We start from the raw sequence: 72,089 nt of genomic DNA on the forward strand, positions 1-72,089 counted from the left end.
GTTTATGTGTTTAGGTTATTAATTTGTTGAAGAACAGGTTCATGAAGATTTCTTTTATTTCTTCTTCATTTTTTTTACTTGAAATTATCTAAAGTACTGAACTTTATGACTAATTTCACTTTGAATATGCTTGTTTATGTGTTTCAGATATGGCAGAAGAAGAACAGCCAAAGTATTTCTTTGAAAAGAAACATAATATGTGTGCACTTCTGCAAGTCACACCTAACAATGAGCCTGTGGCACCAATGATCAGATGGATGGCTCGATCAAATGTCAACTTTGCTCTTACTGAAAATCCTGTCATCTACAGAAATCACTCACTTGATTTCTGGAGATCAGCAGAGCTTGTAGAAGACATCAATGGGAAAAGAATTGAAGCATCCGTTGCTGGTTAGGAAATACATGTGACAGAAGGGATTATTAGAAGATGTTTGAGGTTAAATGATGATGATCATAACCATATAGACTTCAAAACTGCACACCTGATGAGAATATTTGAAGAAACAATGGGTTATCAGGGAACTGTGCATGATGGACAGTTTCAAAAGGGGATGTTTCCATTGATGTACAGATTCCTCATTCATCATGTGATACAGGGGTTTGCTCCTAGAAAATGATCATGGACTTTGATGAGTCATGATCTAGCAAATGCCACTGTAGGGATTATGTATGATCTGCAATTTAATTTTTCAAAAATGATCTTTAATGGTCTGGTATAAAACTTGAACAAGGCTGAGAAGGATAGATTTTTGCAGTATCCAAGGTTCTTACAGATAATATTCAACAGAGAATTGCAAGATCTACCAACCATTGGTATCACCCACCTACTCCAAAACCCTGACACTTACAAAAGAATTAAGAATCCGGGGGTGGCCAGCCGATTCAATACTGATGTACCATTTGAGATTCTGCCATGGCTTCTAGACCATGACTTGGCTGTAATGCATGTGCCTAAGTTAAGCTCAGAGGAGGAAGGAGGAGATGATGATGAGAGTAATGATGATGGAAGTTCTGATGATGAAAATGATGGAGATGATGGAGATGAAGGAGGAGCTGGGATAGCTATGATTGAACAACATATTCCTACATCACCACAGTCACCACCACAAACTCCACCACATCAAATTACTCACACACCACCTCAAACCTTAACCTATAGCCAACCTGAAACATCAACCCACACATCACCAACACCACAAACACCACCAACAAATAGCCCAATTCAAATTGAACCAATTATTTCTAGCCCACCTCATATACAATCACCACAACCATCTACCTTCCAAACTCACACCACATAACAACCTGATTATGAACAATTCTTCACAACACCACCTACATCACCACACACTGAAACTGACCTTCTGACCCTAATGAAAGAAAATGCTGAGTTGAGAAGAAGGAATGAGGAAGTAACACAGGAGAATGTGATCCTGTTAGAGAAGTTGGTGCAGGCAAACTTGAAAATTCAAGCCCTGGAGCAGGAGGTTGAGAAGACCTCAGCTGCCCCAAAACAGGGGGAGAATGAATCTATACCAACTGTCTCAGGTGTAGAAGGTGAGAATGTGAATGCATTGAATATGATTATGAATGTGTATGGAGATGGAGAGGAGAGCAGTGAGGAGAGGAGAACTGAGGAAGATACTAATTCCTTAGCTACTAATATACTGACTAATGTCACTGATCCACAAACTGAAGAATTCATTGATGAAAATGCTGCTACTGAGGAACTTATATACACTGAACCAGAAACTGACCAAGAAGAAAGTTCCAAGAGGGTAGAGCATGATTCAGAACTGGAAGCCCTTGAAAAGGAAATTGATGACTTTCCTCCTGATAGTGAAGAAGACTTAAAGAAGAGAATGGAAAAGGGAAAGGCCAAAGTTACAGAAGAAGAGCCTCTTAAGGCATATCCTGAAAAGGATGTTTTATTCAGAGATGATGCTGCTGCTGCCTTAAAAGAACAAGAAAGAATTATCAAAGAGTCAATGGAAAGGGAGAAAATAGCCCAATCCTTAACTCATGAATAAATGGCAGAGCAGGAGATCTTGAACAATGAAGCCAACATAGCAAAAGAAATACTTGATGATGTGGCTGATCAAAAGATGATGGAGCAGTTGATTGAGATGAACAGAGTTGAGGAAGTTGATAATTCCTTAGCTATGGTGGTTAGCATGTTTCAACCCCAAAGTCAAACATATGAAACTGCTGAACCAGCCAACTTGAATACTGATGTCATGATTGAGGAAGAGATTGGTGAGTCCATTGCTTCAATGGTTGCCAAGAAATGGGCAGAGCAAGTAAAGGAAGATCTGAAGAAGAATCCCACTGACAACTGGTCAGAAAGGGTAAATATGCCTGAGCCTCATGAAACACTTAACTAGAAGAAAGAAAGACTTTCAAAACTCCATGAAGAATTTACTGAAAAAGTCAACAGGTTTGCCAAAACCTATATGAGGAGAAAAAGGACTTATGAGCAGACTGAAAGTGAAAAAGATGCTAAGAAAGGGAAGTGGGATGATAAGAATAACTATTTTGTTGAAACACCTGATGATGAAGCAAGTCCTATAAGGGCAATTCCTTTGCAGACTTTAAGGCCAGATGAACATGTGCAAGGAGTGCCAAATGTACCAATTACTGAGAACCCACCTTCTGATGAACCACAGATTGATGCAATAAATGATCTATCTAAAGGTGAGGATGACTCTGAAAATTATGATGATGATAATAATGATGATCCTGAGAATGATGAAAGGAAAGTTGGTGCAGCTACCAATGTTGTGTCCCCACAGGTGGAAATGACTGATGTGCATAGGGAAAACATTGAGCTGAGTATGTTGGAAGCCAAAAGGCTTATGGAACAAAAGAGTAGAGATGCCAAGAAATACAGAGATTATCTAAGACGGCACAACTACTCTGAAAAAGATTTGTCTCATTTCACTTTTGATCAACTCCAAGATCTCTATAATAGTGAAAGAGAAGAAGTGATTAAGAAAGCTGTAAGAGAGAATGAAGAACTTGAAAAGATGGAGAAATTGAAAGAAAAATTTGGAGGCATGTGTGGTTATTTATTGGAAAGGGGTATGAAGCCTGAAATTGAAGAGAATTTATCCAGAGAATCAGTGGTGGACCAATATAACAGGCTGAAAAGAAAAGAAAAATCAAAAAGGGTCCAAGCTGAGAGCTCTAAGCAAGCTGAAACAACTGATGAACCCCCAGCTAAGAAAAGGAGAATTCAGACTATAAGGGAGAAAGAAAAAGAACAAGTCAAATCTGTTGAAATCCCTATTCCTCAAGAAGATGTGAAACCTGAGCCTGCAAATGAACCATTTTTGCCTTGGGAAAATGAAGAAATGATAAGCATCCTGAGAAACATAATGATAAATAAGAGAGGAATGACTGAAGCAGACTTCAATGTCTTGGAGAAAGAGGATTTAAAGACTCTTTTCTACCTTCAAAAGGCTGAGTGGGAAAAAGCATTAAGAGAAGGAGAGAACCTAAGATACTACGCTGATGGTAGGTTTGTACCTGCTGGATTGGCAAGAACTCCTGGAATGGTAAAGATGTTAAGAGAAATTGAAGCAGCAGGACATGATATTGTTGAATTAGCTAACCTTCCTACTGAGATGGTTGAAGCTGTTTATGTAAAAGTCTTCAACTTGGGACCTTAAAAGTTTAAGAAGTCCATTCCTTTTAGACCTCCAATTCACAGAAGATTTCCAAGAGATGGAAGAGGTCAAGGAGGAAGAGGTGAATCAAGCAGTTCAGCACAACAAAGAACAAGACCACAATCAAATGTGGATCTACCAAGAGAACTGTACTATGATTCTGTCACTGATACCCTCAAGGTGATTATGGAGAGCAGATTATTAAGAGAGATTGTGGTTAGAAGTGACTTCCGTGAGTTTAATGAAGAACAGTTGAGAAGGATGGCCACACTCCATTTGAATGACTACAGAAACAGGAACAGATCTGCATGTAGACAAATGAATGATCTATCGAAGTACCTGCATGAAGAAGCTGATAAAGGATTCCAATTCTTAAAGAAAAGAGGAGCTGGAGATTGATTCAGTCTCACAAATCAAGAAGGATTTCGAAGTTGAAAAGAATGGACATAGCCGAGAGAGACTATCAAATGAATGTCCGAGATCAGAATCCATTATCCAACATGAATGCTTGCATAAGTATGAGAAGAAGGATGAGACGCCCCAACTACACAGTACAGAAGAATGGCATAATTGCTGATATTGAATACAAAGAGAATGCCGATCACTTCTTACTGAGAAACTCAGATGAAAGATATTGGGGATCATCAAGGAAGATGAAGATTTGACATATCTGCACAGTGAAGATCTCATGGATATAAGGGACTTGGTCTTACCAGAAAGTCACATTCATTACCAAGCCCTTAATATCTTCAAGATGAAAGCTGCTTCAGAGCTAATCAACAGAAGACAAGCCGTTCATGATGCAAGAAGAAGATAAGATTAATAGAATAGGCTTTGTTTTGTAATGTCTTCGGACAACTTTCTTATTACGTAATCTGTTTATGTTATTTGATTATGTAATTTGACTTTTGAAATTTGATGTGTATTTTTGTTGAGTGTAAGTAACCATAGAAATGTTTTGGGTCAGCTGAGGTGTTCCAATCTAGGGGGAGATTGTTGGGTCAAGAAATTGACCTAAGGGGGAGATTGTTGAGTCAAAGATTTGACCTAAATGAAGTACATGGAAGATTGGAATCTTCTCAACCTCCTCTGAATTCGCTACGTAATAGATCCGAGCACACCTTAGACATCCGAGCAAACTTTTACTTAGCCGGGTACGATATTTTGCCTACCGGGCAAGGTTTACTTCAAGTAGTCTTCTTAAGTGGGTATCCGAGCAGGGTTTGCAAATTAGTGCATTTCCGAGTAAGGTACACTAGTTTATGTAAATCCGGGCAAGGTTCATTTTATCAAGCAAGTCTGTTCTTCAGAGCCAAGTATATTACTCTTCCGAGTAAGGTTTGGTTATCCAAGTCCAAGAAGCCAAGAAATTGGAAGACCGGGCAAGGTATTCATTAATAAGTATGGTCTAAGTATGCTTGATGATCTAAAGGAATATCTCTAAGTAATATCGGGCAAGGTTCAGCTCAAGCAAGGAACAGTACTCCCGAGTACACTTTGCTAATAAGTTATTTTATAGCAAAGAGCTGAAATGGATCATTGAAGAACAAGGTTGCTCGTAAGAAGTTGTCGGGCAAAGTCTGGAAAAGTCAAGAAGACTGAAGTCTACTCGGTGAGTATTTTACTTGGTGAAATACTCTTTAAGTAAAGTCTACCCGGAAAGTGATCCCGAGCACACTTCTATGTTACCAAGTTATGAAGGATGGCCGAGCATACTCGGAAAGACAAAATTGGTGCAAAGCCTACCCGGAAGACTTGTTTTACACTTAGTTTATTTTGAATATGTAATTTGAGTATGTATGATTGTATTTAGGGTTTCTAGAAGGAATACCAGCTGTCCTAGGTTGGCAGGCCTATAAATAGAATGTTTAGGGCACGCCGCCAAGGGACGGACAAGGCAGGAAGAGAGAGAGATAAGCCTTTGCACTTTTCGGATAAGAAAGAATATTTCTTGAAAGTGACGGCTGTCCTAGGATTCATAGAAAACTCTAAATCGATTATCCACTTTGTATGATGAATGTTATATAAATGGAAATCTTTTGAGTGAATCCTGAGTGTGCTTCCTACCTTTGATTATTCATTGCAACCGTATGTTTGTTATTGATTCCGCCTTTAACAAACGGATATCTTTCTAAATATAGCAACCCGTCATTAACTCTCTTGTCAACGCATTAATCTGTGTGAGTTATGACATGATTAATTAAGATCCAACTGAAATCGAGGGGACCGACACGGATCGAATGTCATCACAATGTCGTGTGTGTTAAAAACCTCAATGACTCGGTTATCGTTATCAACACAGCTTATAAAATCGACCATCATTTAAGTCGTAATTTGATCCATTACATATGAGCATCCTAAGCATCACCAAAATTGATTTCTGGGTATAGATTAACTTTACCTATTATGAACTGTGATTCTAGATAAATTGAAAAATAGTTGTCATGTTACTAAAATGTTTCCCATATATGGTTAGGTTGCAAGTTTTGATAATATTAACTTTTTTTATTTATTATAATGAGTTATGCTATGAAAATATTTATTTGCATAATAAAATACTCAAGTCATTGACCCTTTAATAGTTTCATTTGAAATACAAATATCAAGTACTGTATTGTGATCTTATCTAATACCAAGTACTATATTGTTAGTTTATATCTAAGAGATATAAACCCCTTTTTTACGTGTTATAACACCACACCAAGCCATTAGCCTATCAATTACCAATACCTCGAGTTTAAACTCTAAGATAAAATTACAACCGTCTATAATTAATTTGACGTTCTAGATATTTGAACCCAGAAGGAAACACGTAAGGAAAATTGGAAAAACACCTAACCACCAGACCATATGCTAACACTGCATTCTTGAATTTTTTTATGAAAAGATAAGAAAATTTTTCTTTTTAAAATTTTGAGTTCTTTTCTTGAAAGAAAAGAAAGAGAATGAAAAGAAAAGTTCATGTTTTTTTCTCAAAAACTTTCCAGCCAAATATGGCCTGATTGTGAATGAAAAGTTTATAGCCCATTACAATATTACTAATTTACCCTATCTCAATTCTCTTTTTCATGTTGCTTTGAGGGCATAATTGTAAAATTACCTCTCTTTTTTTCCTATTGTTTCTTTCGATCTAACTCAATAATGTAATTAACACTTTTCTTTTCTTTCCTTTTATTTTAACTCGAGAATGTCTTTTAAGTATATGATTTTTTTTCCTTTCTTCCCTTTTCTAATCTTGTAATTTTTTTCTTGTATTTTTAACATTTTTAACCCAAGAATACAGTCTTAGACCTGATGGCGATATTAACGCTTTTCCTTTTGTTTGATCTTATAAGTGTATTTACTCCTTGGCATTTAGTTGTATATTCCAATTCCCCAATTAATAAGTAACATGGAGCTTGACCATCCATAAATGTAATGTCACTTGAATACATCCACCAACCAGGCCATTGATCAATACACTTTGATAACAACTTCTCAGTCATAAGTAAAGTACACCTTTTATTGCATACTGTACAACAGATGATCATTCTTTATATGGTAATGTCATTCTCGACCTAATAACTTCTCAAACCATTATTGCTCTGGACTATTATACACAAAATCTAAATGCGCCTATACTAGAATAGATATATTACATATATAGAATCAAATTTATGCATATAAACAAATAAAGACATGTTTTCTTGTTGTATTAAGATTTAATATTAAGGTTTTTATGATCGTATAATGAATCGGTTCACCTTTTAAAGTCTTCTGAAAAGAGCAGATTAAGTTATGTCATATAACCTAACAAACTCAGATGATGAGAATGTCAGGTAACATTTGTAAAACTGAAAAATTAATATCTGAAGAATAAAAAAGTCATCTTGTCTCTTACATGATGTACCAGTAGCAATATGATAAATTTGCCGCTAAAAAGAAAGAAAAAAAAAAGATCCTATTTGTAAAAGTGTATTTGGGTTCACTTCATCACTTACTAATGTGTTGCATACTTGCATGTGACATAAATGTGTACACTTTTTGCTACCACACTTATCAAAAGTTGGGACACTCTCATGATTAGACCAAGACAAGGTGATGTTGTGTGAGTGAATGGATTTTTACATGGAGAGAAAGGGGTCGTAAAGTGTGATCGTAGACCATGCCCCTAGAGCACACAGTATGTGTTATCGTAAAGTGTTCAAGGTATAGTCGATATGTCACAGTAAAGTCAAGTATGAAGGATGTTGTTGAAGAAGTGTTACAATGCGCAGTCACATTCATGATTTTCGTGTTGAAGAATGTCATGACCATATTATTTAGGGTTCGTGTTTACAAAGAAATGTATTTAACGCATGGGTTTCTTCTCACATCTATTTATCTTTTGGAGTGTTGTGTTTAGTACATCTAAGAGGTATTTACACTTCTTGGCACCACACTAAACCTAGAGTAATTAGGCTGAATCAATGAATCTAAGGCATGACAAAGAACAATACGCAACAATTACACGTAACAACTTAAGCATATAAAAATGTACATCGAAATAGAGGGCAAATGAGAGCCAATGTCGCTTAGTTTAAATAAAAAATAATTTTATATAATTTACAAACTGAAATTAAGTACGCCAACAATCATTACACAAAATTACAATCTTACCCATCAATCCGTCATTAAACCACATTCCTAAAGAAAAATAAGACACTCCAAGGACACAAACGGGTTATCAAGTGACTCGTCCTTACTTACAAACCGACCCGATCTAACTTCGGGTTTCCGAACCCTCTCATTCAAATCCGACCCTACCCGACCCGGAGACTTCCCCGTCCTCCTACCCGACAAGCTTCGTCCCACCTCATCCGCATTAAAACCAATCCTGGGTCCCACCGCCGTACAGCTCGCAGGAGATCTCGAACGAGCCGCCGACACATTCCCCGAACCCGGCCTCTGCCGACCCGCAGACCCAAACCCGGTTTCCCGCCCATTTCTGACCCGACCCGGTGACCCAAACCCGGGTTCCCGCCCATTTCTTTCTGGACCCAACTTGACCCGACCCGGTGACCCAAATCCGGTTTCCCGCCCATTTATTTCCTGTACCAACTTGACCCGACCCGGAGATTTATTATTATTATTATTATGAATTCTTGACTTTGACGGGGACTTATTAATAATAAGTTTGCGGCGGTTGTACACGTCATCATTCTCGTCATCGTCGAATGTGGTCGTGGAAACATTTTCGCTCATTGTACTACCAGTTTCCAAGACATGTGTGTCTTCAAGAACATGATGATGATGGTCTTCTTGTCGGATATTGTAAGAGTTGTGTCGGGACAAATGTTTTGTTATATTATTATTATTATTGTTATCATCATCTTGGGTTTTAATAATAATATTTGGAGTTTCTGAGAGGACTTCTTTAACGGTTTCAACGTCTACTGGTGGTGGTGTTCTGCTTGATGTTGATGAGTGGTGGTGGAGTTTAGAAGATGGTGGGTATTTGTTTTTGTTGGTGCTTATACAACAACCCATAATAATAATATTATTATGTAGGAAGAATGGTTGTGAATATGGTGGTGGTGAATATGAGGAGGAGATAGTAAGGTAGGTGTGGAGAGTGGTGTATTTATTGGCAGGAGGTAGTACAAATCTAATGCATACACACACTTGCAAAAAAGTAGATGGCCTTTTTAGCCAAATGATTGATGTGAGGACGAAATAACGTGTTTTCGGTGTTTTATACCGCGTGTTTTACTTGTTTATATGTATCGAGCATAAGTGTTTTGATGAATTTTATGATTGTAGGTGATCGGAGCTTAAAGGAACTAATTTGAAGCATTTATAGTGGAGAGGAAATGGAAGTAATAATATATGATATGATAGAGAGTTGAAATACGAAGACGTGGCCGTAAACGACGAGAAAAACGGAGTTGGAATGAAGATTCTATGAAGAAAACAGTGTTTTGGTACATATTCCAACTCCGTTTGTTGATGGCCTTTTTGCCTAATGATGATGACTGGGTTCCAAATAAGTCGAGTTGTACTTGAGATACTTGAGATTGGGTCAATTGAAAGTTTGAAATGCTCTAAGCCTTATCGTGTCAAACAAAAGCCTGAGCCCAAGCATAAGATAAAACTCATTTAGTCATGAGTCCGGACTCGAGCCTTATTTGGGAAGAGTGTTGGATCGCTAAGTCTTAACAAACTTTGTGTATTTTTAGAAATCTAACTTTTTTGGACTTCTATTTGATAATTTCATACACACGGCCAAGTTAGAGTTGAGCTAGGGTTTGTTTACGGTACTACACTCAAGCTTGAGCCAACCTTAGGCCTATTTGAGGTTTTTATGAAAACTTATAAAAATACTCAAACATACATACATATTAATTAATTAATAAATAATATAAAACTAAGTTTGAACGTCAAATAAAGCTCATTTATATGGAAAGATCGTTCGATTCGTCGAGTCTTGATAATCCTCATGTATTGTTATATTATAACTGTTTTGGACACATATGTGATCATTTAATACGCAGAGTCTAGTTCAAGTTGAGCTTATGCTTGTTTAAGAATTAAGATAACGTACGTCAAGCCAAACTTAAGCTCGTTTAAGATTTTTCTCAAACTATATTATATAATAATAATTAAACATGTATACATATAAATTAATAAATAATAAACGAGACGAGTTGAGCTTGAGTTTTTGAAAGAGAGCGCAAAACGTAACAAATTCCGCTCAAGTTCTCTAAAGTCAAACGAGTTGAGATCAAGCTCAGCTCGGCTTGTCTACAGTCTACACCCCTAACAAAGTAGTATGAGTCCAAGTATTGCAAAGTAACTTTTATGGGATGTTTGTGTCGGGAGAGAAAAAAAAGACTGTTTATATACTTTAGGTGCATATATATATATGATATACCTCTCTCTCTCTCTCTCTCTCTCTATATATATATATTAACATAGAATTATAACATTTCTTGTTACTCCCTTGTCAAGTTTGTATGTAACGTTATGTACATATGGATCATCATCATATGACTTGATAGGACGTGATTGGTAAAGAGTCACAATGGATGATGATACAATACTTGCTACATTGGATTATTCATACACTTTAACATCACCGTTGATCGAGAGTCAAGACCAACACCTTATTATTATAGAGATTTAGAAGATAAGTTTAATAACTTTTGTGAAAACTTAAATCACCATGCATGGCTTAATTGTCTGAATCGGAAACATACACATAACCATACACGTTAAAACTTTTACGTAAAACTTACATTTCACTAAACATGCACGTCATACGTTACAATTTACATAGTTAAATATATACAAACTTTGATTCAATAGTCTTGTCCTGGTTGTTAACACTAATACATAGTATATGATGCGTATTGTTAACCCAATGGACCGATACATAGTGGCGAAGCTTGGACTGGGGCACCGAGGGGGGGGGGGGGTCGAGCTCAAAATGTATACAAAATTTCACAAATGAGAGGGGTCGGGCTCAAATTTTCGGCCGAAAAAGGCTAAACTAATTAAACTACGTGTAAAAATTTCGGCCGAATACGGATAAATTTACACTACTGTGCAAAAATACAGGGTGGCCGCGGCCCCAATTAAACTTTTCGCCATTGCTGATACATATTCTTGTAATCTTGTCTAAACTATAATACGTAAACAGTAAGCCTTTTCATAGAGGAGTCTTGGCTATATGTCATAAGGACATGAATTATAAAATGAAGGATTACAATAAAACCTATTCTGGTTTTTAACACCTTCACATGACTAATTACATAGCGGATCTGACACATATTAAAGACGTGTATAACGAAATGTTTCGGGCATGAATCAAACATATTGTTCAAAACCCATGTTGCCAGATGCGGACCTATGTGCTTGGTAGGGGGGTTCACCTTAAAAAAAAATTTAGTGTTATTTTTATGTGAAAATCCCGATCCCCCTCTTAAAATTAGTGTTAAATTCCGATGTCGTTTCCCAAGAAAATAATTCTTGAGTCCGCCATGTTGCTTAACAAATGAATTGATTTACCATTTGATTATTGTTTTTAGGAAAAAAGAAAACAAGTCAACACAAAACATACAATACACATGATAGTGTTGTTTTCTACATGACAAGTTTGTATTGTAGTGATATACAATACTGATGAGTTGAAATTTTGTTGTTATAAAAGAGCAAAACACGTTTTCTTTAACCATGATACTTCATGTCACATGTGAGGTTGCCTATTGTCTCATGATGCATATAAATTATAATTAATTAACTAGTAGTTTGTGCATTACATATACAACTTGGATATTTGTCACAAATAATGAGTCTCATATTATTAATACCAGACCACAAATGTTTAACCCAAGGAATGAACAAGAATAAAGAAACATAAACAATAGAAAGCTAAAACTTTGATCTCTAACACAATGAATTCATATAACTAGACAAGAATCATCTGCTTGATGAAGCCCTAAATCAAGATGGAAACAAGAACCGACATGACTCCGAGAGACGAAATGAGAGACACCGAGATCAAACATAATTTTCTTTTAATACACCGGAACATAATATGAGATTAGATTGCCAAGTCTATGACCACAAGCGCGCACCAACTTCCAAGCCTATCACTGGCTCAAAACTCCTCTCAGTTTTAACCCAACTTATTTTTACTCCAAATTAATCTCAGCTCAATCCAACATACAAAATAGACACACCAAAATCACATTAGAACAATAAAATCTCATTAATATTCTTTCATTATTTTTGTTATAAAACTGAAATAATCATATACTTCAACAATGCCAAATGTAAAAAAGTTATATAATAAACCTAGTTTGATTCTTAATATACTCAACGAAGTGTGAAGTACACTAAGCATAGCACTTATAGTTTGTAAAAATTAGGGACATGAATGGAGTTAGATGTCATTATTTTGATATTGGAAAATAAAGTTATGCATTGTGACTTGTTTTATGTAAAAATTTCAAGGACAAGGTTTAGTGGCAATAATAGCTTGAAGAAATGAAGCTTTAGCAACATATTCCGAAAATTACATTCCCCCCCCCCCCTCCTTTCTTCGTTTTCACTATCACATAAAATAGTTAACAAGTCAAGCCGAATCAAACAGTCAAAACTCTGGTTTCACTCGACTATTAGAAAAGAGCATGGGCTCAAATTTGGCATGCTTCAAATTCTATATCTAAAGCTAAGTTTTGTTCGATAATTATTATTTTAATAATCTTCATCTCTTCTCAATCCCGACCTTTTTATCATTTATGAAATATTTAATTATTTAGTTATCTTAATCATAAATTTATATAAATAATATTTATATACAATCATATATTTTATTATATAAAATAAAAATTACTATATTCATATAAATAACAAACTTATTTAGACTCATGAGTTTAGTCAAGTTCGATATGTAAAGCTTGAGCTTATGTAAACTCGACTTGATTGAGCCTTTTAACGAGCGAATCTTAGTTAGCTACCTAACGAGTTTACTAGTCACTAGGAGAAAGGAATCTCAATTATTGTATCTTCTATGTGACATTTAGTCCATACTTTTTTTCTTAATCAGTCAATGTGATTCATGTTTTCAAGCAACATAAAAAAAACTTTATGAAAGTGGCTTTTTCTATATATGACTGTTTTACTAGTTTAATTAGTTAACTAGTATTGGCCAGATAGTTTTTTAAAAGTTTATCGTGAATCATGATTTCGTCCAAAAAGGTCTTGAACAGTTGAACTATTAATAATCGAACTAAAGCTAAAATATGAGGGCTCGGTTTTTTTGTTTTATGTTCGACTAAAATCTTCTGTTTGAACAATTTTCCTCCTAAACTGGTTTTGACCCAACTGTTGATTAGACCGGTTCGGTTTATAACCCGAACTGGTTTTGTACACTTCTATTTGAAAACTACTTTCTAAGCCCATAAACATTACGTGATGAATAGTGTTGGGCCTCAATTTAAAGGCCTAAATGAGACCATGAAAAACTAAGCTCGCTTTATGCTAGGCTTATCTAATTTATGAGAGTTGAGTTCGAGCTTGGCTTATCTCGAATTCTATTTCTAAATCATGAACTTGGTTTGGGTTCAACATGTTTATAGTTCTTTATGAACTTACATGCATTTATAGCTTTTCTTTATATATAACACAATATATTATATATAGTATGTGTTTGGATCAATACTAATAACTTTTATGACGTGAAACATAAGAAATGAAAAAAAGTACGCGGTGACAATTTAGTAGTTACCCTGAATAGAATAGTTAGGCTGCAACAAATACAAGTACCATAATAATAATTACGATACATGTAAAGTGTAACATCATTATTATTAAGATGCTTGTATTGTTGTTTTAGTGTAATCACTATTTTAAGAGTAATTACGAATTTGTCTCCGCACTTTTTATTTTTAACTTTGTACAATGTGTGCGTTAATATGATTTGTAAGTGATCCAACCTCTATATGTTATTCAGTTTTTTGTTATTATTATACATATATATATAATATATGATGCAAAAATATATTTAATATTTTAATAAAAATTACATAATTAATAGGTATGTTTAGGCTCGTGAACCAACCCAAGCTTAAGAAGTAAAACTCATTATTAATCAATTTTGTATTACTTAGAGCTACACATTTACACCACCAACCTCAACCCAAAATGCTAAACAATAACTAAAGCTGACCAAACCACGAGTTAAAACCGACTTAAATCAAAATCAAAACTAAATGATCTGATTTTCTTTATATCAAGGTAACTGAACTAAAAGATACGGAAAAGTTTAAAACATTTGTGGGCTAATTATTATACCTTTTTTCTAGAAACAAGAATGTCTATTTATCATTATATTTTAACAAATATGTTAATTAATTATATATAATAAAGCTTATTGTTGTAGGTTATGGTGTGGAGAATGATTGTTTATGAAATTTGGCAAGACTTAATGATGAAGCGTTTGCTTTAAGAGATAAGTAAGAGTTGGGTGATCTCATCATCAATCCCTGCATTTTACTCTCTACCTTCCTTTTGCCTTTTTTGTTGGTTTATGACATTCCAATCCAATGCATCAAGCATCTTATGTTTAAAACCTTTATCATTTTTCTCAAGTTATCAGAATTCATTTATTTATAAATTGAGACTTTTCATGCATGTGACCTGAATTCATGAGTACGAGTCTCATCAAACCCAAATAACCCTAGAACGTGTTATAACATCTCGTTTAATTAAAAATTAATCTTACCAAATATTTTATATTAAAATCCTATAAAATAGAGATATAATAAAAATTAACATCCGATTTAAAAAAAAATATTTATAATTAATAAACAATTTTATAGTGAAAAAAATAAGAGGGTCATGAGTCTCATCAAACCCAATAGATTTTAAACCAGATTATAACATTTTATTTATTTTTAAAACTATTTCATCATCAAAACCAAGGTATATTACTAGCTTACTTATAATAAATAAAATTAAAATCAAAAAAGTTATATAAACAAAGGCTAGAGACGCTTAAGGGGCTCTGGGGCTCTGTTTAGCTAAGTTAGACCAGTTAACGGTGACCATTTATCATTGGATCAACCGTACATCAAAATAATAATAAAGAAAAACATTTGGGAAAAGTAATCAATCCACTCCACCACTTGAGCTAGCAAGCAAGCAAGCAAGCTCCCACCCAACGGTCTAATATTAGTAAAAAGTATTCAAATCCCAATAATATTATTAATATTAATAACCCACCACACCGTCTTCTATCTTAGTTCCAACAAGCCTCTGTTCTTAGTTCTCACATAATCCAAATTATTATTAACTTAACTACTGTAGCTTCTTATTATCAGTCAATTCGTCATACTTTTTGACTCAATTTTGGGGTAACGTGCTTCAATTAACTTTTTTTTAGTGGGTTTTTATTATTTTTTTAATTATTTGCTTTTTGTTCGTCTTTTTACAGCTTTTACTTTCGAATTCACTCTTTTCTGTCTCCAATTTCATAATAATTATTATTGCAGGTTATTCATTCAGCTTCTTAGTGGGTTTTGTAGCTGGTTAATTATTTAACGCATAATCGATTAATCGGTGATTATGGGTGGTTCAAGATTGAAGCTTTTGAATTTGAAATTTGTGGGTTTGTTGTTGATGATGATGATGATGACGTTATCTGCTCGGATTTGCTTTGGTGATACTGATCCAAGGGATAGTAAGTCTTGGTTTTTATAATTCGGTTCGGGTCGGTTTTGAGCAAAAACCGAAATGGAAAGTTTTTAAATTTTCATAATTTATTGCACGGTTCGGGTCGGGTTGATTTTGAGCTAAATCCAAACCAAAAACCGAAACTTCAATTTTTGAATTTTCATAATTTGTTGCACGGATCGGTTCGGGTCGGTTTTGGGGCAAAAACCGAAATTGAAAGTTTTCAAATTTTCGTTATTTATTGCACGGTTCGGTTTGGGTCGGTTTTGGGGGAAAACTGAAACTTCGGTTTTTGAATTTTCATAATCTGTTGCACGGATTGGTTCGAGTCGGTTTTGGGGCAAAAAACGAAAATTCGGTTTATGAATTTTCATCATTTATTACACGGTTCGGGCCGGGTTTGGGCAAAACCGATCAAAAAACCGAAACTTTGGTTTTTACATTTTTAAAATTTATTGCATGGTTAAGTTTGGGTCGGTTTTGGGCAAAACCGAAACTTTGATTTTTGAATTTTCATAATTTGTTGACGGTTCGGTTTGGGCAAAAACCAAAACTTTGGTTTTTAAAATTTCATACTTTATTGCACGGTTAAGTTCGGGTCGGTTTTGGGCAAAAACCGAAACTTTAGTTTTTGAATTTTTGAAAACCATTAGGTTTTGGGTTTTTCAGTTATGCTTTTCGGTTTTGCCATTTGAGCTTGAAATTTTTTGGGATGAACAAGAAATTTGGCCCAAAATAATGAATTTGGACCAAAATCATTTTGTTAATTAAAAACTAATTGATTATTATACATTTGAGCTGAACAGTTTGAGTTACATGTTTATTAAATTCTTTAAATAATTACCTAGAATAAAAAATAAAAATCTACAATCCTGTTAAGTTCGGTTTTCACAAAAACATAAAACCAAATTATCGGTTTTTTCAGTTTCGGAGCGGTTTTTTCGGTTTCATGCACGATTTAAATCTGTTTGATTTATTTTACTTGAGTTAATTAGGACTTTATATTAATTTAGTAGCAACTTCTGAAACTCCATAATTTTTTGTTTTAAATATTTAACACAAATATACATAGTTTACAAATATTTTATTGAGTGAAAGTTATTAATGTTTCATATTGAAACTTTTTAACACCTTCAATAATTGCCAAAAAGTTGTTATGGTAATTGCTTACTTTCTTAATGTTTTTTGGACAACTGTAATACTAAATTACTAATTATGTAAGAGGTTGCTTGGATTGTGTAAGTTTGTTACAAACAGTGGTGTAAGCGAGCCGAGTTGACTAGTTTTGATGTTCGAGAGCTTGAACTTGCGGCTCGTTTCTAGCTCTCAAGCTTGGCTCATGAGTCGTTTTTTTAAGCTCGGGCTCGGCTCGTATATTATTTATTAATTATCTTATATAAAGTTTTAATTATTTTTATGTATTTTGATAAAAACCTTAAACATGCCTAGGCTCGGCTTGAGCTCATTTAATACCTCATGAGTCGTTTTATTAAGCTCGGGCTCGGTTGCATATTATTAATTAATTAATTAGTTATCTTATATAAAGTTTTAATTATTTTTATGTATTTTGATAAAAACCTTAAACATGCCTAGGTTTAAGGTTGTGAAATTTAAAAAAATATATAGAAGTCCAAAAGAGTTAAAAAGTTAAAAACACACAAGACTCGTTAGGTTCGATGAGCCTAAATGATGAGCTCGGGCTCGATAAACCTCGAATCGTTTTGAGCTTTATATAGTCTCAATCTCGAGCAGCTCGACTCTTTTGCACCCCTAGTTACAAAACGGCTGCAGGAGATAATGCATAGATATATGCTTCTGTTCTGTTTGTCATCCAAATAATCGTCTTTTTGAGTGTTTGTGACAAATTTTGATTATTCATTAGACAATTTGTTTGCAAATTGTAAATCTTTTAGTAGTATTTGAGATTCTTTTTTTTTTTCAGTATTGGCAATAAATAGTCTATATGCGGCTCTTGGCTATCCACCTCTTCCCGGGTGGTTAGTGTCGGGTGGAGACCCGTGTGCGGAAGGTTGGCAAGGTGTTCAATGTGTTAACTCCAACATAACCGGAATGTATGAGTCTTGATCTTTCAAATGTTCTTAGCTAATATTTATATAAATTCTAATTTATGAATGTATGTAGAATTCTTAACGGTGCTAATTTGGGCGGCGAATTGGGCGAGAATTTAGGAGCCTTCGTTTCCATCATACAAATGTAAGTTGTCATCAACGTTTTTTAAATCGTTCTTATTAAACGTTTTCGATTTTTTTCTTAATATAGTTTTTGTGTGCAGAGACCTCAGTAATAATCATATTGGAGGCCATTTACCATCAAACCTTCCACTCACCATCAAGAATTTGTATGCTTTCTATTTTAAATTTTTTACATTTTCGGTTATAACTTCTTAAAATAAAATATTAACTTATACTTGACTTATGAAATCTGTTTTACCATTAGAATGCTTTCAGGAAACCAGCTTACGGGTAGCATTCCCGACTCTATTTCCTTGTTAGGCCAAATGACCGACTTGTAAGTATCGTGTTCATATATCATGTTCATGTAAGTTTTTAAATATATTTTCTAACTAATTTTTTTTTCAGATCTTTGAACAACAACCGTTTGACGGGAGTAATCCCAGATTCTTTTCAACAACTTACACCCTTAATTAATATGTACGCCATCGCTTCCTTTATCATCAACGTTTATGTGCATAGTAATGTTTTTTTATATAAATATTTATTATACGTCTTCTTGCAGGGATTTGTCTGCCAACAATTTAACCGGCTCATTGCCTCCTTCCATGGCAAACTTGTCGTCATTAACGACGTTGTGAGTAGATTTATATTCAGGTTTCACATAAATAACACTATTCGTCAGTTAAACTAAAAAGAATTATTTATATTTTCTAGAATATACAAGTTATTATACATGACATTTTGTAAAAAAATATATATAAAAAGTTGATGTCAAATCTTAGTTTGGAAAGTGTTTGGTTTGACTATTTAAAGTCAAAAGGGAAATAAATGTTTTGGATGTTATTAATATTTGCAGGCACATACAGGACAATCATCTTATAGGGGTTCTTGACGTGCTGCAAGATCTTCCGCTTATAGCTTTGTAAATCTTCTTGTTTTTTTTATTTTTCATATGTTTTTCTTTATTTATTTAAACTACGCGTTTTATGCATTCTAACAGGGATGTGCAAGAAATCGAAAAACCGATTCAAAACCGAACCAAAACAAAAACCGACGGTTTGGTTTTATGTTTTTGTAAAATCCGCACTAACGGTTCAGTTTTGGTTTTGCATGTATAAAAAACCGAAAAAACCAAACCGAACCGAATTCCTAAATTTTTGTTTTTTTAAATTTTATATTAAGTAATTTATAAGAATTTAATAAATACGTAACTCCAATATTTTTTATCAAATGTATGATAAGTCTATTATTTTACAATTAATAAAATTATTTATACCTAAATTCATTATTTTTTGCCAACTTTTTTTCGGCCGAAAATTTTCAAGCTCAAATGGCAAAAGCCGAAAAAAACCAAACCGAAACCGAACGGTTTCAAAAACTCTAAAAACCGAAGTTTTGGTTTTCGGTTTGGTTTTAGTCAAAAACCGTACCGAACCGCACCACGCACACACCTACATTTTATTGATATTAGCTTATTGTGAAACAGGGATGTGGAAAATGATCTTTTCTCGGGTCCCATACCTCCCAAGTTATTAACCATTCCAAATTTCAGGTGACGTAAAAAAACAACTCTTAATTTAAATATTATCTATAAAACTTAATTTGTAATCTAACAGTTAAGCATGCATGCAGAAGCACCGGAAATCCATTTAATACAACAATTATCCCGTCTCCACCGGTCTCATCCCCATCACCATCATCATTTGGGGGTCCGCTACCACCGGAAGTGGGCCCGGGAATTCAAGTATTCGGGAAACCAACATCAGTGTCGTCACGTTCTTCTGGAGGACTAAAGTCTTTAATGAGTAAAAAAGTTGTGTGGGTTGCAATTGGTGGATTCTTGATTCTTGTTGTACTTGCATTTGGACTTTGCTTTTGTATGTCGAAACGCCGTAAAGAAAAGTCAGCGGTCAAAGTTTCAAAAGACAGGCTAGCCAAGAACTCCACTCTTAACGTCTTAAAATCATCCGAGCATGGAGATAATAGTAAGCACACACTTATCCTTTAGGCTATAATTTTCATTATTGTAACTTTAGATTTAGACACACACATACAAGTCAAAAGATTGGATGTTTGACCTCAAAAGTAAAGTTGTACTTTTTTCGGACAAGGTGTGCAGAAAACCAAGATAACCGAACTTTAACCGTAATAACCGAACCCAATAAAAAACCGATGGTTTGGTTTTCTTTTGTTTGTTAAACCAAGCTTCCGTTTGGTTTTGGTTATTAACCGAAAACCGAATAAAACCCGAACCCAATAAGAAACCATAATAACCGAACCCAATAAAAAACCGACGGTTTGGCTTTCTTTTGTCTTTTTAACCAAGCGTCCGGTTTGGTTTTGGTTATCAACCGAAAAAAACCGAACCCAATAAGAAACCGATGCTTTGGTTTTCTTTTCTTTTTTAAACCGAGTTTTCGGTCTGGTTTTGGTTGTGCTATCAACCGAAAACCGAAAAAAACCGAACCCAATAACAAACCGACGGTTTGGTTTTCTTTTCTTTTTTAAACCGAGTTTTGTGGTTTGGTTTTGCTTGTGCTGTCAACCGAAAACCAAAAAAACCGAACCTAATAACAAACCGACGGTTTGGTTTTGGTTGTGCTATCAACCGAAAACTGAAAAACACCGAACCTAATAACAAACCGACGCTTTGGTTTTCTTTTCTTTTTTAAACCGAGATTTCGGTTTGGTTTCGGTTTCGCTATTATAATTGTGATATCCTATCTGAAATTCATTTTTAACCAATACAGGAACTAACAATCCACTGACAAGGTCATCATCAAAAGGCGAGAAAGTCGAAACGATTTCTAAGACCAAGGAGGATCATGTGATAGACATGACAAAGGTAAATGCAAGTACTTTATCAACACTACCTCCTCAACCTTCTGCTCGCGAAGGTGTCATTGTAAAACCGATTGCAGTCCCACCTACTACATCCCGCCGTACTCTGAGAACCTTAAACTCTGCAAAGTTTTTCTCGGTTGCGTCTTTACAAGAGTATACAAATAGCTTTTCTCAAGAAAATCTTATTGGAAGTGGCATGCTTGCCACCGTATATAAAGCCGAGCTTCCCAACGGAAAGGTAAGATTTTTATATAATTATGTTGGTTTAATATAATGTAATGTAAGTATACTTTTATATAAATGGGGCAACTTTATAGAATAGTAACAAACTTTCACTATTGCACCAATTAGGTTACTGAAACCTTTTTTGTTTCAATGATGTTACTCGCAAACTTTTTTTTGTCTCATTTAGATCACTCAAGGTTCACATATGTACTAATGATACGTTTTTTTATCATTTAGGTAGATAATTATGCTGACGTGATGTATTTTTCATTTACAAATTTTTGTAAACGGTGATGTGGACCGATGATATGGAATTTAAAATTAGTGACATGGAGTTTATTAATTAAAGAAATTGACAACTTAAAAAAACATGTTTTTATAATTATTAAATTATAAAAAAATTACGTTTGTTTGTTTTCTTTGAAAAGCACCATATTTCTATTTTGTTATTATTAGAAATACTTTTAGTTTTTAAATTTCATACAAGCTTAAACGTATGGTTAAAATTCTAGAAAAAAAAAATTCATCTAACATTAACTTAGTCAAATGATATAATAATTAGCCGTTCAAAAAAATGATATAATAATTCAAAAAGATTACAAGTAATTCATCATATTATCTAATTGAGATAAAATAAATAAATAAATAAACTATTGTGAGTAATCTAATTGAAACAAAAAAAAGTTTGTAACTTAATTGAAACAAATAAAGTTAGAGTAACCTAATGGTTAATGTTTGTTATTATGTTGGTTTAATCTTAAGGTGCTAGCGATCAAGAAACTTGACAATGCAACGTCTCAAAAGTGGAGTGATGAACGTTTTATGGAGTTAGTGTCGAACGTGTCTAAACTAAGAAATGAAAATATAGTCGGGCTCGAGGGGTACTGTCTTGAACACGGTCAAAGACTTTTTGTCTATGAATATTGTGAGAACGGAACTTTACATGAAGCTTTGCATTTAAATGACGAAATTCACGAAAAGCTTTCGTGGAATGCTCGAGTACACGTGGCACTTCAAATCGCAAGAGCCCTCGAGTAAGTAATCATTTGTTGTGATGTTAATAAAGTTTGGCTCGAACACGCGATTTAATTTTTTTGTTGTAAGGTACTTGCACGAGGTATGTCAACAGCCTGTCGTACATCACAACTTAAAGTCAACAAATATTCTTTTCGACAACGAGCTCAATGGGCGTGTGTCAGATTGCGGTTTGGCTCCGCTACTACCATCTAGCCACGTTAGCCAGGTAATCATATATTTAAAACTCGAGTCACATGGTTTAGTTATTATAGATTTATTAGATATTTGGACTTGACACGACTTCTGTTTTATCAGTTGCAAAGTTCAGGATATGGTGGTCCCGAACTTGAGTTGGGAAGTTATACTTACCAGAGTGACGTTTACAGCTTTGGAGTCATTGTGTTAGAACTTTTCACCGGCCGAAAAGCTTTTGACAGGTTTTTCTTCATATTATTTTACATAAAATCGTATGATGATGGATTAAAATATTTGCATTTATAATTTTTTTTATAGAAACATTTACTTTTCATATATTAAATAAAAGGATCCAATTACAATAGAAAGGTGGATAAGCGGGCAACAAGCTGCGCTGCCACCCCTTTTGAATGAAAAAAAAAACAAATAAAAACAAATAAAAAATAAATAAATAAATAAATAAATTTTTTTTGCTGACAATGAAAAGTTGACTTATATATAGTTCAAGGCCGCGAGGGGAACAATTTCTCGTGAGATGGGCGATATCTCAGTTACATGATATAGAAGCGTTGTCGGGAATGGTTGATCCTTCTTTACGTTCCGCATGTTCTTCCAAGTCTTTATCTCGTTTTGCAGATATTATTTCTCTATGCGTTCAGGTTAGTGTCGATGTTAACAAATCCACTCCGTTTTGTACATTATCATTTATTATATATTTATTTTTGTCTTTATAGCCTGAACCGGAGTTTAGGCCACCGATGTCAGAAATTGTGCAAAGTTTGTTGCATATGATTCAAAGAAATCCTTAAAACAGCATTTAGATATGGAGTGTGCGAAAGACGAGGTTGTAAACGAACAGCAATCGGTCGGCCTTGACAAATGTGTTTGTTGTAACTAAATCTTTTAGTTTGGACAAGGATATGTTAAGTTTTGTTGTAGTTATTATATCTTCAGTTTGTTTAATGTTTTGTTGTGGTTTCTAACTGTAAGTATTCATTTATTTTTTAAAAATTGAAGTTAGTTTTTATCAGTTTTCATTTATGTTATTTATGAAGTGGTGTATTTCTATTATGTATTGTTACTAGTGTAACTACACTGGTAACAATTGGTAATGATGATGTTGATCTTTATAATAATCATAAAATAAATTGGATTTTAATAATTTCAATTTAATTTAGTTGGCCGATAATAATTCAAACTTTGAAAATAGCTGTCACTGGTCTCAACTTGCACGCTATTTGTTTTCATTGGACCCCCGTTGAAAAACTTAACGACGTTAATTTTTTTTCAAATTTCAAATTGGTGTTTTATGGCTTTTGATCGGAATGAGAATACGAATCGATTGATATAAAACTTAACTCGAAACGGTGCTTCAAACAACTTGAAAACAATTCGCCTTATGGTAATAAAGTTTTAATCATAAATTGTGGTTGTGGACCCAAGTCAATATATTATTTTAACTTTTTCATGATCAAACATTGTTGTTGTCTTCAGAAATTTTCCACAGTACTTGCGTACTTGCACCGTGCTATCTTATGTGTGTCGGTCATAACACAAGTCATAGTGCGTTCAAACCTCCGGGCATCTTTTGGTTTCGATTACCATAATGACATCATCATTGCTTGTCTGTTTAAGCGAGTTTGTGATTTAAAGTGAGTTTTAGAGTTAGAGAAATAGTTTTAACTAATCCAAAGCATAGCATATCTATTTATAGTATGTGTGTGTGTATAATATAGCCAAAACCGGTTCCAACGTTCAAAAAACACTCAAAAATGAAACCCAGAGTAACCGGTTTTCGGGTATAACCCGAAACCGGTCCCTACCCTACCCGGTTCCACTGGGTTTTGATTTTCTCCTGTTGGTTCGGGTCTGGTCCTACCCGGTTTCTGACAAGAACCGGTTCCATTTTTTACCCGGTTTCAAAAACCCGATTCCGGGTACCAAAAAACTCAATTTGTGCACGTCTAGCTTCAGAGTTACGCGCCAAAATCATGAATTTACGTAACATGCAAAGAAAAATATGTTGTTTTAATTTTCTCATTTTAGTTTTTCTTTACTTTTTTGTTTATATTCCTTTCGTTTTCTTAGATACCCAAACCCCGATCAACCAAACCCGAAAAACCCGAACCCAAATAACTCCAACGGAAAAACCGTGAGAGATTTGGGTTGTGTTTCAGATCTAAAACTAAAACTTTGAAACCCGAAACTTGAATAGCACCCTTAGTCCATAAACCGGTTTTGACTTTTGTTGGTCAAACCGAACCGGTTTTGAGTTTTAAACTGGTTTGTGCACCTCTGGTTGAGATTAATAAAAACAAATATATCTATTATCTATTAAACGAACGTTTCATTCATGAACATAAACAAACTTCCCGACAAACGATTCTCGGTTCCAGCCCGAAGGAAGGGTATGAAGGTAATTTAGCTTCTGTGCATCCCTGTTCTTCCTGCTCGCACACCAACACACACAAACGGTTACCAAACTTTACCGATATACAATCACGTTAAGCTTCAACTTCGAACCATTAATAATCAACGGCCATTGCAGAGTACACAATCATATCATTCATCAACCATCGGTAATCTCTATACATCTCGCTGTTATTATTTTATCTCAGTTATCGCTTAATATAACAAATTCTAGGTTTTCAGTCATCTTACTGTGTGTATTGTCAAACCTTCTTGTTGTTATGGTGATTTTATGTACTGAATATGATATTATTAGCTTAATCGTTACTGAATTTGTTAATTTTGTGTTTCGGAATGAGCGGAATCGATTTAATTGGTAATCTAGGGTTTGTTATTGGTTAATATGTGAGAAATATTGTTTAACCTCGGTATATGGCTTACTGTGATCAATTACAGTTCCGGTGTATGCTAATATTGTTTATACTTGAAGTTAATTGATAAACTGTAGGTTTTCAGTTATCTTGCTGCTTGTTTTATTAAATCTTCTTCGTGTTCCATTGCCGTCGTGTACTGAATTTGATATGATTAGTTTAACCGTTACTTAATTGCTCGGTTTTGTGCTTCGGAATGAGCGGAATCGAGTTAATTGGTAATCTAGGGTTTGTTATTGATTAATATGTGAGAAATATTGTTTAACCTCGGTATATGGCTTATTACAGTTCCGTTATGTGTTAATATTGTTTATACTGAGCTCAGATTTCTCAATTTGATTGTATCTGGATGTCTTAGTTTTGTATTAGGTTAAGATGCTTCAAGTTAATTGATAAACTCTAGGTTTTCAGTTATCTTACTACGTGTATTATTGATTCTTCTTGATGTTTCATTGCTTTCATGAACTGAATATGATATTATTAGTTTAATCGTTACTGAATTGCTCGGTTTGTGTTTCGGAATGAGAGGAATAGAGTTAATTGGTAATCTAGGGTTTGTTATTGGTTAAGACTGGGGAAAAGTTGTTTTACTAAGGTATTTGGCTTATTGTGATAAATTGCAGTTCCATTATGTGTTATTTTTGTTTATATTTGATCATATTTGAATGTCTTAGTTTTGTCTGTGGAGTTTGATTGGTTAAGTTGGTGTAGAATAATCATATCTAGGTATTTTGCTTAGTTTGATTAAGTCAGTCTACGAATTTATTGGTTTTGTGTGTTGGAATAAGCAGTATCGAGTTAATTGGTAATCTAGGATTGGTTAAGATTGGGGAAAGGCTGTTTTACTTTTGTATTTGGCTTATTGTGATCAATTTCAGTTTCAGTGTTTGCTAATTTTGTTTATACTAAGTTCGATTTTCTCGATTTGATTAGATTTAAATGTTTGTGTTTTGTATTAGGTTAAGATGCTTGAAGTTGATTGATATTTTAAGGCGTTTGATTGATTTAGTTAGTGTAGAACAATTATATCTAGGTAGTTTGCTCGATTTGATTAGTTTGTATATTCTGTTCTTCTGATATGTGGATCTCCTAGTACTGCATTTTGAAGTATAGAGTCGAGTTCAAGTTAAATGCCTAAGTTTGATATTTTCTTGTCTAAAAACATCATGAAAGTGCTGCTGATTGTTTTCTCTCACTAGTTTTCTGTTAAAAGTTTAATTTACAAGTCTAGCCAGTCATAGGGCCCATTTGTGGATAACCAGGAATATGTAATTATGTAAATATTGTGCTCGACTTTAGTATATGTTGCCATATATTTGTTGTTTCGTTTTTTGATGCTTCTTCCTTTGCTTCAAGCAAATGTTTCTTGTTTTTTTGCACTGATGTTATGTAATTTTGGAAGGTGACTTGGCAGATAGGCTATAAGTTCCTTTTTAGTTTTTGAAATTAACAAGTTAAGGTCTGTCTTTATTTATCTTGTTATATAATTATCATGTCTAGAACGCATGTAAGCGTAATACTGTTCTCCAAATATATGACACAATCAGCGTACATTACTCTTCCTGATTTAACTTCCTATCAGTGGTAAATCAAATATACATTTCAGTTGTTGGTTTATCTGGTTTTACCTTAAGCTTTCTTGTTTGCTGTGGGGCGACTTTGTAATCTACTACCATTACCATAAACCTTAAATAGAATGCTGTATGTTTGAGTCATGCGCGCACATATGCACCTGTTGATATTTCAATTGGGACAACTTAGATTTAACTAGTTTTTGTATATTTTACACATACATCCACTGTTTTCTTACAGGTTGTTTTAGTCACATGGTTTAGTACAAGATATTTCTATTTGGTTACATTTGATAACTATAATGGACCCTGCACGATCAAACTCTGGGACTGCTGATGATAATAATGGAATTCCTGACGATTTACGTTGCAAAAGATCAGATGGTAAACAATGGAGATGCCACGCAATGTCTATGCCAGACAAAACAGTATGTGAAAAGCACTACCATCAAGCAAAGAAAAGAGCTGCAAATTCTGCAATGAGGGCCAGTCTCAAGAAAGCAAAAAGGAAACCTGCAGGTGAAAGTGACAGTTATTTAGAGAGTAAAAGTGATGATATGGATTCGCCTCTTGTGGATTACCGAATGTCAGATATACAGAAAGAAATGTTCTCAAAGAAACAATTAAGTTATTCACCTGAAACGCCTTCATTTAAGAATTCATCTGTTCACATGCCTTCAAAATCAAATGATGAGCTGCAAAGAGACATGGATGAATCTGAAGAGACACCAAAGGCTTACAGGACACCTTCTTCTGTTGCTGACTCATCAAAGAGCAGATCTGAGAAGATGCATAACGCCAGTGCTATGACTGTAAGTAGAGTTGCAAAAGTTTGTTTTTCATGATAAATATTCAACATCTTTTTAAGAGGGGTTTGATTTGCATTATAAAACTGCCTTTATCTGATTGTGACGACTTTGAATCGTATTTGAATACAATATCACTTGACTTGTTTTCAGGAAATGTCTGATGCGAGTTCAGAATCATCTGAGGATACTGGTGGACAAATTTGTCATCAATGCCGACGGGATGATACAGAAAATATTATTTGGTGCCTTAAATGTGATAGAAGGGGATATTGTGATAAATGTATTTCCACATGGTAAGATTGACTGCATTATGAATGCCAATATAACATTGTTGTGATCCACAATTTATTAAATTCTTTCACTGTTCTGCAGGTATCCTGAAATTCCAGCTGAAGAAATCAACAAAATTTGTCCTGCATGTCGAGGTTGCTGTAATTGCAAGATGTGTCTACGTGGTGATAATGTGATAAAGGTAATTAATTTGTGAACAAAATCAGTAAAAAAAAGGAAAACTGATTTATTTTTACTGTCTTGCAGGGAAAAATACGGGAAATACCTGTCCAAGATAAATTAGAGCATCTATTTTGTCTTTTGTCTTCTGTGCTTCCTGTGGTAAAACAGATCCACTTTGACCAGTACTCCGAATTAGAACTTGAAAGAAAGCTTCGAGGTAAGAGTTAAGATACATTTGAAGATTTTTAAGTCACGTCTGCTGAGTCATCTAATTTAATATTCTGTTCGTTTTATATCTGATTCAGGAAACAGGATAGATCTTCCCAGGACAAGATTAAACGCAGATGAGCAAATGTGCTGGTAATGTTTCTATTATACACTCATAACACCATAAAAAGTAATATCAAACAATATCTTAATACTTTTAGAAGTGTTGTGTGGCAGTGACTTCTGCAGAATACCGATTATCGATTATCACCGACACTGTGTGGAATGCTCAAATGACATATGTCTTAGATGCTGCCAAGATGTAAGAAAAGCCTCAAAAGATGGCGGTGAACCAGATACAAGCAGAATTGAAGATGAAGATATAAATATTGTTGAAAATCAAGAAAAGCCATTAAAACAAATGAGATTGTCCAATAAGCTTTGTGATTGGAAAGCCAACACTGATGGCAGTGTTCCATGTCCTCCAAAACAACATGGTGGTTGTGGTAACTCGCCTTTAATGTTAAAACGTATCTTTAAAATGAATTGGGTTGCAAAACTTGTGAAAAATGTCGATGAAATGGTTAGTGGGTGTAAAATGTATGACATCAGCCCTATAAATAGTTTAAGCAATATCTTGTATACTCCATCCTGTGAAGATATAAAAAGTGAAGGGATTAGAGAATTTAGAAGACATTGGATTAAAGGTGAACCCGTTATAGTTAAGGTGGTTTGTGATGAGTCATCAATGCTAGGTTGGGACCCTATGGTGATGTGGAAAGGAATTCAAGAAACAACTGATGAAAGAACTAAGGAAGATATCAGAATTGTGAAGGCTATAGATTGTTTTGACCGGTCTGAGGTAGGTTTCAAACGTTTTAATCATATTATAGTAGTTACTATTTATGCTATCTAGTGTTTTGACATATATCTTTTTTTACCTATATTTTATACCAGATAGATATTGAACTTGGAGAATTTATCAGAGGATACTCTGAGGGCAGTATACGGGAAAATAATATGCCACGAATGTTGCTTTTAAAAAACTGGCCTTCTAGTGCCTCTGAAGAATTTTTATTATACCAGAGACCTGAGTTTATTACTAAACTACCCTTGCTCGAATATATTCATTCCAAGTGGGGCCTACTTAATCTTGCTGCAAAGTTACCTCATTACTCTCTGCAGAATGATGTGGGACCTAAAATCTTGATTTCTTACGGAATGCGTGATGAACTCGGTCAAGGTGACTCGGTCAACATGCTCCGTTTCAATACGCGTGATGTGGTGAGTGTTCTCATCTTCAGTTTTGAACCGTGTTTTGTTTTTAAAGTTGTTAATTTGAGTTATGAATTCATGTGGCATGAAAATAGGTTTACCTGTTAGTTCATACATGCGAAGTGAAGAGCAAGTTACAAACAAATGCAGCAAAATCACCAATTGTAGAACATGACACGAAAAATGATGAGATAAATATAGATTTAATTGAAGATGACACCACTGAAAGTATAGGGATCAGCAATACCGATAATGAGAAAGCTATTAAATGTGAAGATTTAAACACAATTTGTGAGGAGATGTTTACAACTAGCCAACCAGGGGCAATCTGGGACATTTTTCGCCGTGAAGATGTTCCAAAGTTGATTGAGTATATGAGACTTCATTGGAATGAATTTGGTTTACCAGATGATATCATAACTGATTCTGTAAGTCCAATATCACATCTTTGTATTAATTTGATGGTTTCCAATGCAAGAATTGATGTTCTATGCGTATTCTATGTATCTTAGGTACCACAACCTCTTCATGAAGGAATGATATATTTGAACAGTCACCATAAAAGGAAACTAAAGGAAGAACTTGGTAAGTTTACTATCACGAAACGCTCGTTTTTATAATTTTCGTATTTGAATTAAAACGTTGATATATAATTGTAATTTTTTTTTGTCAATTGTTTGTTAGGTATAGAGCCATGGTCAATTGAGCAGCATTTAGGGGTTGCTGTATTCATCCCCACTGGATGTCTTTTTCAAGTGAGGAACCTGCAGGTGAGTTCACTGCAATTAAAAAAATACTAAATAAAAATTAGGGGTGTTCACGGTCTAGTTTTGACGGTTTTCAGGTCAAACCGTTCGCCAAACCGTAACAAATAAATAATATCAATTCATGTTTTTCTATATTTTTATAAAGATTTAGTGCTTGACTTATGAAGTTATGGTTCTCATTTTTTTTTATATTTCATAATTTTTTTTTAATCTTTTATAGTCAACGGTCCAATTAGGCCTTGATTTTCTTTTCCCTGAAAGTTTATCCGAGGCTGTAAGATTAGCTGGAGAAATCCGTGAACTTCCTAATGACCACGATGCAAAGATTCAAATGCTAGAGGTCAAATTTTCTTTCCAATAATGCCCTTGTGCTTTCTATGTTTTCTTTCACTTATTTTTCTTTATTTTTACTGATCTAATTTATTATCGTTTGTTCTGTATCTTTGTAGGCTGGTAAAATTTCTTTATATGCAGCGAGTTCATCCATCAAGGAAGTTCAGAAATTGGTGTTGGATCCAAAGTAAGACATTCGGAATCTTTTTTATTATCTTTTTTACTATGTTTATGCTTCTTTTTTTTGAGGCTATACTTTTAGTGGTCTTTCATGCTTTACAGCACATTTTGTTTAATAATCATTAATCAGAAATAAGTGCTTTATCTTTAAAGTTTATAATAATTAGTGCATGTATGGGCCTTATCACCTTTTCATAAAAGTGAATGATATTCTATCTATAAAGGAATATCCAAGAAACTTAATACTTACTATACTTTCACTTCTGTAAGCTACATATGTTTTTCATTTGGTGGGGCCCGTCTTGACTTTCTTTACATCGTAAAATCGGACCCACTAAAAGGAACTGCTGAATCTAAGGAAATTCTATCACATCCCAGTTAAAAGATAATCCATCATTATTGTACAACTCTTTAATGCATCGCATACAACGTATATTAGGGGTGTGCGTGGTGCGGTTCGGTGCGGTTTTTGACTAAAACCGAACCGAAAACCAAACTTGCGGTTTTAAGATTTTTTAAAACCGTTCGGTTTCGGTTTTAGGTTTTTGGGTTTCGGTTCGGATTTGGATTCGGTTTTTTCAGTTTTGCTATCGAGTCAAAACTTTTTGGGGAAAAAAAAAATGTTGACCCAAGATATTGAAATTGGGCATGATATCTTTTTCCTATAAACTAATAATTAATAGAATATTGAATATTTGGACTTCAAATATTAAAAGCTAATAAAAGATACATTTAAAATCAAAATTCAAAATCAAAACTAAAAATGCCAGTATTATTAGTTATTAACCATATGTAGAAACCAAAAATATTTGTTAAACCATATGTTAAAACAAAACAAATAGTCATCGGTATATTTTGTTTTAATGGTCACGGTTAAAAAATTATGGTTATTTTGATTTTTTTTGTTATTTTGGTGCGGTTCGGTTTTTTCGGTTCTTAACAATATACAAAACCGAACCAAAACCAAATATTTTGGTTTTTGCTAAAGTTCAAAACCGAACCGCCAGTTTGTAATTCGGTTTGGTTTTTTTGATTCGGTTTATTTGGGTTTTTCGGTTTCGATTCGGTTTTATGCACACCCCTAACGTATATGACATTCGACATTGTTCTGTTGCAGGTTTGGTGCAGAGCTTGCATTTGAGGATCCAAACCTAACGGAAATGGTTTCAATGAATCTCGAGAAGATGACTAAGCGACAGGTGGCGTGTGCTTAAGCGTGCGATTTCTACAACTCTGCAAGTGTAATATGAATATATGATTATAAACTATATTCTTGCCTACTTTGACATGTTTTTGCAGCAAGTCTTGTATTTATGTGACCGAAAAGATTTAACTATAGTTTATAGCATTTAGGAGCTTTGCTAAATTTAGACTGCTTGATGCATTATGAGCGAGTGACTTTTAGTTCTTACCGTTATTGGGTTGAATTGAAACGAACTGGATTCAGTATCGTTCTAACCGAACTTATAACCAAATTTGAATTTGGGTTGGAGTTTGGTCTCAACAAAATTTGAATCTAGCTCTTCGGTTTAATCGATTTTAAACCGAGTGATGAACACTAATGCTATGGGGGCGGGTTTGGAACAATTTCTGTAATTAAGCAGGACGGTGGGCTTTTAATTCGAATCCACTAGTAAATGTTTCTACACATTGGGCATACAACCTGGTTCTCGACCCGACCCTAACTGGGACATGTTTCTACCTGACCCAGTTGTTGACTTGGTTGATCAAACCCGAAACTAGTTACAATGGCTGGGCTCTCATTTGGGCTTGGAACTATATATGCAATTGGGCTTATGGAGGAATTTAGCCCGGACCAGTAGATTCAAAAGTACAAATCTAAAACTTTAGTTTTGAACAATAGTTTTATATAATACGAAATAAAAGTTGTAAAATAAAAAAGTTTCCTAAACGAAAATGAAGTAAAATTTTAGTATATTGAAATTATTGGTGTAAATGATCAGAGTTGTTCATAAGCTTCTTGGATCGGCCATTAAAAACTCGAATGAAGCAGAAGTTCAGTGACCTATTGAAGCTCTTTTAATAAATGAGCTCGACTTGACTTGAAAGGCTACCTGTTGTTTATTAAATGTTGTTTGATATGTTAAGTACACATTTACATAATAATCATCGCGTAAAATTATGTTAAAAATAATTAAATAATATATATGATAGGTTATACAAAAATTGATAAGTGTAACTAAAAGATTTAAAGTAATAAATATAAATATACGCGTTTATCAACAAGATGAACGTCACCCGAGCTTCAATAATTACTCACATATTAATCAAGCTCAAGCTTTAGTAATAAAGTTTGAAATCAGCCGAGCTTTCGGTAGTAAAGCTTAAAACAAGTCGTCCCTTTACGCAATTACACCCTAGTTATCACTTATCAAAATCCAAGCAAAAAAGGTTACTAATTTTCGTAAGTTTGTGCAACCCATCTGATAAGACTAAAATGTGGTTCGTTGTTGTGGTGGTAACCAAAGTTCAAACCAAATCATTACATCGTGTCCAAGAGGCAAGAACATACTCTCTATGGCCTTAATAATAATAATAATAATAATAATAATAATAATAATAATAATAATAATAATAATAATAATAATAATTGGCTGTAACGTAATAGAATTTTTTAAGGAGGATGATCAAAATTTCCATTAGACGGTTTCTATAGGTTATGTTTGTTCACAATGAGTAAAAGAAGACTAGAATGATGGAATCTCCTCCTTAATCATCCCATTAATCCTTGATAGCCCAGTTCAGTAAAAACCAGCATTCGCTGCTAGCTGCGTTAAGTGAAAACAGAAGCGACCCTTTTCAAATGAACAAACGAAAGAATGAAAGTCGTAACAAATAAAAGAAGACTAGAATGAAGGACTCGCCTCCTTAATCATCCCACGAGTCTTTGATAGCCTCGTTTAGTGAAAATAAAATCCAACCGGTCGTTATTAGCCTTGTTTAGTGAAAATAGTAGCGAAACTTTTCCAACGAACAAATGGAAACCACTTATAGAATAAGAATATTAGATTGAGGCTGTTTTTAACGGTTTATGGAGCCTCTTAATGTGTAAGTTTTAGATTCACGCTTAATGATTCAGTGGCTACCTCTTAACCGACCAGATTTTTTAATAGTTCAGCACAAGATTGCCAAACAGGCCCTTACACATTTACGTAACAATTTATAATTTTTGTATCATTAACATTTTTGGACGGCTATACATGAACATCGGTTTTAATAACTAACAAAAACAATTTTAATCTATGCATGTGTGGTGCTCTCATTTACTAGTGTAAACAACTTATTAATAGTATGATGACCCATCTAATAATATGTGGTTATTAACCACAATATTAAAACCTTAGCTTTTTATAAATGTTGTTGGACATAAACATGAGATGGGTTTGATGACCACATGTGGGGAGTTTGATCCCATGTGTGGATTTAGGTTCAATGTATGTTTGGTGAGTAAACAATACAAATGTCGGAGAGTTTCAAAAGACATAAGTCACATAACATGAACAAGATCTAGTATGAAATATATATTTATTTACTATAAAAAGGGGACTTATAACACCACTGGTTGTGGTCCTTGAAAATTCGCGGTGGTTTGCCGTGACAAAAAACCACGCCGTGATATACCACCTCGCCTACACGTGGACGGACCACATGCGTGGTGTGTTTGACGATGATATTAGTGTTAAATATGTAATTCGAAAAAATATTTTTTGGTTAATCTACATGATGTACGAATATAAACTACTTCAGTTATATTATATGAAATGTATTTTAAAAAGCCTGACCAATTTGTACCTGTGAAAATGTTAATAATATATTTGTTTAATAAAAAAATATTATTAATTAGCTTGAAAATTACACATATTTTTTTCTTATAGTAGGTCAAATTTTGATATTTGATTAAATTTTACAAAATAAACTTCATATTTTATTATAAGTTTTAAAAAATCACACATAGTTATGGTTCTACTAAATCAAAATATGATGTTTTTAGCTAGCTTCTTGGTGACATGTGTTTTTCATTTATTTAATTGATTAAACAAAAGTAAAAATGCTGAGCAAGAAACAGAGGGCAAAGAGACAGGTTGTGCTCCCATGATCCCTTTCTAGAAAAAAACTATTCTTAAATAGTAATATTTAATATCTTTTAAAGTTATTAATAATAGTTCTTTTACTTAAAAATAGTATTTTTTTTATACCTTATAATATTGCAGTGAAGGTTTCTACTAGACAAAGGAAAAGAATATAAACAACAAAGTAACATGCCTCTAGATTTTATGTATTTATAAGAAGAATATTTTTTTTCCAATTTAAGATTAATAATTCAAAATCAACTATTACTGAAGTTACAGCATGCAATGTTTAATTGATTTATTATTGTTTTGTAGTATGCATGTGAGGCTTTATTTTTGGTATCATTAGTCATATTCACATACACATGTTGTACAAGAGTAGTTTTTAAGGCATGTGAGTCAAGTTAGGATGGTAAGCATATCATACTCAAGAAAGAAAGTACACCTGCTAACCATCTGGTACAACTCAATCTATAAAGACTAGTGTACCCTCATCATTTTATTCATTTATGTAATTTATATTTATATTATAAAAAATACACATGCATGTATACCCGTCATGGATCAATGAACTTTGTTACTCATGTTATTATGTTAACATGTTTAGGTTTGTTTTCGGATGTTCAAATAGACCTTTTTATTGAATCATGTCACCGTAAATTAACCAATTTTGACAAACTTCAATAAAAGCATACAATTTATAATAAAATAAAAGAATAGAACTTCTTCAAAATGCCCCACTTCTATGTTTAGGCGACTTAACATGTCATTGCTTGGAAATGCCTGATATAGTTGTCTAAAAGTCTACTAGCTCACTTGATTGCCAGTTACGAATATAGCGTAAAAACATTTTTTTACTACTATCATATGGCGCTTATAACTCAATCTGGATTCACCCTTACACACAACCACCTCTTTGTAAAGAAAATATAATTTTTAAAAGATATAATTTCAAATGTATGTCTATAAAATGATTTATTAAAAAGAATAATGTTACATGTAACATGTCCTTATCATATATTGTTATAAACATGACCTATAAGTATAGGAACAAATATTTGCCACTAGCTTTTAGTGGTTACATCAACAAGCCCATTTAGTTGTTAAGTTTTTTATCCTACTCCACGTGCACCTCTTATATTGCATTTCTTATTTAATATATGGAACAAAAAATACAATAACTAATATATATTAAATGTTTAAAATTCTTCACAAATTCGTCTACTTAATAACATTATACATGATGTTTCATTATATTCGATTTTATGAAATATTTTAACCCGGGTTAATAGATAAAATTGATTTTTTTTAGGTAGCGCTTGGTATGCAGGAATGGAGGACGGAATGGAATGACCTATTGTGAGGGAATGGATTTTAGTGTGTTTGGTTGACCAAAGGAATGAAATGACTTATTACCTAGTTCATTCTATTCCCTCTAAAATACCCCAATTTCATTCCATCCATACCCCCATGTTTTTTTCATTCCATTCTTTCCTTCACCCTATCACCTCCACCACCCTCCCAACACCACCACCACCCAACATCAACACCCACCACCACCACCAACCGCCGCCACCACCCACCTCCACAAACCATCGCCATCAGTGCCAGCCAGCCACCACCTCCAGCCGCCTGCCGCATCCATCAATCATCGCCCCACCATCACACACGCCGCCCACTGTCACCGCTACCCACCACCACCTCCACTGTTACCGCCATCACCACCTCCACTGTTACCGCCACCGCTCCACCGCCACCACCACCACCCACTACCATTTTAATTTTATTTTTTTATTTTTTTCTTACCTACCAACAATATAAAGTAATAATTCATTTCATTCCCATGTGGTAACCAAACATTTCATTGGAATGGTAATAACCCATTCCATTCGTTTGTCCATCCATTACCACGTCCATTTCATTCCGTCGTCTATTTCATTACCTCAAACCAAACAGACCTTAGATTTTAAGCAAAAACCAAACCAACTCAACTTTTTTTAGCCATTTGAATCCATTTTCATTTTTCTTTTGACCGAAAAAAATAAAACTTAGGAAGCTGAACAAAGGAACCATAAAATACAAATTAACGAGCATCCGTATACTAATATGATAAACATAATTGTAACGCTCAAGGTAAATTTAAAATCGTTTAAAAGCAAGAGAATATCTATATCTATCTATCTATCTATATAGTATATATAAACGAAAACATAAAAATCCTACGTGTCGCGATGTGGTCGCTCCCCTTTTGTTTGGAGTCACCAGATTTGCTTGATTTTAAAATGGAGGCTTCTCATGCATTTGACCCGAAATCACGGGTATGTGTCTTATCAAACCCAGATATTTCTTAAACGGGTTATAACATCTCATTAAATAAATAATCTCACCAAATATTTGATACAAAAATCCTATAAAGTAGGAATATACTAAAAATTAATATATGATTTATTTAAAAAAAAAGATATATGTTATTTATAATTAAAAAACCAATTTTTTAGTAAAAAAATAAACAGGTCTTGGATACCATCAAACTCATATAGCTTTTAAACCGGGTTATAACATCTCATTTATTTATGAAACAATTTAATATCAAACCATAAGTATAGTATTATATTTCATACAATAAAAAATTCAAAAAATAAGTAAATATTAAAAACAAATAATATAAAACGACCCCGTAATACGAGAGATAAAAACTAGTTATGTATATAAAAAATGTTATGTCTTAAATATAATTATCTGTCATAAACACAATTTAATTCACAAGAATAAGAACTAGTTAAACATTAAACATGCTTTCAGTCAACAAAAAAATAATACTATTTTTTAGATAATATTATTTTGATTCACACCAATTCAACTCTAAAAATTAATATAAAAATAATTATTTTAGAAAAGATTCTCTATAGCCATGGAAAAATCCCTGCTAGACCACATCACATGTATCCGCAATTTCACACCTCAGGAATTAAAACCACATCACATTAAAGAAACCCAAGGACAATTTCGTCAATTCAAAATTAAATCACCATCAATGATATTAAAACCCAAGGACAGTTATTTACCACGTTCCTCATCATTTCTTTCTCCTAAAAGAGGTCGTTGGTTTAAACCTCAACACATGCGTAAAAGACGATTTTACCTGATTGTTAGGTTTCTACTTACGACGAATTTTGAATCTGACATGAATCATCAAACAACCAAAAGTGAGTGTTGAAACCTCGTCACATATTGACTTGGAAAAAATACTGTTACAAAAACCCAAGGACAATTTCCACACATCATAGTTTTCTTTTTAAACGACCAGCTAAGTAACGTCGGGTACTCTGTACGTGGCCCCCATTGGCTAAAGGTATCCCGAGCCGGCCACTAGTCCGAACGGACGGAGCCCCTAGCGGTCCACCAATTGAGGGATTCACCGGATAAAACCCGACCCCCACGCATGCCAAATGGCACGACAATGAGGAGCCGGTAAAACCGGGTGAGATCAGGACTCGAACCATGGCAAGCCAGGGTCATCCCTCATATCTCCCATATAAATTGGTGATAGCGAGGTTTGAACCCCCTACCTCTCACTAATAAAGTGAGTGCTTTACCATTAAGCCACATCCAATTTATTCCACACATCATAGTTAAATTGCCATTTTTCATATTAAAAACCAAGGACAATTTACCACGTGACTTATGACTTAATGGTTCTAGCCTCGACGTTTACGTTAGAGGGTGGTTTTATGTGGTTGTTAGGGGTTTTTGCCCACGAAGATATTTTTTAAGTCGGATATGAATCGTCAAATAGCTATGGACGACTGAAATCTCGTTACGGATAAATCAAAAGAACTTTGTTAGAAAAAAAACCCCAAGGACACGTTCGTCACGTCTAAATTAAATTGCCATCTATATATCATAATAAAACCCAAGCAGAGGTAGTCCAATTGCTTCTCCTAGCAGAGGCTCCCGTAAGAGGGCGGTTCCACCCAGTTGTTAGGGCTTCCATCTAGAGAGATTTTTGTGTCGTACATGAGACGTCAAATAACTAGATAAAATTAAAATCTTGTCACATGCAACGTCAAATAACTAGATAGAATTACAATCTCGTCACGTATAGACTCAGAGAAAACCGTTAAAAAAGTAAAGGAGAAAAAACCAAGGGTAATCTAGTCAAATGATTTTTTTTTTTTACCAATTTTAATGGTTTGTATATAGTTAATAAGAAACATAGATATTACATCAACATAGCAGGTAGGCGGGAAACAAGCTGCGCCGCCACCCCTTTCTGAATTGCAAACCCTAACTTGCTAAAGACATACCACTGCTCCTTTGGAGTCAACACACTGCTATGCACAACCCGTTGGACCCTGGTTAGGAAACGGATAGCTTCCGGTGCCAAGGAGCCAAAGGTATCGAAAGCCAGAGGGACAAAAACATGTTGGTTCTCTTCGCAGGCTTTAGCATGTTTCTCCACCTTCTTTGTTTCAGCCATTTTCATTGTTTGCCCAGCTACAAACCCATTATCCCTCAAACCAGCTAAAGGAGATACCCCGGTGAGGTCAACACAAGCGTGTTTTCCCCCGGCCCAACCAAATACGAGCAAATCTGCCGGTCGTAGAGTGGATCTCCCTTCTGTGGGGTCTGTAAGGAAGTTTACGGGGGCTTCCTTTTTAGCTGATATCCCAGCCCGCCTTAAGATGTCCCAAAGAACGTCCCACACCCAATCATGTCGGTATTTGAACCCAGGCATCTCCTTGCAATGAACCGCATGCTCTCCGAATTTATACAGGCAAGCCTTACGGCAGATCGGACATGTTTCGTCTTCTGGGTACATTGGGACCATCAAACGGTACTTAAAAATGGCCCTATACTCGACCGTAGACATGCTTTGGCCCAAGCCATCAATCGGGATAACGGTCAGAAAATCTTGGGCATGAGGACCTTGTAAGCATTCAATAACCGCCTTCTGTCGGGGGGACAATCCAAAAACTTCTCCCAGGCTCTGAGCGATTTTGCCAAAAAGGGCATTCGCCAAAGTTTTTTGAGGCTTTGGTGGGGCGGTGTCCTTATTAGAGAAACCGCCAATGTCAAAGTCTGGGAGAGCGCCATTTAGGCGTTCCAGGGCCTGCACGTAGTCTGAGTCTAGGTCGACAACTCCGCTATTCCTTAAGATGTTATTCTGGAGCTTCCAAGACTGATCCCTCGACGCTACAAAAGCATAAACCCCAACATCATGAGCCGAAAGAAGGCCTAAACCCCCCAAGCGCATCGGTAAAGATGCAAGTCGCCACTGAAGATCACCAAAGAACGGGCCTCCACATACAACTATGTCTTCGATGGCTTCTCGAAGCCCCTTATCAAAACAGGATACCGCGTCATCCATCATATGGGGGTGGCATGTTCGTAACCCAAAAAGCAACTGAGCAACCCCCATGCAAGACCTAAGCAGGAGGAGTTCGCTCTGGGGATCCGTAAGGCAAGGTAAGAGTTTCATAAGATCAACCGCACGAGCTGCTCTCCGCCTCGCCAACTCCTTAATAAAGTAGAGATCTCGACTAACAGCCCCTCCAAGGAGCTTTACCCCTCTCTCTGGTCTACCAATCCCGCTGGACAAAAAAACTCGGTTTTCTTAATATTAAGTTGAAGCCCCAATGATGGCCCTTCCGAGCTGATAATGTCTAGGGCTTTCGCGACTTCGTTGGCACCACAAATAATAGTCCCATCATCCAAGTACCAAGCATGAAATGAGAGGTTACAGTCATTTTGTACCCGAAGAACAAGAGGGTGTAAAGCTAAGGCAAAGAGGAGGGGCCCAAGGGGGTCTCCCTGCTGAACCCCAGTAGTAGCCCCTATACAGTCATCACCAACGTACAACCTAGCCGGCTGGGAATAAAGGAACTAGACCCATATATAGATAGACGGGCAATGATGATGAACCTCCCTGAGAAGGGTTGTGCGGTCGACTATATTGAAGGCGTTGGAGAAGTCCACGGTAAGCATAGCTAAAGAACCGTCCGTGTGAAAGGAGTTAAGAAACCGGTTCGCGCTGTGAAGCGGAACATGTCGGGGTACAACGTGATTGGACAAATACACAAGACACTATTTAAAGTGACAATATTCATTTAACTCATTTTATTTCAACAAATCGATAAACAACACTTCTCGTCTACACAAACAAACTGAATACAAGTAATAATTATATTGTTCGTTTTGCTAATATCCTAAAGGTCTTGGTAACGTTTTCCGTCAAGCACTCGAGTCAACAAAAGTCAAACCTGTAACATTTCATAAAATAAAGTTTGTCAACACAAAGGTTGGTGAGCAATTCATAAGTTTGAGCATATAAGTGTATAGTATGAAAATCCACAAAACTTGTATACAAAACAATAAATAAGAGCTATAAACTAGAATAAATAGTTATTGCTAAACAAGTTAGCGACACCTAGCTATTGGCAATTAGTCTAGGATTTTATGACAGTTGCTAATAAGCTTACATTAGCACCACCTAACTACAAGGGGATGCCGAGTAGTCTAGGATTTATAGTTATCGTTAATAGCATACGTTAACGACACCTTGCCATTGCCAAATGGTATAGGATTTATAGTTTCACCATCCAAAAGCTGTAAACACATAGTCAAATAAGCATACAACACCAAATCGAGCAATTATTCAAGTAAGGTATACAATCACGTTTGTGGGTTGAAGATGCAAGTAATTAAAGCATTTAGTTTGATAAGTATGAAATGTCACCCCAAAACGAAAGATGGAAAAAGGGGTATGAAAGTACTCACCTCGATTGACGAATCGGGAAATAATAAATGATCGACATATAAAAGCTTGTGAACGAAATGAACAAATCCGACTTGAAAGCTAATTGAAAACAAATAAATAAAATATATTAATGAACTTGAACTTTTGTGAAACTATATTTGAAACATTGAACAAAAGGTTCGGTTGTAAATCGGATTATCGGTTAATTTGTTAATGGTTAGGGACTCGTACTTAAATGACAATTAAAATAAAATAATATTATTTTATTGAGCTTTTAAATAATTAACCAATATTAAATATAAGCAAGACGGGTTTAAAACAAGGGTTCGGTTTTTTATAAAAAGAAAGAATTGATAATAAAGTTTATAATAATATTATTAATGATAATAATAATTCTAAAAAGATATGATAGATATATATATATATGTTTATATGTATATATATATATACATAAGATAAAGATGTTAATAATAAAAACAATAATTATTTTTAATAATACTAATATAGTATAATAATTATAACAATAATTATTATTATTAATACTAATAATGATAGTAAAGAATAAAATCTTGGTATTAATTTTAAGGTGTTGTTGATAAAAATAGTAATAATAATAAGTAATGATATTGATAGTAAATAATGATACTATACTCGATGTCAGTTCGATTTCTAAACGAGTTCACAAAATAACTATATTAATATTATTGCTAGTAATTAATGATAAAATATGATTTTTAATAGATAATAATAATATGACATTTAATAATATTAATAACAATTTTAATATTTATAATAATAATAATAATAATAATCTTGTTAATAATAGTTTTAACTTCAATATTTATAATAATAATGGTAATAATAATATTAATAATAAATACCTATAATAGTAAACTCAACATATTAATACTAATAATAGTTTTTATGTAGTAATGTTAGTATTAATAGTAATACAATTTTGTTAAATATAAAAATAATGCCAAAACCGGTCTAGGATGAGACCCGAACCCGAGACCTCTAGCTCAACAACTTGTGTATAACCAACCGAACCAAAATAACAATTGTTAAATTTAAACCCCTAATCAAATTCAAAACAACACTATATCCAATCCAACTCGTTATAACCAAACAATATATCCATTTATTAACAATTTGAATCCGACAATCAACATGAAAATTAATAATAACAAAACCCGAATTAGTTTACCTATTAGGTGATTATGAGGTCGTCGGAGATGAAGACACGGAGGGTTGCCGGAGCAAATTTCCGGCAGAGCCGAGAGAGAGATGGAGTAAGAGAGAGAGAGACAACACGAGAGAGATAGAGAGGTAGAGAGAGAAAGAGAGAGATACGAAGACAGAGAGAGCGAGAGGGAGAGAGCCGAGAGGGAGAAGATAGTGGCCGGAGCACCGGGGGCCATGGCAGCTGCCTGAAAAAAACGCGCGGGGGGGGGGGGGGGGGAGAGCTCGCTGGAGAACGAAAGGAGGGAATGAGGGGGTGTTGCGGAGCTGCCGGAAAGCCGAGAAGGGGAAAAGGGAAGTGGTGGTGGTGCGGCTGGAGTGATGGCAGCGGTGGAGGTGGTGGGTGGTGTTCGGATGTGAGGAAGGAGATGATGGTGGCCGGCGAAGGTGGCTGCGGCGGCGGCCGGAATTCCTCATCGGTCGCCGGAAATCGGCAAGAGGGAGGGGTGGCGGCTTGATGTTTATGAAATAGGGTTAGGGTTTGTTCTTTTTATAGGTGGGTATAAATGTTACGTTTTTGGCCCCTCAAGTTTGGTATTTAGTTATAAATGGTTTAAATCTTGAATAGGTTTAAGGAAATCCACTTTAGCCCCTAGAGTTTATTTAACCGAGCTTATAAACTATAAATAACTTTATTTTGACAAACCTCGCACACGCTAGAGTGATAGTATCAATGAGTTGATGAATTCCGATTCGAATTTACAAGTTTAACCACAATTACGAAGTATAACTTATTTAAAATAAACGCGAAATAAATCAGCATGTTACAAAAAGATTACAAAAAAATGAATATAGAACGAGACTCAAATTTGACGAATGTCACATTAGGGGTCCTTACCCCAAATTGAAAGTGCCATAAATACTGAGTCATTTCCTTCCCAACCATCTTCATAGCCACTTTAGAAACCAACCTACGCCAGATAGCCTCCACAGCAATGGTCCGAATTCCATTATCCGGCTTTAATAAAGGGGTAAGGGGGGCCGAAGCAATAAACTCAGCGAGCACCTTGGGGCACAGACCCCCTAGCCATAAGTTGACGACTTCAGTGATGACTGAGAGCAGACCCATGGAAGTCACTGATCCATCACCGCTAAGAGCGTCCAACAAGTGTTGCGCCCGCATCCCGTCTCTCCCGCATGAGGTCCCTTTAGGAAATGATCGGATACATCTAAGCACACAGTCCCCATCCACAGAGAGAGTAGGCAGGGCGACAGAGCTAGAAGGCAAGGACGGAGGCAGCACCACTGGTTGTTTATCAATGAGGGCTTTCATGGTTGAATCTCCGAGAAGGGCAACCCCACTTGAGCATAATACCTTGACTGCAGCTGAGAAATGACCATCTCTGACTTTCCTGAGACATTGTTTAATATTGAGGCTGTTTTCAGAACCCTCCTCCACTCCCACCTCTTTTTAGAAAAAGTGCTTCCCCCCACGTTATCAAAGAGAGAAAGAACCAAGTCAGCAAAACCAGATCCATCTTTCCACACCGCAAGTGCTTGCTGAATGCTACTACATTGCAAAGACTTTCGATTCCCTGACCTGCGTTCCTGCCTAGTGGAAGGTTTCACCACCCTTAAAGTACAACGCGGAAACAATAGTAATTTGACCCATGATGTGCTAAAAGTAGTCAAATAATTATTAACTAAAATTATACTAATATAGACACTAAGTAATACTCTAGACCCTTAAACTTAACTTAAACTACTAACCGGCAAGTGGACCGATAGACTCTAGTACAGCTAAGTAAGTCCGGATATCGAACCCACGAGACTTTTTAAATTACGAAACTAGCAAATTAGACTCAACTACAAGACACGACTATTTATTAATAATATTTGAGGGGGAATTTAAACTAATTATTAAAACTAATTAAAACAAACCCTAATTAATAAAATAATAATAAAACATAATCATTACTTTAAACTAATTAATTAATTAAACTTAACCTAATTTAATTTAACTAATAAACAATTTAGAAAACTTGGATTAATTCAGATGATGAAAATAACTACTCAGGCCAGAATCCCCAAAGTTACGGTTATTAATTTAAATGAAAAAACGAAAGTTATGGAACTGGGATCATAGAATAGACCCTTGACAGAAAACCCGAACAGGACCCTTGAACTTCAAGAAGACGTCTATGGATTTCTAACAAGTTATAAGACTCACCAGTTTTATATTAAACTTCCTTACGGTTACTTAATCGCTTATGTCTAAGAATCTTTTATGGCGAAAACCTACCTTACATCGCTGAATTCAAAAGATAGCAAAGCAAACACAATTAATTTAATAGACTAAGCTGACAATCAAATCTAGACGGACTCCTTACGAAGAACTAAATCTAGCAATCTCGACAAACAAAGATCTATTAATAGCCTATCACTTTACAGTTTTTTAGACTAGCAGCTCACTTTTATCTGTTTACTTGATTTTATTGTTTCCATGATTTTAATGCATATTAATCATAAACTAGCCAAGAACACACAGTAAATGACCTAACAAAGCCCTATCCTATGAAACAATCAACAAAGGCAATGTAAAACAATAAATTCAAGTAAACAAAACCAAGCAATCATACGCATCAATTAAATCAAACTTAACAGTTTACTTAGAACATAAAATCCATAACGAAACGAAAATACAAATAAAATCAAACCGAACTAAGGTTCATCAAGACCTAGGCAATCAGTTTAGCCTAGCATCATATAGTCTAAATCAAACAAAACAAATAATAACGAAAACATGGTGAAAATCTAAAGAACGAAGGATTAAAGGCGATAAAACCCGTAATCTCAAAACGTGAATGTATAAGTCTTCACCGGCTGTCCTCTTGCCTTCAAAATCACCACGAAACTCGAAAATCTCCTCCAAGAACTCCCAAAATCGGCTGGTGGCTTAAGGTTCCGTCAGGTTTAAGTTAAATGCGTTTAAATTGCGAAAACTAGGCCCGACAAGAAGCAAAAACGAAATAACTCTAGCCCAGATGTGCCTAGGCGCCGCGCCTAGGGCTTTTGGCCTTTCCCCTAGGCGCAGCGTGGCGTGCTCTTCCATGGGGGCCGGTCCGACCGGCCTGGTCTGACTGGTTCTCTGTCCGGTTCCTTCCTGATGCGTTCCGGATCTCCGTTTCGGCTCGTTTTAGCTCGTTTTTCGCCCTTTTTAATCACGATCAAATCCCGAAACCTACGAAATATAAAAACGTTAGTATCATACAAATCTCGACTAAAAACAAGCAAAAACAATTAAAATATTAAATAAAATATACAAGGGAAACATATATATTTAGCATTATATCAACCCAATTCTCAATCGAGCCTGGTGAATCCACTACCTTGCGTAAAGCGCATGCCAAAGTTTGAGCAAACGCCAAACGACAACTTGGAGATGCTCTTAACCGTTTGAATGGAAAGGGAGAAAACCCGTTCCAAAAGGGATACATCCCCCAACCACTCCTTCAAACGAAAATTAAATTCAATTCCTAATCTATCTATGTATCGTCAATCATGGTGTGAAGACGTTAGACAACGCTCGTTCTTTTCTTTCTTTTCTTTTAAACTTCTCTCTCTACATTTACTTTCTCTCTCACACACTACACGTTGTTTGCACGTCATATATCTTTCTAACAAACAAAAACAAAACTCTCTGCAAAAGCAACCGATTCATTCAATCTTTCTCCGCTTAATTTTGTTCACTAGTTTTCTGATTCACCATTGGACTCTAGTGTTGTATATCAACGATTATTTCAAATCTATACATACATTATTTATTATTTATTATTTGTATGTATGTACCGTCGGTAGCTTCAGCATCACCACCGCACCGACACCGGAAAACCTAATTATTATTATTATTATTATTATTATTATTTCAATTCAGATTCGATTCCGAGTACTGATGGCGAAACGCGGATATAAGTTGCGTATCCTTTTTTGTTGTTTTTTAGTGTGAATTTGTGATAATTTTGGCTTAATTTTTGGTTAATTTGTGTTAGAGATAGATAGAACAGACTTACTATATATGTTGATTAATTGCCTGTGTAAGGATGTAAATGAGCTGCTCCTGAGCTTGACTAGGCTCGACCTCAGCTCGTTTAAATTACACCAGAGCTCGAGCTCAGCTCGTTTAATTTAATTTACAGAGAGCTTGAGCTCAGCTCGCTTGATTTACAGAGAGCTCGAGCTCGGCACGTTTAATTTACAGAGAGCTCGAGCTCGGCTCATTTCGAGCTCTATTTCTGAAGCTGGAACTCGGCTCGTGATTAACTTTTTGTAGCTCGAGCACGGCTTGTTTATGGCCTCAATTGTTAGTAGTTTTTATTCAATTTATGCTAGAGATAGAACAGATTTACAGTATATGTTGATTAGTTTCCTGTAAGGTCGAGCTCGGCTCGTTTCGAGCTCTATTTCTAAAGCTGGAACTCGGCTTGTGAGCAATTTTTCAAGCTGGAGCTTGGCTCGTTTTGTGTTTGATAATTATTTTAATTTGTTTTTATCATAATTTTATATATGATAATTATTAGATAAATGTATGCTAAAATTGTTGTTAATAAAAGGCTCGTTTAGGCTCACAAGCTGGCTTGAGCTAGATTAGTGAAGATTGGGGATACATACATATTCAACTTCGACCGATAGCATTTCATTTCTGTTGAGAATTTGTGATTTTTTGGCTCAATTTGGTAGTTTGTGGCCCTAATTTTACTAATTTTTATTTAGTTTATGCTAGAAATAGAACAGACTTGCTATATGTGTATATTAATGCCTGTGTAAGCTTGGCACATTTCGACCTCTATTTCTAAAGCTTGAATTCAGCTCGTGTGTAAAATTTCAAGCACGACCTCGGATTGTAACTTGTTTATGGCCTTAAATGTTTAAATGTGTGTTAATTAGTTGCCTGTGACTACTTTTTGAGAAGATGTAAGATACACAATTGAACCTGGCATTTTTTTGTGGAAAATATCTGAGTTTTAAATGTGTGTTAATTAGAACAGACTTACTATCTATGTTGTTTAATTGCCTGTGTAAGCTCGTTTACGTTACAGAGAGCTCGGCTCGTTTCGAGCTATATATCTAAAGCCAGTGTTGTACAAATCCCGACTAGGTGCCGATTAATCCCCGATTAATCGCTAGTCCCCACCCTCCTGATTAATTTTGGGCTAATCAGTCAATTAGTCAGTCGATGTTCAAATCCGGCCAAAATCGGAATTAATTGAACTTAGTTGGCGTCTTCTGATATTTTGAATGTGTTTGTTAATTCGTTGGGATATATAGGCATGGAAATATTTAATAATGGTTAAAGTTTGTTGACGGTATATGTGTTATTTCTTGACTAAAATAAAAATAGAGGAATTTGTGGCGCACACAGCGAATGTGAATTGTCTAAAGATCGGGAAGAAGACTCGTCGAAACTTCATTACAGGTGGTGATGATGAGAAAGTTAATCTTTGGTCGATCGGGAAACCAACCGCTACAACGGTTAGTAAATTTACTGTGAAGTTATAACAGTTCCGTTTGCGTATAGATTTCATCCTTACTTTATATATAAATTCGGCATATAGTTTCCTTCAAACAACTCAATTATCGGCAGTGGTAACTTATTACAAGAATCTACTATTTTAACTATAAAGTTGCAACTTATAAGATATCAATTATATTTATGTCTTAAGGTCTATTACTCGTAAAGTTTGAAGACATTCTGTACATAGACATATAAGCTACTTACTAAAATAATTTATGGCATTGTTCATAGCATCCTTTGACTATACATTCATTAGGATAAATATGGCTGAAATAGGATATTTCTTTTAATTCCTATTTGTAAGTTTAGGATGAACTTATGAGTCTTTTAGAAGTATGATAGTTTCCTTTGTGGTGTGATGCAGAGTCTAAGTGGCCACACAAGCCCTATTGAGTCTGTAGCTTTTGACTCAACAGAAGTTTTAGTAGCTGCTGGAGCTTCTTCTGGAGTGATAAAACTTTGGGAGTCTGAAGAAACAAAGGGTACGTTGGTTAATCGATTATCTCTTACATGAAAGCTAATGTCATTAATTGAAATCAGCTGTATAATATAATTACATGTAGATGTAGAATGTCATGTAAAAACATATACATATATACCACACACGTGCTTGTTGAAACATAATCTTTTCTTAATTCCCAACACTTTCTTGCAATGCAGTGGTTCGAACGCTAAATGGACACCGATCCTATTGTACTGCTCTTGAATTTCATCCTTTTGGTGAGTTTTTTGCATCGGGTTCCATGGACACTAATTTAAAGATCTGGGATATTAGAAAGAAAGGCTGCATTCACACATATAAAGGACATAGAAGAGCAGTTAGTACTATCAGATTTAGTCCTGATGGTCGTTGGGTGGTGTCAGGAGGACTTGACAATGTTGTAAAGGTATAATCTTTCAGTCATGTCAGCATCAAGAATCATCATTATGTTTAACCTTTAACTGTTGCTTATTGGACAGATATGGGACTTAACAGCTGGCAAGATTTTACATGAATTCAAGTTTCATGAAGGGCATATTCGATCAATGGACTTTCATCCTCTTGAGTTTCTTTTAGCAACAGGTATGCTTAATTTTGTTTTGTTTTGTTTTATTTTTTTACTTGATAATATTTTTTAATGTGAACCATGAAACATATAGAAAAGCATTAAAAAAACCGACATGATCACTTTGCTTAACTTATCCATAACTTGTTCCAGGTTCTTCAGACAAAACTGTTAAATTTTGGGACTTGGAGACCTTTGAATTGATTGGATCAACTCGACCTGAGGTACCAATTGTTTCATTTCCCTTATTCATTCTTAATATTCTAGATATATGTGTTTATTCAAGTAATAATTCTCTTCTAATTTTTCAGGCAACAGGCGTACGAGCAGTTACTTTTCATCCAGATGGGAGGACTCTCTTTTGCGGGCTAGATGGCAGTTTAAAGGTATTAAAACTTTTCCATTAGTTTTATTACTTTCTAGAAAGATACAATACACGTAAACCCTCTTTTGAATTTCAGGTATATTCATGGGAGCCGGTTGTTTGTCATGATGCTCTTGATATGGGGTGGTCAACATTAGGTGACCTCTGCATTGATGATGGAAAACTTTTAGGATGTTCATATTATCAGAATGCTGTTGCAGTTTGGGTGGCAGACACTTCGGTAGTTATTCCATGATCTGAATTTTGTATTATTGGTTTCAACTTTTAAGTTAGACTCTTTAGTGGTTTTAATCTTTTTACTTAATATAATGTTTATTATCTTTTTTGATTTTTGGTTTGTGAAGCTTATTGAACCACATTCGCATAGCATCTTGTCTGAGGAAAATACCCGTGTGCAGTCAAAAGTAAATCTCCAACAAGATTCAAAAGGGAGAATTGGGAGTCCCAGAAGGTCCGCTATGTCATCAGACGACGACACAAAGGATATAAAGAATATATACGTGGACAGTAAGTTGTTATTTAGCTCTCCTTTTTTTAGTTTTCTTTTATCTTTTCACTTTCATTTTGATGATGAGGGGCAAACAGGTAATCTGCAAGGCTGTAATTAGTGGTTTCATGTCAAGCTGTAGGTATGACGCCTGTTTCTTCAAGAAAATCTGGTTCTTTACCGACGGTTATGATCCCACAAATCAATAAAGAGATTGATAACATGGGTACCCAAAAACAAATTCCTGCAGCCAAATTTGCTTCAAGAGAATCAATGACCAATGAACAGGAAAGCATTGCTGTATCACTTAAGCCGCCATCTCATAGAAGGAGACCATCAACTACTAAACTAGATATAGATGGGATATCGTTAACCGTTGATTCTGGATTAAAAACTGGATCAGATACTGCTACACTTGCAAACTTTCAAAAAAGGCTTGTAACAGATGCTCCTGCTGTTGATTCTTCCAATGAGAAAGCTTCTATCTCTACATGTGTCACAAAAGAGATCCAAAAGCCTTCATCTCCAGATACATGTCCGCAAGAAAACCGTAATATTCTCACTTGTTAATCATACAAATAAGAGCTTTAATCATGTGATGTTAACTTGCAATGGCTTTGTTCGTTTCAGGTGACAGGTCTGTTGAATCAAACAAAGAGTCGAAACCTGTTAAATATGTCAATGGAGGTAGCCCATTAACTATATATTTGTGTGTTGCTCAAGTATGCAATATTAGGGTTTTAAATAATAATTGTGCAACATTTTATTCCATCATGCAGTGGCAGTTGTGCATGGAAGGACTCGCAGCCTAGTTGAGAGATTTGAAAAGAGAGAAAAACTGAATACTGATGAAACTCCAATCATTGATACCAACACAGATATACCTACCAAGAGGGTAAATCAGTCATTTGATGCAGTACCTTGTGCCATACCTGAAGCTAAATCCTCCCAAATGCCAGTTAAGACACCTGATGTGGCGGCTTCCGAAGAACCTGAAGCTAAAACACCCAAGATTCCCATAAGGGTAAATCAGTCATTTAATCCAGCCCCTTGTGAAATTCCTGAAGCTAAAATCTCCCAGATACCAGTAAAGACACCTGATGTAGTGACTTCTGAAGAACCTGAAGCTAAACCACCCAAGAGGCCGACAAGGGTAAATCAGTCAGTTAATGCAGCCGAAGCTAAAATCTCCCAAATGCCAGTAAAGACACCTGATGTGGTGGCTTCTGAAGAACAAGAAGCTAAACCACCCAAGATGTCCATAAAGACACCTGATGTGGTGTCTAATGTGGTAGTTGAGGCTAAATCATCCCCGATGGTAACAAAACGTGATGTGGGCCCGGCCATTAAATCTGAGGAAGTTAGTGCCTCCCCTGTGAGACCAAGGACCGCTCCTAGTATGCTACTTCCTGAGAAAGGTAAGGTCTCACCCGTGCAGAGATCTGTGAGTTCTCGCCGTGTAATGCAAGAAAGAGGCAGACCTTCTCCAATGCTCGTTACAAAACGATCCAATGCTTCCCCTCGCATGATGCCTGAAAGAACAACTAAAACTTCACCCGTCGTGGTGGGCCCCAGACATGATACTCCCACTCGTATGGTTCCTCAGAAAGCTAAATCATCTCCTTTACTGGTAAGTTTCTTCTTTGGCGTAAAATAACCTTGTTAGTTTTAACTGGTATGAAGTCTTTTGTTTTTTTTGCTGTAATGTGAAAGTTGTTTATAATGTTGACAAGTGGCAGGATGATGGCCCACAGACTACTGGGAGAGGTTTGATGTCTAAAAAAGATGATGATGTGGCGGATTATTTGTTGCAAAATCATGACGTGTTTGTAAGTAGCCTCCGGGCTCGCTTAACTAAACTCCAGGTATCTTCCGTTTGGTTCATAAATTTTTTTTTACTTTTAAACAATGATTCATCTTTCATAAGTTTCTTATTAACCTTTTCAGAATTGTCATGTAACATATTTTTGAAAATATTGTTATTGTGCTTATTTTACTAAATTTTTTTTTTTTATTTATTGAAAATGTGATATTTTTTTTTATTTATTAAAAAAAATAATTATTTTCAAAAAAAATATTTTTGGTTGCAATGTTTTAAATATTTATTTACTATCGAACAATAAATATTTTTTTTATTTATGAAGCGTGATTAATGTTATTGTGTTCTTTAGGTGGTAAGGCATTTTTGGGGGCAAAATGACACAAAGGGTGCTATTAACGCCTTGCGGAAGTTGCCAGATCATGCTGTAAGTATTACTATTCATTGCTTAATTTTGGTGAAACTTGACCGCCTGAAGTTTTGACATTCTGAATGTTGACTATTATTTCAGGTTCAGGCGGACGTGGTCAATGTTCTGATGGAAAAAATGGAGTCCCTCACACTAGATCACTTCTCTTCCTTGCTTCCGGTGCTTTTAGATTTACTGGATAGCAAAACTGAGCGGTAAGTGCATCATCATCATCATCGTCATCATCGTCATCGTCCTCGCCGTCGCCGTCGCCGTCGTCGTCGTACTCAGTAAATCCCACCAATAGCAAAGCTATGGTAGGGTCTGAGGAGGGTAAGATGTAGACAGCCTTACCTCAACCCCGTAGGAATAGAGAGGCTGCTTCCGGTGAGACCCCCGGCTCGATAGTAGTTTTGCATTAAGCCTTAGACATAAGGCACATGCACCCTTGTCTTTCGGCCATCAACGCCACCACATGAAGCTTGATTAACCTTCCGCCACTTTTAACGTTATTTTCACGAAATTAGTAAAATAACGTCAAAATTAGTGCAATTTCACTTTTGCCCACCCGAGGGCCCACACGTATATAAATTATATGTGCGCACCGCAAGTAGGGCCCACACGTATATAAATTATATGCGCGCACCACACAAATATAAATTATATGCCCACACATGATGCCTTATATATAAATTATAAGTGCTTATATATGCAAATGGATTTAAAAAAAAATTAAGATCATAGTTTAGGATTCTAAATAATCGATTGTGAATAATAACTTCTAAAACATATAAAACTGAAACTATCAATCATGCAGGCATATAAGCGTGTCACTGGAACTGTTATTAAAGCTTGTGGCGGTCTTTGGACCCGTAATCAGCTCAACAATTTCAGCACCTCCGACTGTCGGTGTTGATCTTCATGCAGAAAAAAGGTATCTTTTGTTGATTCCACTTTTTTTTTCAATTTTTTAGTTCTTAAACACCAACTAACGATCTGCTGAAACATGACAGACTTGAATGCTGCAATGAATGTCACATTCAGCTTCAGAAGATTCGCAAGTGTCTCCCCGATATTACAAGGTAAAACATGTTTTTGTTAGAATAACAAAATAATAACGGTATCTAAAAAACTTCCAACACCATGATCTTTGTTATGTAGGCGAGGCGGTTTGCCAGCAAGATGTGCTCGAGAACTAAATATCGTTCTCCAAAAATCATAATTCCTTCTAAACACCTCACAGTTTTGTTTAATGGTCTTCTTTCATTTTACAACATCTTCGGGTCGGGGCTGCAACTAAAAGTTATGCCGGCCTGGGGCTGATCGAAGGAAGCCAGTGCGGATGGAACATGAGTTCGTGCTAAAATAATCATAGCATATGTAATATTTTGTGTAAATAGATGATGATTGTGATATTTAATTTGTATTGGTGAATATAGGTGATCAAATCGGGTTGGTCAAAGGAACCGGAACCGGTTCAGAACCGGTTCCATTAGTCAACGTCACTGTTTAAACCGGTTCCATGGTCGAACCGGTTAGAGAACCGAACCGGTTCCCCAACCCTCGGACCCGGAACCGGTGGAACCGGTTCCGACCGGTTCCTAAACCGGTTCTTACACTGTAACCGGTTTCAACCGGTTACAGTGTAAAATATTATTTTTTTTTTCGTTTTTCGTTTCCGCTGCTTGTGTAGGTGATGATTTGTGTTCTTCTGATTTCTGAAGAGGCTCATGCTACTTTTGTTGTTCACCCACAGAGCAATGGTAAACAACATATTGAACTTAATGCTATGAGTGTCAGCGTGTTTGAATTGATTAGTCTGTATCGTGTATCGTGTAATGGTGAACTTAAATCTGTATCGTGTTACATTTGTTGAGTTTGCTATGTATTATAGTCTTTTGGCTTACGCAAGTCAAATGCTGAATTATAATCAAGAGCGGTGTTATACGATTCGTATTTGTATAACATGTTAAATAAAAAAAACAATTAACATAAAATTCATTTTATTTACGGTCTTTCGATGTGTTTCTTCAAATTTGAATTCGAAAGTGGGTTTAAATAAATCCCACAAAACTTGCACCGAGCCTTCAATGAATGGTCACTCAATTCAACCAAATCCCAATTGCACCAAATCTCTTGATTACGATTATGAGGTACAATGCGAACGAAACTTGGTCCGGCGGTGGAACCTTGACCAACCGATGATTGTGAGGCAGCCATAACAACAAATATGAATATAGAAGAAGAGAAAACAAGAGATTAGAGAACTCAGAACGTTGTAATAGCGTTTTTTTGTATTTTTTTGCGTTCGGGTTTGCGTTTTGAGTGTTGTGATGAACCCATTACATCAAATACCTATTTATACTAGTAGTGGGGTGTTTGGGGAGCCAAAAAAACGGCCATTTTTGACCCCAACGGTCAAAAAACGGCCATAAAACCGTTTCCCAACGGCTAGAACCACTCCAACGGCTATAACCGGTTCCGAACCGGTTCCGGTCGAACCGGTTCCGGTTCGGTTCCGGTTCCTACCCGGTCCACCTCCAAACATGTCAAACCGGTCCCGGATCGTCGGGTTGAAACGGAACCGAACCGGTTCCTACGAAAAACGGGTAGGAACCGGTTCGGTTCCGGTTCGGTTCCACCGAACCGGTTCCAGGAACCGGTTTTGTTGTCCACCTCTATTGGTGAATAAAGATGTGTAGATGATTATGATGTGTAAAGTAGAAGAAAAATTGATGCGAAATATTGTATTTTGAAAGAGAAATGTGTTGTTTAAAATTGAGAATATGGTTCAAGAAGTTTTTATAGTTGACTTATAAATTAAGTATAAGAAACACATAGCTTGTAGTTTATTTATCATCAAAGTGTATTACATACATAAATCCATAAAAAGTATATATAATATGATATAAACTATTTACTATCTGTTTTCTCTTTATTAAGAAGTAAAATGTCAGTAGTAATCAAAGTTACTTTCACTTGTATTTTCTTCTAGGCATAAATTTCAAAAGTTTTATTATTGATTTATTATTGTAAGTTTATTTGTAAACATTAAACTTTCTTAAATTAAAGTGATTTACTAAACACGTATATACTCAATTTTCATATATATTTTATTTTTGTCATTTATTTTTCTGAAAAGTTTAACACTTAGAGCACCCGTAAGAAACATATTATTCATAGAAAAGAGAAAAAAATATGTGGAAGTGAGAGGTGTTGGGGAATTCAGATGACTTTGGGAGGAGGAAGGTTGTAGGAGAGGATCGGCAAGGGGAGCCACCACCACCACTACTGCTAGTGATAAGGAAAAAACTTGATGTTTCATGTGACACAGGTTTGATTTCATTAGGCAGTAATAGTAGAGGGACTAAAGTGTAAATGTGTAATAGTTTAGAGTTATATCTGTAATAAGTTCATATACGTATACTAGAGTTGTGAATGAGAAGGATACCGATGATTTTAACTCTCAAATCATCGATATCCTTCTCATTCACGACTCTAGTATATGTATATAAACTTATTATAGGTATAACCCTAAACTATTAGACATTTACACTTTAGTCCCTCAAATATTACTACTTAACAGATTCCTGCCCCATCATTTTGTTTTTATGACAATGATGGAAGATTAGGCGAGTGGTGACGCTCACTAGTTGGATCATTGAAGCGTGTTCACGAAAGTTGATCTTAGGCGAGTATGTATAATAATAATAATAATAAGGAAAATTGGATTTTAATAATCCCAACTTAATGCAGTTGGCTGATAATAATCCCAACTTTGAAAGTAGCTGTCACTGGTCCTAACTTTCGCACTATTTATTTTCATTGGACCTCCGTTAAAAAAAACTTAATGACGTTATGTTTTTTTTCCAAATTTCAAACTGACATTTTAGGGCTTTTGATCGGAATGAGAATACGAGTCGATTGATGTAAAACTTAACTCGAAACGACGCTTCAAATAGCTTGATTTTTGTTAATTAAAAGTTTAAACACCGAAATTGAAGCATCCTTTAGTCGTTTGGACCACCGTTTGGAAGTAAGTTTTACATCAATCGACTTGTATTCTCATTCCGATTAAAAGCCCTAAAATATCAGTTTTAAATTTGGAAAAAAACATAACGTCGTTAAGTTTTTTTTAACGGAGGTCCAATGAAAATAAATAGTGTGAAAGTTGGGATCAGTGACGGCTATTTTCAAAGTTGGGATTATTATCACCCAAATGCATTAAGTTGGTATTATTAAAATCCAATTTTCATAATAATAATAATAATAATAATAATAATAAAAGTTATGCATTCGCCATGTGAAGAGGTAGGTCCCAGCAGAGCCCAGTTGGACCCACAGACTCACCTTGAAAAGGGACGTCTGCGCAGTTCAACCCGCAAGACTCCTTAACGGACGTCTGCGCGGTTGAACCCGCAAGACTAAACTAAAGGGACGTCTGCGCAGTTCAACCCGCAAGACTCCTTAACGGACGTCTGCGCGGTTGAACCCGCAAGACTAAACTAAAGGAACGTCTGCGCAGAAACCAACTGGATCAGCAGGACCCACCACGCTCAGAGACGTGACGTCCTCACGTGCGGTACGCAAGCTGTTCCCGCAGGAAACGCCTACCAATGGTTTCCAGGTACTCCGGCTGTTCCCGCAGTTACGGATACCGGCCATCAGGGAAGGCCACCCGCGCAGCATGGCTACACGCACAAGGCTTAACTCTCATAATAATTCAGCAATCACCTGAATAAGGAATGAGCAAGCCGGGAACATTCCCGCACAATGGCGGGAGGGGGAATACTCCCGCCCAAATGAGCCAGTCCGTACGATACTGAGGATCTTTTACTGTACCTGACGAGGTATGGGCAAAAGATCTGTCCAAAGATACGACAGCTCATTGACAACAGTATGGCGAGCAGCATGCTCCTGTACTGTATGTCACTATTAGCCGCTACCTACTCACCAACTCCTGACATACCACGTGCCTAGCCTGTAGTTGGTGAAAAAGGAATAGTACACGGCAGGCCTGGTCACTATCAGCCGCTGCCTACTCACCAACTACCAGCAGGGCACGTGCGTAGGCCACTGTTGGTTGAACAGGAATACTATTCAGCAGGCCACACCTCCTTGGAAACCTACCTCCGGCTATAAATACCACGAATGGTATGATCATCTTATCTTAACATATTATCATCATATTATACCTGATATCTGCTCTAGCAATCTCTTAATATACATTTATATTTAAAGAGCAACCTAGTCTGATTCTCACGCCGGAGGGTGGTCACAAGGAGGAACCCCCCCCTTCTCAGTGACGAGCTCACGGTGTCTGTTTTGCAGGTTATCAGAAGAACCATCTTTTATGGGTCTAACCCCTCGTGGGAAACAGCTATCTAACCCCCAGGTTACCCGTAATCTGCCCGGGGTCCGGTTAGTGTTTCTTCATTGGCGCCATCCGTGCATAAAAGCTAGAACTTCATTTTTCTCCAGTTTTTTCAAACTTCTAAGATGGTTAAAGAAACTCCGGTAACCACAACCCCAGCTACTGGGGGGAATACCGGCTACACAATCTTTACGAACACTACCCCGGTTACCCAAGCCGGGGCAAGTGAAGTAAATTTTACGAACACTACCCCAGTTACCCAAGCTGGGGCAAGTGCAGTAAATAATCGCTCACTGGGATTCACCGATACCCAGTTAGAGAAACGAACAAGACTCCCCCGCCAAACACTCGATGAAGTTAAGGCATGGGCGGAGGCACGTCAGAGGGAATTCCAAGCTGAGTTAGACGAACGCTTGCGTTCCGTCCAACAGGCTGACAAATTCGAAGATTACTTGGATGACTCGGAGTCCGACTCCGACGCGAACCCTCGCCATAGGGCAAAAGGGAAGCGTAAGGAAACGGACTCCCAACCGAGAAGGCATTTTGGAGAAGCCTTCAAACCAAAAAACACAGGTGGAAGTTCACGTGACTTCTCCAAAACATTCAGACCAAATGTTGCAAATGTAGGAACGTCCAAATTTGCAAGGGACATTGCAGAAGCAATTGCCCCAAAAAGTGCCAAACAAATGTCCAGCATAGGCACATATGATGGTATATCCGACCCAGATGATCATTTGAACAGATTCATAGCGGGGGCAACCGTCAGTAGTTGGACGGAACCTACGTGGTGTTACATGTTCCAAATGACGCTGGTCGGGGCTGCTAGAGCGTGGTTCGATCGTCTACCGGTCAACCACATCTACGACTGGGCTGACTTCCAACAGAAGTTTAGCCAACACTTCAGCCAGCAAAGAAAGTATACCGAGGAGCAATGGACAATCCTCAAGTGCATTCGAGAAAAAGATGAATCTTTGCTAGACTTCATCACTCGCTTCAACTCGAAGAAGCTAAGTCTGGGTAACATTAGCGAAGATCTTGTTCGCGCTGCTTTTATTCAGGGCGCGAACGACCCAGAGCTCATCCGCACCTTAACGGGTAAAGATGGCATGCCATCCACAGGGATGCCATCATGACAGCAGCTAAACGCTTTGCGGAAACGGAGAAGCAACTGGGTAGAGATCTCCCACAGAGCACAAACCTCTACACCCAGAAAACAAGAGAAGACAACGTCCTTACCGCCCGATTAAACAAAAAGCGGAAGCTAGGCATTTGGCAGTCAAGGGTAAACTTTGACACCTCATCCGGCTTGCAGCATCGGTTAGGCGGAAGGGATAACGTACAGTCAAACAAGAACTCCAGATGGACGCCGCTCACCAAAAGCGTCACCGAGATATTCGCTACTGAGAAGCTCCCATGGCCAAAGCCTCAAATAATCCGACATCGTCACAATGCTGATCGGAGCAAATACTGTGACTTTCATAGGACAAAAGGCCACAACACCGAAGAATGCATAGACGTGAAGGACATGGTCGAAGCATTTGTCAGAGATGGGACGCTCGCGCACCTCGTGGCGCAATGAACGCTGAGCAGGCTGACGCGTGTAGAACCCCAGCTGGGGAAAACACGAATAAAATTCCAGCTTCAAATGTGGAGACTACATGCTGCGTAAAGAACGAGATCCCGAACCAGGTGCGTATCGGCTCGATGGCACTCCCATCCCAACATGGAAGGGAGCTCAATTACACAGTTTGCATGTAAATCAATTCCAAATTTGTAAAGAAAAGGCCAAGAGCCACTTCTAATGGAAATGATTCTCCTTAAAAACATCGACGGTGATGATTTTACATTTATACTTTATGAACTATCAACACTGATGCCGGTTTTCACCGCATACATAAATGAGTCGTTGCATGGGGAAGGCGGCAAAACCCGCATAAACCCAAAAAACGACAAACCTTCACGCAGGTCAGTTGAAGGGGAAAATTTCAGTCATCCTACTAAATGAAAGTGCCGGTCTATCCGCATGAATCATGATAGAGGAAACTGAACACTAACCTATTAACAACCGCGCGTCGAACGGTTAATTTATTTAACACTAATATGCCGGTTTTCACCGCATAATTACGTGGAAAGTCGTTGCGTGGGGAAGGCGGCAAAACCCGCATAAACCCAAAAAACGACAAACCTTCACGCAGGTCAGTTGAAGGGGAAAAGTTCAGTTATCCCATTAAATGAAAGTGCCGGTCTATCCGCATGAATCATGAGAGGAAACTGAACACTAACCTATTAACAACCGTGCGTCGAACGGTTATTCAAAACAGAGAATTTCTAACAAAAGGATGAGGAGAACCTACACGCAGGTCAGATATAGGTAAAGTTTAGCCATCCTACTAAGTGCAAGTGACGGTCATACCCGCACAATCACGAAAGAGGAAGCAAAACTTCACACCTATCATCTACCACGTTCAAAGGTTAACTTATCCTCAAAAAAGATGAAGAAAACCTACACGCAGGTCAGATGTAGGTAAAGTTTAGCCATCCTACTAAGTGCAAGTGACGGTCCTACCCGCACAATCACGAAAGAGGAAGCAAAATTTCACACCTATTATCTACCACGTTCAAAGGTTAACTTATTCTAAACACTTGGAAAATTGCTAATTTAAACTAAAGTATGCAAGTCATACAACGTTTACAAAGCAAGGAACCCAACGAAAGTAGCGGTCTTACCCGCAAAAAGATTTATATTTCACAATGATTCATTACAATGGCCGGGTAACTACCCGCCTACAAGAAAATAAATCTATACAAGCTAAATCTATCCTAGCAGTGGGAAGGAATCTTCAGGATCAGGCTTCAGGGCCACTTCCACTTGGACCAGCACCATCAGTAGATCGTGGCAGTTCAAGGAAAGCTTTAAGGATAGCTAACCCATCATCAGCAGCAGCAACTTGATTCACCTTCTCCACCACCGGATGCGGGAAGGCGGCGTACTGATTCACTGCTTGGTCGTAAACAGCTTCAGTATCAACATTGTACAAAGGGAAGTTGGAAGGCGGGATGCCTTTCTCAACGAACCCTAGACCAAGCAGGAAGCCGACCTTTTCCCCATCCTCGTGAGAAGCGTTGAGGGCTGCGCTCATAGCATCATCATAAGAGGTCTCTGAGAAGACCCGATGCACAACCTACAAGAAAGTATACAAGTGTCAAAACCTTTTCTATTTACAAAGAAAAACGTAAAGACAAGAAAAGCTTACCTGAGACAACGCTTCTCGAAGAAGCCATTCCTTGGCAACCAGGGCTTCTTGGAGGGCAGCGTGAGCTTCGTTACGGGCGCGATCGGCTTCACTCTTGTTGAGGTTGGCAAGCAACACTTCTTTGGCCGCAGCCTCTTCGACGCCCTTTAGCTTACGCTCAGCATGGTCAAGCACCCCCCTATGGTCCAGGATTTCTTGGAGCTTTTTGGCGTCTTCCATCGCCAAGGCATCATGGGCCTGCTGGAGAGCCTCTAATTTGGCTTTAAGCTCCTCATTCTCCACGCGTAGAGGCTCAGCAACAGCTTCAGCCTTGGTGGCCCTCTCGGTTGCGTTCCTTGCGGTTTCCTTAGCCAGCCGAAGCTGTTCATTAACAGCTTGGGCAGCCTTGGAACGGGCCTCAAGTCGAGCCTGAACTTCAACCTCGAGGGCCTTGAAGGCCTTCTCCTTTTCCGCAGCCAATGCGGAAAGCCTTTGGTTCTCCTCCCGGACAGCCCACGCCTGAGCCACTTCTTTAAGGCGAGCTGCTTTTAACTTGTCGTTTTCACGACAAAGCAGCTCGACGCGCGGCTGCATCCGGGCCAGGAGAACCCGAAGCTCATTGGTTAGCCTACCCTCCTGGTAGCTAGCCATGGCTTCCCCCAACGCACCACTAGGAGCAGTGTGACGAGCCCACTCCACGCACTCCACAGGGGTGCGAAGGGTTGTTCCTCGGCGAATGTTCCATCGTGGAACATACACTTCATTGGAATCCGACACTGCAAAAAACATAAAGCAGTTAGGAAAAGATGATAAAAAAATATATATATATATGAAAAGGGCCAAAAGAACCCTACGCACCTGTAGGGTCAATAACAGGCCGATAGCCGCCGAACCCATCACCTGAACCCAAGGGAAATCCATCCAAGAGGTCAGGCAGATGGGAAGGTGGCAGAGATTGGCGAGAAGCCCCATGCGTACCTGATGGATCGGCCGTCTTTGCCGATGACGGGGGCATGGTAGCAGCCGCCGCGGTCGCCGCCGCGGATTCCGCAGCAAAAGTAACCGCCGGCTCGGTGAAAGATGCCGTAAAAATAGCACTCACAGCCGGCGGTGACGTCATCTCAGCTGGAACAGTCGGCTCAAAGGAGTGAGCAACTGAACCAGCGGAAGCAGGCGCAGGCGCCTGGGTCGACGCCTCAGGTAGGCTGACCAAGCCTACCGTCATTGGCGGAGAGGTACTCCTCTGCGCTCCACCCTGGAATGCGTCAACATCCACGCCTGCGTAAAGAAGACAAGTGTTAACGATATTAAACTATGAAGAAAAAAGCTAAAGGAAGTTGTACTTACGGGTTTTCTTGAGCCTGAAAGTGCGGACGGGCGGGGATGAACCCGACGGAGCCGGCCTCTTCACGCCGGTCACCGTCGTCATCCTGGGCTCTTCGGCGACGGTTGTCACAGCCTCCGGAATGGTGATCTTATCACCACCGGGATTCCCCGCCACCTCTTCGCTCTCGGTCTCCGAATCAGACCGAGGCGCCGGATCGGCAGTGGAGGCCACCTTCTCCTTCCCCTTTCCGCCGGCAGCCTTCTTCTTCCGCACCAACGGAGGACCATCTGCGGATTCCTCATCAGAACATACGATTAAAGGAATTCCAGCAGAGGTTTCAACATTGAGGGGTCGAGGGTCGAATAGCGCCTTACCTGGCCGCCTGGCGCTAAGGATCTCGTGGCCTTGCGGATAGACCTCCACGAACCGATCCGCCGTTTGTTCTAGGATGGGCAACTCGTTCTCGTCTAGAGCGCGAGTACCCATCCGAGCGGGACCGTCAGCCTCCCGCGGGTTCAGGAGCGACTGCAAGTCGTTCCCCTCTGAAATAAACAGGAAAGAAGTTAGAAGAAATTCAAAATCAACAAAAAGAAACAAAGCATACCGTAAGGAACAGAGTTCGAACCGTATTCGAGGACGATTGGGATCTTATGCGCATCCGCAGCCTTCCACACCCGGCTCATCCCCAGCATCACCATCCCAGACTCCGCAAACCGGTAAACCGGAGATTGGACTCGGGATATCTTCGAAAACCATTCTGCCTCCTCGTAGTTGGAGGCGTGAAGGCTGGGAAGTACTTGCCCGTTCTTAAATTTCATGGCAAGGGGGATGGCGCGAGCGGAGAGGTAGAAGAACTCCCTCTTCCACGAACGAAGACTGCGCTCGGTTGCGCAAATCTTCAAACCCTTGATCCGGGTTATCAACGTGTACCACCCCTGGATGCACCTCCAAGTATAGAAGGTCATCAGGCGGTCAACATAGGGCTCAATGCCCAAAATCCGGCACACCCACTCGAAGTGGCGAATCTTGGCGATCGCCATGGGGTGCAACTCGGTCAAATGAACACCGTGCCTCTCAAGGACACGGTAAACAAACTTCGTCAATGGGAACCTAAGATTCCCATAAACAAAGAATGCAGCATAAACCCCGATCTTGCCTCTGGGGGCATCGTACACCGTCTGATGGGGTTCAGGAAACTCAGGCTCGAGAGACTCGAGCATGAACTTCCTGACGACGTACCGATACAGATCGCCAGGCAGAGCACACTGGCACTCGCCAGCAGTACTCTTGTCATCAGCTGTAGATTCGAGATCACGAGACATCTTGTGAAAGAAGAAGAAAACGATTTCGGGAGAATGCTTGCCTGAAAAGGTGAGTATTCGCCGGAAATCGCTTAGAAGATGAAGAGAAGAGTGAAAGTGTGGATTACAAAGAACCCTCTCCCCCTTTATATACTAATCGCAATTAATGCGATGAAATTAATGCGGAAGAGAGAGAAAACGAAGGTGCAATGAAACTATGACACGTGGCAAAAAGCAAGCTGGCAACAGCTGTTGACAGGACGCATACCATTAATTTCGCGGCCACGCGCCCGAAAAATCGCGCCCACGCGCCTGAAAAAGCGTCTGGAATGACCATGTACTGTCACGTCACCATAACTTCCTGCACGTCCTGACACAGTCAGAAGAAACCGTCGCACGACGTTTCAGAGGTTTGGACTGTTCTTATCTTTCCACCAACTCTTCGAATTTCAAAATTCAAAATTCAAAAAGATCAAAAAGTAAGCGGGAAAATACCCCTTACCTTGGCAAACAAGTAACCGTAAGACGGATGCGGGTACAGTGTTAAGGCAAAACCCTTCACATACCTAGCACCCGCAGGGAATTGAAGCCAAGTAAACCTTGGCAAACAAGTAACCGTAAGACGGATGCGGGTACAGTGTTAAGGCAAAACCCTTCACATACCTAGCACCCGCAGGGAATTGAAGCCAAGAAAACCTTGGCAAACAAGTAACTATAAGACGGGTGCGGGTACATTGTCAAGGCAAAACCCTTCACATACTTAGCACCCGCAGGGAATTGAAGCCAAAAATACCTCGGCAACCAAGTAACTATAAGACGGGTGCGGGTACAGTGTTAAGGCAAAACCCTTCACATACCTAGCACCTGCAGGGAATTGACGCCAGGAATACCTCGGCAACCAAGTAACTATAAGACGGGTGCGGGTACAGTGTTAAGGCAAAACCCTTCACATACCTAGCACCTGCAGGGAATTGACGCCAGGAATACCTCGGCAACCAAGTAACTATAAGACGGGTGCGGGTACAGTGTTAAGGCAAAACCCTTCACATACCTAGCACCTGCAGGGAATTGACGCCAGGAATACCTTGGGAGTAAAGTAACTATAAGACGGTTGCGGGTACAGTGTCAAGGCGAAACCCTTCACATACCTAGCACTCCGCAGGGAAATGAAACTAAGAAGGATCTTCTGGGCCATGTTTGCGCACACGGGAATAACATCCCCGCATAGCGGGAACGATGAGAACTAGATTGTTTGAAACTTCAAGATGGAATTGATGGTTTTAACATAATTGATCACTATGTTCAAAACTACCAAAACCTCATGGAGAATCTACAAGAGGTACTCAACGCTCCTGACTTGCGAGGAGGTTAAAGACCTACCCGCATCATACCCAAAGATCAAGCAGAACAGTAGGAAATTCTGCGTGACAATAGGACTTCCGTGGGAAGAATCCCCATGGAAAACCTTAAAACTAAACCCTTTTCAAAAACCCTTTGCTTAAGTCCAAAAGTTCACCTCACTTTATTAAACATTCATGAGAACAACATTGGACTGGGGGACTTGAAGAGGTAGGTCCCAGCAGAGCCCAGTTGGACCCACAGACTCACCTTGAAAAGGGACGTCTGCGCAGTTCAACCCGCAAGACTCCTTAACGGACGTCTGCGCGGTTGAACCCGCAAGACTAAACTAAAGGGACGTCTGCGCAGTTCAACCCGCAAGACTCCTTAACGGACGTCTGCGCGGTTGAACCCGCAAGACTAAACTAAAGGAACGTCTGCGCAGAAACCAACTGGATCAGCAGGACCCACCACGCTCAGAGACGTGACGTCCTCACGTGCGGTACGCAAGCTGTTCCCGCAGGAAACGCCTACCAATGGTTTCCAGGTACTCCGGCTGTTCCCGCAGTTACGGATACCGGCCATCAGGGAAGGCCACCCGCGCAGCATGGCTACACGCACAAGGCTTAACTCTCATAATAATTCAGCAGTCACCTGAAGAAGGAATGAGCAAGCCGGGAACATTCCCGCACAATGGCGGGAGGGGGAATACTCCCGCCCAAATGAGCCAGTCCGTACGATACTGAGGATCTTTTACTGTACCTGACGAGGTATGGGCAAAAGATCTGTCCAAAGATACGACAGCTCATTGACAACAGTATGGCGAGCAGCATGCTCATGTACTGTATGTCACTATTAGCCGCTACCTACTCACTAACTCTTGACATACCACGTGCCTAGCCTCGCCCATCGACGAATGAAAACACATGCAATTCCGCACTTTGATGGTTTGTTTCTCTTCTCAATCTCTCTAGAATTCAAAACAATACACGCATTCAAACCAACTGCTTTCCAGCCTTTGATATTAATATTAATATCATTGCAATCGATCGTCAGCTGTTCAATTCTCCGGTGAATTCGTTACACGTACTTGCTGAATTATTATAAAGTTTTCTTTCTACAGAGACACGTCACCAAGTCTCGGAGGTCAGTGTTCCTTCAGGTACCTTCACAGTTTTCCAATTGATGATGTGTGAATTAATCTGATCGTTTATTTATTTATTTATATTTATTTTGTGGTGAATTATAATAATAATGTAATGTGAGATCATTTAATTAATTAAACGGAACACGACGTACGTAATAACTTTGCAATTAGGTTAATTTGCCTCCAATTAATTCCTCATACTATGCATATACATAATACATATACATATATACATATACACGCATGCATATATTGTTTAGGTAATTGTGTTTTGATTTGACAGTTTTACATGAAATTTTTTATACGTAGTGTAAATTTAGCCGTTTTCAACCGAAAATTTGAGCTCGGCCCCCTCCGTTTTTGAAATTCTTTATACATTTTGCCCCCCCCCCCCCCCCACCCCCCCGGGTGTCATAGTCCAAGCTTCGCCACTGGTTCTGTTATTAGCCTCAACTGACACCGAAGCCGAAATTTATTCATCGGTTAATAATCTAGTTTATTAACCAACCGGTTTTCGGTTTTTGGTTCAGTTAGTATAACTTAGTAAACAAAACTAAACTTGGCCTGAAGTTTTTGCTTAGGAATACATGAAACGGACGTATAAAACATGAAATGGAGGTATAAAAGTAAAAAGCCTAGAAATATATGAAAATATTAATGGTTTGGTTTGGTAAATTTCGGTTAACCGAGGATACAAAAAATAAACGATAACCAATTCTTGGTTAGTTTGGGATTTTGGTTAGTTCAGCTTTCGGTTAATTTTGGTTCGGATTCGGTTAACGGCGCGGTTATTGCCTATTTGCCTATCCCTAGCAATTATAGTGGTCTAGCCTCTAGGAATTGATTTCTGACTTTTAATCAGGTCACTTGCGGTATTTTCTGTATCGAACTAGGATGCAAAGTAATTAATATAAGTGATGATATTCAGATATTGTTTATGTAGTTTACATGAATTCAAAGTGTCCGTTTGTGCGTCATTTCTGAATCCTTGTGATAGAAGGCCAGTGTCTTAATTTAGTGAATTATGACCTCCTGTTTATTACAAAACGTATAGCAGTATAAGAGTTGTATTACTGTGAAATCTTAAGATGTCTGTGATACGAGCTTTATTAATGCTTTCGCAACTTTTAGCAAGTTACTGTTAATGGTGTATAAATGTATTTTAAATTGAGTGGGACTAAATTTTATAATTATACCTATGTTCAAGAATCATTTGTTGTAGACTTATCTTTCAGATGAGCTTAATAGTTGCTTTATTTGTGATGATGGATGCAGCTTGGTATGAGACAGTATACATCAAAAAGAGGTGTCTATGAGGAAGTTTATAGCGTGGAGGAATCTTGTAAGGAAAAGACACATTCGTTATGATTGGGTAAGTATATGCGGTTATACAATACTCATCTCTAGTTTGTTCCTTTGAGAAATTTTGTTGATATATTGTATTGGGATTGGTAGTTGGATTCTAATCATGCAAAGCCTCTATAAATGCAGGGACTTTGTCGATGGAAGAAGAATACATTCTTGGTAGTTTTATGTACAATAATGTTGTATTTTGCGTACAGAACTACAAATTTTCAGCTTTCGACAAAGGTATTGCAATGCTAGTGACGCGTTCATTAAGTGCATTTAAATTCATCTTGCCGGTCATCTGATTTTTTTGGAAATTTATTTAATTTGTTTTATTTTAAAATACGAATAAATTCAGATAGTGGTTGCTTTCTGAGCCTTGTTGCAACTACAAAGTAAATAAAAGACAGCATCTGATTGATGTAGAGGTGCACAAACCGGTTTAAAATTTAAAACTGGTTTGGGTTAAAACCAGTTCGGTTTGGTCAACAAAAGTCAAAACCGGTTTATGATCGGTTTCAGTTCGGGTTGAAACCGGTTTCTTACCATGTTATGATCCGTTTCGGTTCGGGTTTTGATCGGTTTCGGTTCGGGTTTTAACCGGTTTTGGTCAGTTTTGGTGGAGAAAATTACAAACCGGTTCCGAAACTACGGTTTCAATCAGTTCCAAACCGGTTTCTACATAATCGGTTTCAAACCGTTTCGGTTTCGGTTCGATTTTCGGGTCGGTTCGGTTAACCGGGATATTTGCCCACCTCTAGATTGATGTGCCAAAAAGGAAACTTTGGCATTGTTTTTAGAATAATTGATTATCTATTTGCTATGTTAAGGTTTTATTATGGCATGAAATTGTGTGATTTCTTTGTTATTCTCTAGGTATTCCCATTATCTTACACAGGCTTGAAGGGCTTACCCACTGGTATTATTGAAGATAAATCCGACTTCGAATTAAAACCGATATGGTCAAGAAGTAATTCAAAACTAAAACTAAAGGTATCTGCCAAAAGTCATGCCCTAACTCCTATATGTAAAAATAAGTAATTGACCTTACATGAAAATCTGGCCATATCACATGTCAGGCTAATCGTTCCACTTCTCATAACTTGCTGGCAATGCCTGTGGGTTTGAAACAGAAGCAGAACGTTAATACCATTGTTCAAAAGGTATGCAGGGATAGTATTATAATATTCATAACTCATCTGTAGCTTTCATTCATCACATGAACAATACTGAACCAGCATTGGTGTTTTCGGTTTCTTCAAGAAAATTTCACAGTTATTTTATTCCATTATGATGGGAAAATGGACGGATGGTGGGATCTCAAGTGGAGTAGAAAGGCGGTACATATCGTAGCTTATAACCAAACAAAGTAGTAAGGTTCAATTCTATCAAACACATTCTTTTAGTATCATCGTAGTCACATGTTGGAACGCCATGTAGAAACTAACACGCATAAATTATGAGTTTCTTAATTAATGCATCCAACGTCGCTTCAGGTGGTTTGCAAAAAGGTTTTTACATCCAGCTGCTGTTTCTCTGTATGATTATATATTCCTTTGGGATGAAGATCTTGGAGTGCAGCATTTTAACCCCAAAAGGTACAGAACACCGTTAATAATAATAGGATATCAGAACAACGAAGCACAGCTATAATTTATATTTCTTACATATGCAGATATATAAATATTGTTAAAGAAGAAGGGCTGGAGATATCTCAACCAGCTTTAGATTCAAAATCAACAGACATACATCATCGGATCACAGTACGGAAAAAAAAAACTAAAGTTTCATAGGTGAACAAAATAATTATTGTCAGTTCATATATGATATCATCTTCATTTCATTTATTACACTAATTCCAATATACTGTTAGGTTCGGAGTCACACACAAACACGAATACAATAGTAAAACCGAAAGAATAAACGAAAGAGACACAAGGATTTAAGTGGTTCGGTCACGGTGTATGACCTACGTCCACTGTCGATAACTAGGGTTTTCTTATTATTGAGTGATACCAACTTACAAGTACAGGAGAGAATATATAGACTAGACAATTAGGGTTTAACCCTTTAACTAAACTGGGCCTGATTAGAGCTTTTGGGCTTGGCCAAAACTCAAACAGCTTAATCTCCTAATTCTGTCTATTCGTCTAAACCGGACCCGACCCATGATGGATCGGAGACCACAACATAACAATCTCCCACTTGGGCTTCGAGACATCTTCTCTAAACCACCACTTGGATGCGTCAAACATTTCAACCTGCTCCCATTTGGAGACGTAAAATGTCTTCACCTGCATTGCCTTGTACATGTAAAATAAAACCCATCTGGTTTTGCACCTCCTAGCTTAATCTCCTAATTCTGTCTATTCGTCTAAACCGGACCCGACCCATGATGGATCGGAGACCACAACATAACAATCTCCCACTTGGGCTTCGAGACATCTTCTCTAAACCACCACTTGGATGCGTCAAACATTTCAACCTGCTCCCATTTGGAGACGTAAAATGTCTTCACCTGCATTGCCTTGTACATGTAAAATAAAACCCATCTGGTTTTGCACCTCCTAGTTACCCTTCGCCTTCTCAACATTATTCCTGAAGGCCTGCTGAAGCTCTGCACAGCTTCAGCTTATCCAGCATCACCGGCTTGGTGAACATATCTTAGCACCTGAGATATTTTTCAAATTGAAAACACCATCACTGATCAAATCTCTGACAAAGTGATATCTCCTCCCGATGTGCTTAGTCTTCGAATGATAGACTGGATTCTTCGCAAGTTTCACTGCACTCTCATTGTCACAATATAATAAGAACTCTGCCTGTTTCTTTCCCAACTCTTCAAGAAAAGTTCTCAACCATACTAATTCTTTACTTGCTTCGGCTGCTGCCATGTATTCTGCCTCAGTGGTTGATAAAGCAACACTTTTCTGAAGTCTGGACATCCAACATACTGCTGTTCCCCCAACTGTGAAAACATAACCAGTAGTGCTTTTAAACGTCTTCTTACATCCACCCAGATCAGCATCTGAATAACCCCTGAGAATTGTATCCTTCCCCTTAAAACATAACCCCAAACTGGAAGTACCCTTTAAATATCTGAGTAACCATTTCACCGCTTCCCAATGTTCCTTTCCCGGATCCGACATAAAACGACTAACTACCCCGACAGCATGAGCAATGTCTGGCCGTGTACAAACCATGGCGTACATGAGACTGCCAACAGCAGATGCATACGGAACTTTAGCCATCTCTGTTCTTTCTTCCTCTATTCTGGGAGACTGGTCTTTGGTAAGTTTGAAATGACTTCCCAGAGGTGTGTTTCTCGGTTTAGTCTTCTCATCATTCATCCTGAATCTTTCTAACACTTTCCCTATGTATTTCTCTTGGGATAGTGTTATGGATCCATCTTTCTTTCTGGATATACTCATCCCCAAAATCTGTTTGGCTGGACCAAGATCTTTCATCTCAAATTCATCAGACAACTGTTTCTTCAACTTGCGAATCTCCTTCATATCAGATCCTGCAATTAACATATCATCTACATAAAGAAGTAGAATGATATATGAGCCTTTAAACTTCTTTAAGTAGCAGCAATGGTCGGCCTCGCATTTCTTGTACCCAGTTCTCACCATAAAATCATCAAACTTTAGGTACCATTGCCTAGGTGCCTGCTTCGGACCATACAAGCTTTTCTTCAATTTGCAGACCCATTTTTCTTTCCCGGCAACCTGAAATCCCTCAGGTTGTGCCATATAGATCTCCTCGTCAAGATCACCATGTAAAAATGCTGTCTTAACATCTAATTGCTCTAGATGTAAATTTTCTGCAGCAACAATACTTAAGATCAATCTGATGGTGGTCATCTTCACAACTGGAGAGAATATTTCATTATAATCAATTCCCTTCTTTTGCTGGAAACCCTTGACCACTAAACGAGCTTTGTATCGTTTAGACCCATCATGTTCTTCCTTGACTCTATAGACCCATTTATTCTGTAGAACTCTTTTATCTGGTGGAAACTTGGTTAAAACCCATGTCTGGTTTTTACTCAAAGAGTTCATCTCCTCCTTCATAGCATGCTCCCACTGGAGCGAATCTTTCAACTTAAGTGCTTCATAATAACTCTCTGGCTCACCATTTTCAGTTAAAAGGAGATAATTAACTGAAGGTTTGTAACGTACCGGCTGTTTAGAAACTCTGGTGGACCTCCTAACCCAGTGCTGAGGCGGGTCAGGTTCTTGTGGAGACTGTTCATCCTCAGACTCTGAACTCCCACTGTCAGAGACTCCCTCTGACTCTTCATTTCCACCAATATCATCATCTTCAAATTCAGGAACTGTGGTTTCTTCAGTTTCTGTCTCGGGTTCGGTAGCTGACTCAACTGTCTTTTTCTGAGCATCAATTTCATATTCAACCTGCTCTTTCTGAACCCTTGATTTTGAAGTGTTTCTATCTTTGTATAACTCAGCCTCATTAAAAGTTGCATGCTTG

At 37.3% G+C, this 72,089-nt stretch overlaps 3 protein-coding genes and 1 long non-coding RNA gene across 6 annotated transcripts in view; all 4 read left to right on the forward strand.

Annotated features, from left to right (window-relative positions):
• Positions 1 to 15,419: 15,419 nt before the first annotated feature.
• Positions 15,420 to 23,193, forward strand: LOC143534957 (protein STRUBBELIG-RECEPTOR FAMILY 3-like). Its single transcript, XM_077029322.1, has 17 exons — positions 15,420 to 15,547; positions 15,686 to 15,873; positions 17,809 to 17,938; positions 18,009 to 18,080; positions 18,160 to 18,225; positions 18,324 to 18,395; positions 18,467 to 18,538; positions 18,624 to 18,695; positions 18,918 to 18,983; positions 19,548 to 19,613; positions 19,694 to 20,046; positions 20,812 to 21,143; positions 21,893 to 22,164; positions 22,235 to 22,373; positions 22,463 to 22,584; positions 22,845 to 23,001; positions 23,077 to 23,193. The coding sequence occupies exons 2-17, from the start codon at positions 15,759 to 15,761 to the stop codon at positions 23,149 to 23,151; spliced, it is 2,181 nt and encodes a 726-aa protein (XP_076885437.1). The 5' UTR covers positions 15,420 to 15,547; positions 15,686 to 15,758; the 3' UTR covers positions 23,152 to 23,193.
• A 1,542-nt stretch (positions 23,194 to 24,735) lies between these two features.
• Positions 24,736 to 32,184, forward strand: LOC143534956 (E3 ubiquitin-protein ligase JMJ24-like). Its single transcript, XM_077029321.1, has 14 exons — positions 24,736 to 24,921; positions 26,995 to 27,565; positions 27,713 to 27,855; positions 27,935 to 28,034; positions 28,100 to 28,232; positions 28,321 to 28,375; positions 28,460 to 29,084; positions 29,180 to 29,506; positions 29,593 to 29,925; positions 30,010 to 30,082; positions 30,182 to 30,267; positions 30,485 to 30,604; positions 30,714 to 30,784; positions 31,895 to 32,184. Exons 2-14 carry the CDS (start codon positions 27,056 to 27,058, stop codon positions 31,989 to 31,991), a joined length of 2,673 nt encoding a protein of 890 aa, XP_076885436.1. The 5' UTR covers positions 24,736 to 24,921; positions 26,995 to 27,055; the 3' UTR covers positions 31,992 to 32,184.
• A 14,234-nt stretch (positions 32,185 to 46,418) lies between these two features.
• LOC143534958 (katanin p80 WD40 repeat-containing subunit B1 homolog KTN80.2-like) lies at positions 46,419 to 55,331 on the forward strand. 3 transcript variants are annotated; one of them, XM_077029323.1, is made up of 19 exons: positions 46,419 to 46,787; positions 48,209 to 48,339; positions 48,747 to 48,864; positions 49,043 to 49,269; positions 49,343 to 49,445; positions 49,582 to 49,652; positions 49,740 to 49,814; positions 49,890 to 50,033; positions 50,158 to 50,320; positions 50,437 to 50,850; positions 50,931 to 50,987; positions 51,080 to 51,930; positions 52,034 to 52,165; positions 52,472 to 52,546; positions 52,631 to 52,743; positions 53,346 to 53,462; positions 53,542 to 53,610; positions 53,690 to 53,967; positions 55,223 to 55,331. In XM_077029323.1, exons 1-18 carry the CDS (start codon positions 46,763 to 46,765, stop codon positions 53,748 to 53,750), a joined length of 2,946 nt encoding a protein of 981 aa, XP_076885438.1. In that variant the 5' UTR covers positions 46,419 to 46,762; the 3' UTR covers positions 53,751 to 53,967; positions 55,223 to 55,331. The 3 variants fall into 3 exon arrangements, with proteins under 3 accessions (XP_076885438.1, XP_076885439.1, XP_076885440.1); XM_077029324.1 differs by having other exon boundaries at positions 52,040 to 52,165; XM_077029325.1 differs by having other exon boundaries at positions 46,420 to 46,787; positions 50,443 to 50,850; positions 52,040 to 52,165.
• An 11,528-nt stretch (positions 55,332 to 66,859) lies between these two features.
• LOC143534928 (uncharacterized) overlaps positions 66,860 to 72,089 on the forward strand; it is a 15,128-nt gene continuing 9,898 nt past the window's right edge. The window contains exons 1-4 of the long non-coding RNA XR_013135627.1: positions 66,860 to 67,838; positions 68,472 to 68,967; positions 69,092 to 69,193; positions 69,271 to 69,388. This is a non-coding gene — a long non-coding RNA (uncharacterized LOC143534928). The remainder of the gene's footprint in view (positions 67,839 to 68,471; positions 68,968 to 69,091; positions 69,194 to 69,270; positions 69,389 to 72,089) is intronic.

This window comes from Bidens hawaiensis, unplaced genomic scaffold (genome assembly GCF_021521415.1).
Source record: "Bidens hawaiensis isolate Kalapana, Puna unplaced genomic scaffold, B.hawaiensis_p1.1 tig00010382_1, whole genome shotgun sequence".
Classification (NCBI taxonomy): Eukaryota; Viridiplantae; Streptophyta; class Magnoliopsida; order Asterales; family Asteraceae; genus Bidens; species Bidens hawaiensis.

What these genes read in the sequence shown, in the direction of transcription:
- LOC143534957 (XM_077029322.1), top strand. Translation starts at nt 15,759, where the DNA reads ATGGGTGGTTCAAGATTGAAGCTTTTGAATTTGAAATTTGTGGGTTTG. An exon ending in AACTCCAACATAACCGGAAT is followed by an intron (nt 17,939 to 18,008) that starts GTATGAGTCTTG and finishes GAATGTATGTAG; the next exon opens with AATTCTTAACGGTGCTAATT. An exon ending in CAAATCGCAAGAGCCCTCGA is followed by an intron (nt 22,165 to 22,234) that starts GTAAGTAATCAT and finishes TTTTGTTGTAAG; the next exon opens with GTACTTGCACGAGGTATGTC.
- LOC143534956 (XM_077029321.1), top strand. Translation starts at nt 27,056, where the DNA reads ATGGACCCTGCACGATCAAACTCTGGGACTGCTGATGATAATAATGGA. An exon ending in ACTTGAAAGAAAGCTTCGAG is followed by an intron (nt 28,233 to 28,320) that starts GTAAGAGTTAAG and finishes TATCTGATTCAG; the next exon opens with GAAACAGGATAGATCTTCCC. An exon ending in CAAAGATTCAAATGCTAGAG is followed by an intron (nt 30,605 to 30,713) that starts GTCAAATTTTCT and finishes GTATCTTTGTAG; the next exon opens with GCTGGTAAAATTTCTTTATA.
- LOC143534958 (XM_077029323.1), top strand. Translation starts at nt 46,763, where the DNA reads ATGGCGAAACGCGGATATAAGTTGC. An exon ending in TGAGTTTCTTTTAGCAACAG is followed by an intron (nt 49,446 to 49,581) that starts GTATGCTTAATT and finishes AACTTGTTCCAG; the next exon opens with GTTCTTCAGACAAAACTGTT. An exon ending in CTCGCTTAACTAAACTCCAG is followed by an intron (nt 52,166 to 52,471) that starts GTATCTTCCGTT and finishes TGTGTTCTTTAG; the next exon opens with GTGGTAAGGCATTTTTGGGG.